Here is a 72,089-nt window from a genome sequence, read left to right as displayed (position 1 = left end):
TATTGCGTACATTGCCAGTTCGTGCCAGGTGTCTAGCTTCGATACCCAATAGTTGAAGGGTGCAGATGGATTGTTAGACACAGCTACGCCATCTGACATGTAGTCCTTGACCATCTTCTCCAGGCGATCGGTGTTGGAGGTGGATCTGCACGCTTGCTGTTCTGTGGGCTGCTGCTGCATGGGTGTCAGAAAATGTTCCCACTCCAAGGACACTGCCGATACCATTCCCTTTTGGGCACTAGCTGCGGCTTGTGTTGTTTGCTGCCCTCCTGGTCGTCCTGGGTTTGCGGAAGTCAGTCTGTCGGCGTACAACTGGCTAGAGGAGGGGGAGGATGTCAATCTCCTCTCTAAAGTCTCCACAAGGGCCTGCTGGTATTCTTCCATTTTGACCTGTCTGACTCTTTCTTCAAGCAGTTTTGGAACATTGTGTTTGTACCGTGGATCCAGAAGGGTATAAACCCAGTAATTGGTGTTGTCCAGAATGCGCACAATGCGTGGGTCGCGTTCAATGCAGTCTAGCATGAATTGAGCCATGTGTGCCAGAGTCCTACCAGAATCCTCATCATCCTCTTGTGAGCGTTGTGATAGTTGTTGTGATGCATCATAGTCGTCACCTTCTTCCTGGTCTGCTTCTGCTGACCATTCGCGCTGAATTGTGGAAGTCCAACGTGCACCGCTCTGGCCCTCGTCAGTGGTGGCAGGAAATTCCTGCTCCAACTCCAGCTGTTCCTCCTCCTCTTCTTCGTCATAGCTGCTGGGGCCAGCGTTTCCTGAGGCGGATGGCCTGATGTTGGTACCATCACGCTGATCGTTTTCTCCTTCAGATTCCCCCAGTTGCATCATGACAGCTGTTTCCTTGATTTTCAACATTGACCTCTTCAGTAAACACAGCAGTGGTATGGTAATGCTGGCTGAAGAGTTGTCACTGCTCACAAGCAACGTGGATTGCTCAAAATTTTGGAGGACTTGGCAGAGGTCCAACATGTTGGCCCAATCGGATCCACAGAAGCTTGGCAGCTGGCCGGATGCGCCTCGGTACAGCGCCGTCATGTACTGGACCACTGCACTCTTCTGCTCGGAAAAGCGGGCTAGCATGTGCAGCGTAGAATTCCAGCGCGTAGGGACATCACACAGCAAGCGATGGTGGGGGAGATTGAAGCGCTCCTGCATCTTGGCGAGTGCCCCCGAAGCAGTACTTGAATTTCTACAATGTTTGGCCACTCGTCGCACCTTCAACAGAAGATCGGCCACGCCTGGGTATGTCTTTAGGAACCGCTGAACTACTAGGTTCATCACGTGCGCCAGGCAAGGGATGTGTGTCAGCTTAGCCAACCTTAAAGCGCGAATGAGATTACTCCCATTATCACACACAACCATGCCCGGTTTCAGGTCCAGCGGTGCCAGCCACAAATCCGTCTGTTCCTTTATTCCCTTCCAAATTTCCTCCCCTGTGTGCTGCTTATCCCCAAGGCAGATCAGCTTCAGCAACGCTTGCTGACGCATGCCAACAGCTGTGCTGCACTGCTTCCACGATCCTACTGCTGCTGGGTTAGCGTTTCCGGATGAGGTACAGCTTTGAGATGCGTTGGAGGAGAAGGAGTCAGAGAGGTAGGTGCTGCTGTTGTTATCCAGTGGGAGGGACGGCGGTGCAGCTGTTTGCGGCGTGGGCAACACCCGCGCCGTAGCAGGTGAGGAATCGCTGCCAGGCTCCACAAGGTTCACCCAGTGCGCGGTAAGGGAGATGTATCGACCCTGGCCGAACGCACTCGTCCAGGTGTCAGTGGTGAGGTGAACCTTGCAGGCAACGGCATTCTTCAAGCTTCGGGTTATTTTGCTGACCACGTGCTCATGCAACTCAGGCACTGCAGAGCGCGCAAAGTGGTAGCGGCTGGGAACCACGTAACGCGGGATGGCCACTGACATCATGCCCTTGAAGCTGTTTGTCTCCACCACTCGATATGGCAGCATTTCGCAGGCCAGAAGCTTGGCTATGCTGGCTGTTACTGCCACGGCCCGGGGGTCATTTGCTGGCAATTTCCTCTTGCGCTCAAACATCTCCGAGACAGACAACTGAACCGTAGGGCTGCACACTGAAGGGCTGTTGGTTGTTGTGTTTGATGAAGACTGGGAGACCTCAAGAGCACTAGTCCGGAAAGTGACAGTGTCAGCGTCGTCTGATGTTTGTGAATGTTGTGAACCACGCAATGGCTGGGCTACTGCTGCTGCTGAGGCGGGTCTGGTGGTGAGTCTGGTGAACCCAAGGGAGGCAGTGTTGCTGGTACCCTGTCCTGTCGAGTTTGCCCACAGAGTGGGATGTTTGGATAGCATGTGGCGGCTCATGCTGGTGGTGGAGAGGTTGTTAATACTTTTCCCCCTGCTCAGGCGGGTTTTGCACACCTTGCAAATCGCCATGGTAACATCCTCAGTGCAGTCTTCAAAGAAAGCCCAGACTTTGGAGCACCTGCCTTGCTGGCGATTTCTGTTTGCGCCTCTTTTGCCTCTCACTTGAACTTCCACGCTTGTGGTGCCTGAAATTGCGCGCCGCCTACCTTGTGGCACAAGGCGAACTCGTGCAGCAGTGGGTTCTTCAACAGACTCATCTGTGCTGCTGCTACGACGGCGATGTTCTCGTTCACAAACAAAATCTGGGTCTCTGTCCACGTTGTCCATACCCTCCTCTTCCATCTCCTCAAACTCGTCATATGTCATTGTGGGGGGCCGCCGCCGTGGAGTAGAGCTCCCCAGAACAACGTCAGTATAAACAGGAAGCAGATAGGGTTCCAGCACTCGACTAAGATTGCTGCAGAAGGCCAGGCTAGGCTGTATTGTATATTACTCTGTAAGGGTGTAAGTCCCTCTTAGCTGCGTGCTCCGGCAGAAATAAACAGTACATGCATAGGTGTAGAGAGAGGGGGCTTGAGCCAGCACTGCAGTTAGGGTACTTTATTGTAGAAAAAGACACTTACAGTTGAATGACAGCCAGATGCTCAGAGCAGGTTAAGTGGGCGCCAGGTCTGGGTCCCCCTGCGGACGTCCGTTTCGCGCACACAGCGCTTGTTCACCGCACATTCACCCAAATTACATCAAGGGATTGCCATACAATAAAAAATTAATTTATTCATTAAAAAATGCAAATGTTTCCATTAGAAATTATTAAAAAAGATCCAAGGGGAGGAGACTACATCCGTAAAATGTCAAGAAATGAATCAAAGTGGATCTTCCAATTGGACACTTTGATTCCTAAAGGTTTAAACAATGAAATGGAAACATTTGCATTTTTTAATGAATAAATTAATTTTTTATTGTATGGCAATCCCTTGATGTAATTTGGGTGAATGTGAGAGAGAATGTGGGTATGGAAAGGGTTAATAGCCAGGGGGAATGGAGAAATTTGCATATGAAATTATGACAGGAAACTCCCCTGCAGAGGTGGTTACTTGAATCAGATGGTCTATATAACATGAGAGGTCCCAAATGGCAACTGTTCCTCCTGAAGAAGGCTAACGTTATTTAGCTGAAACGCGTAGAGGTGAAGATATTGACTCTGTCTTCTATGTGTCAAGATATCTAAGAGCTGTGAGCTGTAGAAGCGCTTAGCGGCTGCACTTCGAAAAAGAGCTCCTATATCTTTAAGGTGACGTCACCGACTACAAAGACACTACAAGCGAAGATCCCGGAAGAGCGAGCGTCACCACTGGGATTGCCAGAAGGAAGTGACGTAGGCCGCCGGGTATCCCCGCAATCTAGACGGAGAGTTGTGGAGTTCTTAGCTACGCAGGACCTGATCATCTAACTTAAGGTACCTTGAGTGGATCAATGATATGAGCAATTTTATATATAACTAAGAAGCGCATTATAGACCACATCACAACCTTGGGAGGATTAATCCTGGAGTTTTTCTATAACGGTGGAGAGTATATGAAATTTTTCTACCTGCCATTGTGGACACACTGGGTCTTTTTTTGAAGGACTCGCAAGTTTTATTCGTTGTAACGCTGCAACCTGAGCTTCCTTTTTTTGCAAAAGTGAACTGCATCCTGGAAACTAAACAAATTTTTCTTGGTGCTGGAAGGCTATATGCGGCAGGTCACGCATAGTGTATGATTGTGTGAATGTGATGGTGGGGTGATTGTGGATTGCTTTTATAAGTATAGGATCCTTTTTAAATTATATTGATTTGTTGACTCATACAATTATCTGATTAAAAAGTAGTTGATATTTTAGAAGCGCATGTTCCTTTTTTTACATTTATTCAATTGAAAGGTTTGTGGAATCCCCTTTTGGAATAGTGCAGCTGAGAAAGCCCACTAGCGCCGCTTCCCACTGAGTTTTTAAAAAAAATAAAAGTTTTATACATACCTGGGGCTTCTCTGCGTATCTCACCGGAAGTGGGCTCTCTACGTATCTCTCCGTCAGCCACAGACTGGCCACTACGGGCCAAAGTTATGGGACCTGGTACCAGCAATACAGAAGACTGAGAATGACAGCGTGGGAGTGATCCATGCGCGTGGGGCTGGAGGAAGCCCCAGGTATGTATACAACTTTCTAAATAAAGTATGAAGGTATCATGTGTTTATGCAAAAAGATATAAACATTTTATTAAGCGATCATCATATAAAAACCAGAAAAATTTAAATCAAAGAGCAAGTGGCAGGAGCCACTATACATACATAACTGGCCAGTTCGCAACAGATATTCACATAGCCCACACACAATATTCATGCAACCTCGCTAGAGATATAGTCACTGCTAATGAAGCTGGTGGTACCACCTTTGCCCCTAATAGGTCAGTTTATCTAGCGCTTGTCAATGGAAACAGTCCACACTGCCATGTATAAAACTTTTATTTTTTTTAGTCTCTCGACTTTTATTTTTTTTAGTCTCTGGTACACTTTAAAGGTTTACTTTAAGAATCCTGTGTACACATACAAGTAAGATATATTTCTCCCAGAGTAAAATGCACTATAAATTACTTTTTCCTATGTCGCTGCCACTTACGGTAAGTAGAAAAAAAGGTACACTTCAGATGGAAAGCTATCAAATAGTACAGGTATCAAATCCGTTAACAGTTGAAATGTACCATTGTGACACGCGGGTGCTATGTAAAGCAAGCCTGATAGCAGTAGTGCTGACACAAATTGCTGTTTGTTATTTATATGATTGTAGTATTGAACTAAATGGTGCAGTGCCTTCAAGTGGGAAAAAAAGACTGTATTCCCTTTTAGAGTGGCAGAGATCTTCATATAGTTTTTGTCCCATTATAATGATGCCATCTTAGATCCTGGCCGCCTGCAAAATGTCCTCACTGAGCAAGAAGCTCTGTAAAGGACTCTTTGGGTCTACACAAAAGATCTGTCAGGAACTTACCTGAGGTGTCCCGTGCTGCTCCAGGTCCCTCTGGGAGTCAGTCGGGATCACCGGTGTCCAGGTCTTTTCAACATGTGGCCTCTTCCTGTGTGGCACATGCAGCCAGTGGCATCCCTGGCATCTCTGCGGCCATGCTCGTTTTCCAATTGTGCAGTAACGAATGCGTACAGCCAGGCCTCCATTCTATGCACTTAGGAGAAGATTCTAGCTGGCTGATTTAGCCAATCTGGGCTCCGCTAGCCAGCATTATTGGAAAGATTCTAACTGGCTGCTACAGCCAATCTGGGCTCAGCTAGCCAGCATGGGAATATTCTAGCTGCCTGCTGCAGCCAATCTGGGCAGCTAGTCAGCATTATGGGGAAAGTTCTGGTTAATGCTGCAGCCAATCAAGGCTCAGCTGTCCATCCAAGCCAAAGCCACACCTCTCTCCTCAAAGTATTTAAGCCTTGCTCCTGCAATGTTCTCTTGAACATGATTGCATTAAGCTGCCTTAGTGAAGCGCTGGGTGCTATTTTTCTGATTGGATCTGCCATTTACGACTCTTGCCTGTGTTTTTGACTCAGATTTGATCGCCACCTGGACCGACTTTTGCCTGTTTACTGGATAATGTCTTGCCTAGTCCTTTGGTACTGCAAACCTCTGATTCTCCATGTATGTGACCTTTGGATTGTTACTGGACCTGTTTTTGCGTAGCGTTCTGGTACTTTGAAACTTTCTGACACCTGTTGCCGACCCGAACAGGGGTACAGCTCCCATACCTTTCGCATATAAAACCTTGGTGTAACCGGAGTCGGGCAGGTGTTCTCTCCTCACCTCCCGTTCAAGCTGGGACGTGCCACATGAGGTGAAGACTGTGGTGAGAGATTGGGGCATCGGAGCTAAACCATAGGTGGATACTCTACGAGGCCTCACGAGATCATTAAAGACGAACTGGAATTTAGATCTTATTTGATCATGTGAGACATTTTCAGGAAATTGAATTATTGAAGTCTTATATTTAGATCTTTGCCCCTGTTTCCTTTCAGTAATTGCCTTGTAGTGCCTACTCTACCCATTCTGAAGCCAGCCCATGGATTGGAGTTGTGGCTTCATGTAGCTATTTTCCTCAGTGGAAAACCATGCTCATGCCCCTGTCAGTAATTGTGTTTCTTATTTTAACATTGATAAACATGTCTAACATATTGACCCAGCTCAGGTAACCTTCATTTTCAGTTTTGTAACTTAAAGGGACCCCGAACAGTAGAAAAAATGAGATTGGTACTTACCTGGGGCTTCCTCCAGCCCACCATAGGCTGCGAGGTCCCCCTGGCATCTTCATGACTCCTCTCCGGCTTGCGACCTCATTACCGGCGACACCCGGGCTAGTGTTGGCCCAACACTTCCTAAACGGTGACGCTCGGCCTCATTATCCCGGCCGCTACGCATCATCACCGCGGCCGCCGTGACAGTCCTGTGCATGCGCAGTTTTCTAACTCTGAAAATGTATTTTGTACAGACATGTCACTGTCCTAGAGGCTGGCAACCCTTCTGTTGGTATAGACCTGGGAGGAGGGATAATGCACTACTAACAAGTTTTGGCAGACAGGTTGGGTAGAAGAACAGTGCACTCGGTTCTAGACTTTTTGCTGTCTGAAGCAAACATTTTGAGTAACACCCCCCCCAGTAAAATAATCTCACAGCCGGTTCTTTGCGGTGCAGAATTTGCGATGATCGCTGCCATCCTTTAGTCTTACCATCTCCTTTAGTGAAAACAGTGGGTGATGCTCAATTGTTCACTATAAAACGTAAGTTCTAGGAGTGTGCAACACATGTGACATGTCCCTTCAAAGCAGGCTGTATCCAAAAAGCTTAGAGTGGACCCAGGCCGAAGAAATGGCAGACTCTTTTTGGATCCTTGGTGAAGAAGCCACTGCATTTCCGCTGTAGCTGTATGAAGAGGATGCAGCCCTATATCCCTCACACGCTAGCCGCAAAGGCACACGTCCTGATTTTGCTCTGACTACAGTGACGCCTCATGTGACACGTGCAGCACGTATTAACAGGTCACATGAGGCCCCACTGGAGCCATGGATATGGGACACCGGACAGGTGGCTGGAATGCTGAGGGTGGGTGAGTGACTTGGCACCGCATCTATGCTATACTGTACCGAGCAGAGACATTTGGGGAGGGGAGCTGTCAACCTTTAATTGTTGCCACCCTGGTTCATGTTGCTTTATAGAAAAACTGCCCCTGGTTGGTCAGATGTCACTTAAGATCCAGCATCATTAGGTAACAGTAGGAGTCTCCTGAACACACACTGCATTTGTCAAACAAGGCAGTTCTTAAAGGCACTCTTGGTGACTCCAATCCAGCGAGTGTACATAACTTAAACTTTACACAGACAAGAATTAGAACTCATTTTTGATTAAAAAGCTGTACTTTTGATATTGCTGCGTGTATACGTGTTTGTTTACTTGTGCATATATGTTTGTGACTGGATTTTTCTCATACATATGTTTGTTCACTTTTGCCTTTCATATGCGATATTGTGTTATTATTGTTTTTAATACATGTCCGCCTTTAGTGCGAATTTGGCGATCTCTTTTTAGCCTCTCCCTCTCTCCCCTCCCTCTCTCATCCTTTGGAGGTGGGTTCTCTGTGACCCACCGGAGTGAGGTGGGTGGGACTAGGAGTATATATGTTCCATTTGTCATATTGGAACTTGTGCTATGATTAAGGGCCATTTTCGGCCTGAAACATTTCAGTCGTCCGACTGTGCTGGTTTTACCTGATGTAATAAAGATTTGAATTTTACACTTCACAGAGGACATCGTGCAGACTTTTCCCTTTTTCCTGTTAACTAGATCTGCAGTGCTATCCTGTCAGTGACCACAATTTTCAAACACAATGATGTAGCTCTGTGAATTTTCCTTGAATATCACTGTTATTTGGGTCTGGTCGAACTAAACCAGATGAGAGCTGTTCATGAGAAGTTTGACTTTGACCCAGATCTGAAAAGTGACTCTAGATTCCACAGGGAAATAAAAAAGCGTATGAATGACGCAGATACACATGAGGAACCTATAGAAAGCTTGCAAATGTTCATATTAGTATATGATGAAGACTGTTTAGCAATAATAAATAATTTTGAAATGAAGATTAAGATCTAGACATGAATTCTCTTGTTGTACAGCCGGGACTGAGAAATGCCCTTTTCCACAGTCACTGTCTAGCGGTAGTACAGCGACAGTACAGTCATGTTCTTCAATCTTAATCACAAAGTTAAATATGCATCTTAAACATTTATAAAAAAACATTAGTAAATGCTTGTTTTGTATAAAGAAGAAGCTTGTTGTGCAAATATCTCCTTTGATCCCTGCAGAAACAAACACTGCTGCTTTGGAAAACGAATTGCTTTATACCACGGTGTTTTCAATAGTACAAACCATATGTTTACTCTCTTACATTGTTTTCTATTAAAAATTTCCACATTTCATAAATCTCCTTAAATGCCTATTACCAAACAGGACATACAGTAAATAGCAATTTAATTTGCCTCTTCTTTATTTACATAATGGCATTTTGTTGACAAAAGTAAAAGATGATTACATGGTAACAAAATAAAATATGGATACCCTTTCCTTGCATCCTTATATCTTGTTCAACAGAAGTACGGATTCATGTATTATTTTCTAAACGAGACATTTGGGCTACACTCAGGCTGGAAATGCCACCTCACTGAGGACAATTTTTTCATGTGGGCCTCTAACTGTTCTAATGACTTAACCACTTCACCACTAAGGGTTCTTTCACATTGGGGTGGTGTGGTATTTTTACCACACCTCACCACAGCCCAACCACAGCACCTGTTTTTGGCAGTTTGTTTTATACCGACACAGTGCAGCCCAGTATGACAGAAGTGACTTTTCGCCGCATCTTCGACGCAAGGACAGATCTACGTTACTTCATGGTTCTGCGGCGCCCTGCAATGATGTGCAGGGGAATGAAAGTCATGTAAGTCTATGGCAACGCAGGGTTCTGAAAAAATGTATGTGTTAGCGTTGCGGCGCACATGCATGGAAGCATATTTTTACAATACGCTTACGTGCACTTCCATATTTCCAAAACAGGAAGTGGGTGCAAGCGAGTTTCACTTCCTGTTTAGCTATCAGCCAGAAGGGATTACTGCATATTTAACATGTTAATCCCTGAAGGTCTGTTTTTGGTGGTGCAGTGTGGCTGCACTGCACCACTGCCGCCAATCCACAGTCTGAAACCGGCCTAAGGGTTTTTTCTCTTAAATTCCAGAGCAATTTTCACATTTCAGCCTGCTTCTATTCATTCGGCAATAACATTATCACAACTTATCTCACCAAAATGATTTATATATTATTCTTTTTACCACAAATCAGGCTTTATTAGAATTATACTTTTTGTGAAGAATTATTTTATTTTATATGCATTTTAAAGGGAATAAAAGAAAAAAAATAGTTATTTCTCTGTTTTAAACCATTATAGTTTTAAAATACAGTGCTACTGTAGATAAAAGCTACACATTGTATTTGCCCCTTTATCCCGGTTATTACAACATTTACAGTAAATTGTGTTCATAGTTCAATCTATGGTGACAATATTTTATTTGGAAATAAAGGTGTATTTTTCCATTTTGTGTTTTTGGTTTTCTTATTGTACCCTATCAATAATGATACGTTTTTGCAACAACAACAACAACAATACACCCTCATGGCATACATATTTAAACAGCTTATTCCCACGCCTATGGTAACAATTTATGTATTGTCTTTTAAATTTACTCATTTTGGCTTTTTTTTTTTTCAAAAGTGTTATATGGGGGTGGAGGAGAGGGCAGGAGGAGTTAAAGTGGAACTGAAGTTTAAAATAAACAAAGTTTCACTTACCTGGGGCTTCTGCCAGCTCCCTGCAGCCGACCTTTGCCCGCAAAGTTACGATCCTACATTCCCCTGCTATGACTCACTTTCACTTCTGGCTGTCGCTGTGCACTGCGCCTGTGCAGCCCTGGCTGCGCGCATCCTCATTCACGCTCCCGTTGCCGAGAGCGTACTGTGCAGATGCAGTAGACATTTTCTCGTAATTTTTTTTTAAATGTAATTTTTTCTTGTTGACTAGATGTCCCCTCATAGTCTCCTGTCTTATTTAGAATGCTGAATTCTGGCGTTCTGAATAAGCAGGAAGTGACAGTTTGCTTTGTTTACTATGTAACGTCCATCATTAATGTGGACAACTATGTGCAACTACTGCAAAATGTTGCAAAAAGGTGTTTTTTAAAATAAATATGTGGTGGCATAGTGGAGAGCACTTTTGCCTTGCAGCTCTAGGGTTTGATTCACTAACTGGCGCTAAGTGTTAGCGCTGCAGTGCTAAGCGGGTTTTCCCACGCTAAGCGGCTGTGCGCGTGAAATTGTACGCGCAAACCATTGACTTTGCGTGCAAAGTTTAGCGTTGCACGCATAACTGAAACTGTTGCACCCGGTGCACCTGAAATGGCGCATCGGGTGCGCCTAAAATGTTGCATTGTTGTGACGTTTCGGGCGCAACCGATTTGCCTTTTCGGGCGCACCCCGTAGAGCTAAACTTTGCATGCGAACAGTAATAGCTTTGAACGTGCAAACTACTTAGCACTGTAGTTTACACATCCAAAGCCTTAAGACGTGCTAACTGAGTTAGCACCGGTTAGTGAATCGAGGCCCTAGTGTTCCCAGTTTGTATGTTCTCCCTTTGTTGCGTGCGATACTTCCAGCGTCTTCCCACATTCCAAAAACATACAGATACTTGAACAGGAACATAAGACAATGGCCCATATGCAATTCCCCTTTTATCCTGTGTTTTCTTCCAGGAGATAATTTTTCATCTTCTATTTTAAAGCGGAATATAACCCTGCATTTCAACTTTGCTCTAAAACATTATTTACAGCATATTATATGCAAAAAGCATTTTTTTTTTTCACTAGACCAGCATTGGAAGGGTTAAACACAGAGGTTTTAAGTTCTGTGCAGACGTTCAGATAGTTATATTCTATTTAGTTATATGTATATATTTAGAAATGTTACACACTCTTTGGCTGTCCTCCAACTCCTTCTCAGTGAGAGAGATGAGTCACAATAAACACTTAGATACATTTATGTAAACAAAAAGTATCTAACTCAAGTTCGGATGCGTCTGCAGAAATCTCTAGGGACTTTAAAGCCCTGTGTAACCCTTCCAATGCTGGTCTAGTAAAAAAAAAATGCTGGTTGCATATAATATACTGTAAATAATGTTTTAGAGCAAAGTTGAAATGCAGGGTTATATTCCGCTTTAAGTAACTTGTCAGCACTGGCAAGGTGCCAAAAAGTGTGTGAAAAGTACTGTCAACATTATTTTGAGTATTGTCTTGCTTGCCAGTGATTTAAAATGCATTTTATTGACAAGTTTAAAAATATTACCAAGGAGAATACTCAGGAGAAAAAAGTGAATTGCATATGGGCCAATGACTGACTATGGTAGGGGTTAAATTGTGAAAATGTGAGGATAGTTAGTGACATGACTATATACACTACGTAAAAGCACCATGGAAGATATTAGTGCTATATACTGTTGATATACAATGATAATAATAATAAAAAATAATAATTGCAATTAAAGAGACTCTGTAACAAAAATGTCATCCTTTTTTCTACTATCTTACAAGTTCCTAAACCTATTCTAATGTGCTCTGGCTTACTGCAGCACTTTCTACTATCACCGTCTCTGTAATAAATCAACTTATCTTTCCCCTGTCGGATTTGTCACCCTGTGTCTGGAAGGTTGCCAACTCTTCAGTGTTGTTAACCTGTTATGCATGCCCCCTCCCTCCAGGCCCCCTCTATGCACACTCCCGTGTGTGTTATTTCCATTAGGCAGAGTCTCTGCTCTCTTGTAAGTGAGAGAAGAGAGCTGCCTTTTACAAGATGATAAATCGTCCTCTGAGCTGGCTGGGCTGTCACATACTGAGGAATTACAGACACCGGCAGAGCTGTCTGCAGGAAGAAACAATCAGCCTGTCACTCTTCAGTGGACAGAGCTGCAGGGGGGAAGAAGGTAAACACACAAATGATCTCTTGAGATTCAAAAGGAAGGCTGTATACAGCCTGCTTGTGTATGGATGTATTTTCTACGTGTGGACATACTGTACATCAACCTACTTCCGGTTTTGGTGGCCATTTTGTTTGTTTATAAACAAACTTTTTAAAACTGTTTTTGACCACTTTTAATGCAGTGGGAAGGCGGCTAAATTGTGACAGAGGGGAATAGGAGATGTCCCCTAACGCACTGGTATGTTTACTTTTGTGCGATTTTAACAATACAGATTCTCTTTAAGTGCCTAATGTTTTCAAATGAACAAAACAGTTCAAGCATATACATGTCTAAAATAACATCTGTACTTTTTTGACATGGGAAGCTTGTCTAGCATTTAATTTTCTAAAAATATAGCCATTATTGGTCAAACACAGTCTTCTGCTGTAAAGCACAATCTATTATATTTTTTTAAATTGGTACATTTGAATAAAAAAATATTTTCAATTTTCTTATTTATGATTCTTTTTTCAAATATAAATAAATTATAACATTTAATACAAATTATTCTATGTTTGTGAAAAGATAAAGGGAATACTTGTATTTGGCTGCTTGTGCTCTGCACAGAATATTGTATGAGCTGCCTTCCTGTCCTGAGTATCCTTTCATGTTCTGCCCTTGAGAAGGCTTCAGCATTACTTTTGATATGGGTCAGTTTCTTCTTTTGTACCCTCTAGCAAAAAAATTGTCAACCAAATTGTCAGCTGCTCCTTCATATCTGTCAACAGCAGATTTTATCCTCCCGAGTCTCAGAAATTGCCCTCTCGGGATACTCTTTATTGCGAAAAGGTTTGTTAAGGCTTCAAGCTAGCAATACATTATTACGTTCACCTGGCCTGGTTTGTAGGGATGTGGATGGGGAAAAAATGTTTCATTTGGACATTAAAATCAAAACAACAAACCACTACATTCAGTGTTTATATGGTGAGGTTGTTAAACTAATTGCAGCATCCATCAACATGAATATGTTTTAAGAGGCCATTTCAGAATAAACTCACAATTCTTTTTCACTTAAATAAAATGGGACAGGCATTAAAAAGTTTTCTGGTACAGGTCAAGGCACAAAGGCTTAAAGAGAACCTGTACTGAGTAAAAATATTTAAAATAAACACATGAGGTAACTTCAAATTAACATTACATAGTTACCTTGCCATCAGTTCCTCTCAGAAGCTCACCATTTTCTTCTGACAATAATCCCTTCCAGTTCTGACAATATTTTGTCAGTTTTGAAATATATCAGTTGCTGTCAGTAAAATATCAGTTGCTGTCAGTTATAGCTGAGAGGAAAACTGATGTACCAGGTAATGTCCATGTTTCCCTATGGCTCAAGTGGGCGATGTTACAGTTTAACTGTGTGCTGATCAGAAAGCGGTTATGGGTAATGGCCATTTTCAAAATGGAGGACGGAAAATTCCCTTGATCACAGTGAACAAACAGGACGCGGGACAGGAGAAAGACACTGAGGAGTAGACTACATGGGAGGTAAGTATGACTTGTGTATGATTATTTTGACTTTTCATTTTCAGTTCAGGTTTTCTTTAAAGAGGAACTCTGCTGAATATAACTTAAAGAGGAACTTCAGCCTAAACAAACATACTGTCATTAAGCTACCTTAGTTATTGTTATAATGTTAATTAAAATATATAGGTAATATAATCTCTTACCCACCTTGTTTTAAAAGAACAGACAAATGTTTGTAAGTTCATGGGGGCAGCCATCTTTTTGGTTGAAAGTGTAGGCATGGATTTATGGATTTTTGGTTGAAAGGAGGTGACAGGGAGCATGAGACACAGTGATCACCCCTCCCAGCTGCGCGCGATAGGCAATGAGAACAACAACAACAGAAAACCCATCATGCTTTGCACAGCATCAGTGGAAAATGCCTAGGCAGATTTATTTGATGGGGCGGAGCTTAGCTTCTGTGCAGCTAAAAATGAGGCCTGGGTAAGAAAAAAACTGTTAAAGAAACACCAAGCCCTTTCAGTGCTGCTGAGTAGATTTTTAGTATGGAGGTTCACTATAAGGAATAAAATTGCTTATTTTTCACAATATTTATTTTAAGAAATGGTTTAGTCAATGTTTGCCAAGTGTAAAATCTAACCTCACTCTGACTAACATTCTTTGATTTGTCAGAGATGATAGCAGAGAATATTGTGGAGTGCTTACTGTGACGTCACCCTCCAATTCCTGTTCCCTTGGCCACAGCTTACGATTCAGCCTCAGACCCTGAGGGAAACCTGAAGGCATTCAGCACTGCAGGCAGAATAACCCTTTGGATTGGTTAGTGAATCCACACACAATACAATCTCCTATAGAGATGAGGGAGCTGCCACCAATTTGCATTAGTGTGCAAATAGGCAAATCTAACTCCAGCTAGTCCTATAAAGAAAAGTGTTATTTCAACAACCTCTCTAGAGATAGCGAAATATAACTATATCAATAAAAACAGTTATGGTAACTTTCTCTTCAGAAAAGCGGGACTCTTTGTGGAGATATTCGGAACAAGCACATAGACAAACAATTTTTAATCATTTATTTTATATTAATGCATACAGCTGAATACAGAAAAATAAAAATTTTGAGGAGTCTATGGGAGTTTAATGGGGACAAGTTTATATCAAATAAATGGATGGTCATCTGTAATTTTTCAGCATGTTAAAAACAGCTTTATTACAACATTTCAAATACATAGACAACACAACACACATATATATATAAAGAAGGGAATGCGAAGTTCCATGTCGATAGCTATTTTTCACATATTGCATAGATCATGATGTATTAGTAAACTACAATAGAATGCCAACAAATTGGGTTGGATACCATCACCATCTGAATGATTCAAGGTATATACACTTCATACAATCCTCAGACATAATACCATATCATGTTATAGAAAAACACTGTATCAAGGCCGAGCACTTGGATCAACACTTTTCATGAAGAAAAACACTTCACTTCTTCAGGAGTTGTTCGGCTCTTGACAAACAAATTAATTATTATTTCCTGAAATCATATAAGAAAACATGGTATCAATTCCAAATACAATAACTCCAGAGCGAATATGGAAGTGGCATGCCACAGAAGGGTAGGGGAATGGAGGGGAGGGCGAGAGGAAAAAGGGAGGGAGGCAAGGATTCAAGCAACAACCAGCTGTTTACCATCTTCCCAGGCCAGGGTATTGGATTGCTTTGTGTCTCGTGAGGTGAGTGCATGCAGGCACTTTCAGTGTGTCCACCTCATTTATATTCACGCTGGCAGTGAAGCCAGTATTTTTGGTTGCCGGGTTAACATTGTTGTGGCAACATAGCATCATTGGGACACGTGGCCTATGTTCTCTTAAGCGTGTATGACGCAGTTGTTGCCGTAGATATGATGCCAGAATGGGTCAGTGTTTTAGGTACTTCTAATTTAGTGATGTAGCCTGGAGAGGAGGGAGCGGGTTGGCTCCTGCGGCATTCACTGCATGTGACACCTGGCACTAGTAAGCAATAGCTGCAACGGTGGCTTGATTATAGGGCTTCTGTATCTATATGGGCGGTGTCCATTGGTTACCATATGGGGATGTGCACTATGGCTCGGATAGTTGCTAACTTACATGTTAAAGAGGAACTGCAGTGAAAATAATGTAATAAAAAAGTTCTTAATTTTTACAATAATTATGTGTAAATGATTTAGTCAGTGTTTGCTCATTGTAAAATCTTTCCTCTCCCTGATTTACATTTAGACAGTTATCGCATGGTGAAATTGTTACTGCTGGCAGGTGATGTCACTGAAGGAGATGTAGCTTTCTTTTTGACAGTTGGAAACAGTTATTTCCTACAATGTAACAAGGCTCCCACAGCGTGCTATTAGGACCTCAGAGCTGTGAGGTGCTGACATCACACTGTGGAAGTGGTTTCACCACAATATTAGCCATACAGAGCCCCCTGATGATCAGTTTGTGAAAAGGAAAAGATTTCTCATGGGAAAGGGGGTATCAGCTACTGATTGGAATGAAGTTCAATTCTTGGTTACGGTTTCTCTTTAAGGGGTTAGTTCCACATCAGCTCCGTCCGCTGCTGTTGAGTTGTGATTGGCTGAGCGCTTTGATACCTGATTGGCTGCTTTTTCATTAACTGCTACATGACAGCATCACGCCGATGGACGTGACTGGGACAGCAGCCCCAGGACTGCCAAACGCTGATCGGCGTAAAGTCCTGGGGCTGGCTTTTGCAGGCGATTGCCCCCATGCAGCGCGATCATCTCCTGCTTGGTAGGCGGAGCAGAGCCTTCAGTCTCCCAGCGGCGATCCCTGCTTGGTGACTGATAGACGTCAAAACCGTTGCCTATTTACCATGTACAGCGCTGCGATCTAAGGCAGCGATGTACAGAGGACAGCCGTGTCACTCGGCTGTCCCCTCCAGGGGGACAAAAGCGATCTACTGTGATAGGCTGAAGCCTATCACTGCCGATCACACTGATTGGCTGGCGGGGGGAGGGAGGGGGAAGAGGGAAAAAAAATAGTGCAAAACATTAGAAAAGTAATGTAATAAATATTTAAATAAAAATACACAAAAATCTGGGGGGCGATCAGACCCCACCAACAGAGAGCTCTGTTGGTGGGTAGAAGGGGGGGAAATCTCTTGTGTGCTAAGTTGTGCGGCCCTGCAGCGAGCCCTTAAAGCTGCAGTGGCCATTTTTGTGAAAAATGGCCTGGTCTTTAGGGGGGGTTAAAGTCTGTGATCCTGAAGTGGTTAAGTATTTATTCAGGCATTTTAGTCTGGCTAATATTGATGTTATGCTGCATGGCTTGAAAAAGGGCACATAGTCTGAAACAGATGAGTTGTCACTGTATACAGACAACATCATGGTTGTAATGGTTTAGTAAAGAGCTATTTATACTGAAGATAGTGCTGACTTGCTTTTGGAATACGATTTGAAGACACTCAAGTGTGCAGGCATAGCCGGCCTTTGACCTGAGCGACCAGAGAGGTTGCTCAGGGCGCCGGCTTCCAGGGGCATAGATCGCCCTCCTGACTTCTTCTAATTAGTCTGGCCTTGGCTGCATTTGTACCTGGCTCTGGGTCTGTCTGTAGCTGCTGCAAGTGGTAGCTCCGCCCCCCGTGCCGCTGGGGGTGATGGGGAGGAGAACACAAGGAACCTGCTGCTGCCTCTTGCTGACAAGACTGTGTGTGTACATGCTGCCCTCTAGAGGCTCTAGTGAGAGTAGTGACAGCTAGGCTGCAGAAAGTGCTGCAACCACACATCAGGAGTTTGGGTGGGGAGTCACTGAGGAGGACAAACAGAGCATTGGCTGCCTGGTCTAAAGGCTAAAGAGCAGTGAGAGACTGCCCATGACAGATTCTGACATGATTTGGGGGGGGGGGGGTATTGTGTGTCACTCCTTATTGTGATGTTATGTAAGGGGGGAGTTTGGTTAGGGGAGGTGATCCTCCTGTGAGAAAAGGTGAATTGCATATGGGCCTGTGTGTGTGTGTGTGTGTGCGTGTGTGCATGCACGCCCCCATGAAGAGGATGAAAGGGGGGGGCTCCAAAATTAGATTTCGCTAAAGGCGCTGTGAAACCGAAGGCCGGCCTTGTGTGCAGGAGTGCCTAGGTAGGTCATAGCACATCACTACCTTTCCTCAGTGGGTGCTTGCTACACACTGTTTTGGATCCCTTAAAAATGACACACCAGCAGAAAGGGGACAGACAAGTACCCAGTACTATACCTTTCTATTTCTATTTGGGAAACTTGTAAATTGTTGTGATCTGTAAAATTTCTCTGATCTTTAATACCAGATCTTCTCACTAGTAGAGTTCAATACTTTACCTCATTTTATTTGTATGTAAACTATGTATAAAATACTAATCCTGGCAGTTACTTAATACTACTAAGTCTCACTTACAGAAAAGTAATGGGGGTGAAACTGGAAGTGACATGTAACATGATGATGAGTTCAAATGCTACTTAGAACTAGGCTGTGTTCATTTTCCTTATTGTAAGGGTTAAGAATTCAGGGCTCTAAGTACCCGTTTCTAAGCATTTGAACTGTAACAGCAGATACAATTGTCGTGTTGCTGAAAGATACTGTGCAGACACGGATGAAATAAAAAGTTCAATAATTCAAGATCTGTCTGTGTAGGAGCTGATAAAGCTGAGATTTCTATAAGATTAATAGTCTAAATAAGTGGAATTATAAGCTTAGAAATTTAGTGCAGACACTGCACAGAACTGGAGAGCTTATTGGGTATCATGGTTGAATTTAAGTCTTACTGTAAGACACTTATCTTTTATTGGTGCAGATTGTGCCGACAGCCAGGCTGAGACCTCTCCTTCCGGGTCTCGGCGCTTGTTCCCCACTGATGACGTGCAGGTTGGGACACAGGCCACGCTTTCTGATAGGCGGAGGGCGCATTCTCAGTACGCCCTCCGCAAAAGTAAACAGTAGTCAACAGTAGTCGATCTTACAGCTGACACTTAGGCGTGCTTGAACTACTGTTTGATTGGATGGGCTTGATTCACTAAACCGGGATAACTCATATCACAGCCTTTTTCGCCCGCATTTTCACGTTTGCGTACAATCGCAAATGATTGTGCAAAATCACAAATTTTTCCACGAAAACAATTGTGTTTTCGCATGAAAATCTGCGATTGCAGATTTTCACAAAACACAAAAATGTGCACGAAAACGCAGTGATATGAGTTAACACGGTTTAGTGAATCAAGCCCAATGTGCGGAGTGTGGCCGGCCACTGATTAGATGGAAGTTTTATTTAAACGCTGTGAGTCCCAGTCATCGCCCGTGATAAGCATAGCTGTGGCTAGTTGCTGGGTTCGCACTCTTACTACTATTGCTGTTATCTGGAATTGACCCTTGGCTTGTTATTGACCATTCTTGTCTGCTGCCTGAACCGACCTCTGCTTGTTACCTGGATACTCTTGCTTGCGGCTGGACCGACCCTTGCTTGTTACCTGGATACTCTTGCTTGCGGCTGGACCGACCCGTGCTTGTTACCTGGATACTCTTGCTTGCTGCCTGGACCGACCCTTGCTTGTTACCTGGATACTCTTGCATGCTGCCTGGACCAACCTTTGCCTTGTTACCGGGACACTCTTGCTTGCTGCTTGGACTGACCTTGCCTACCACTACCACCTGGATTCTCTGTCACATTGCTGACTGTCACCATTGTGGGCCTCATCCTCATCAGCAAGGTATTGCTACTATTTGATACTAGTGAACTGTTGAACTCTGTTGATACTAGCCTCAGTGGGGCTCTGGGGGGTTATTGTCCACTCTACTTCAGTCTGTATGCCTTGCACGTTAAGACCTGGGAGTAACCGTAGTCCGGAGACAAATAAGGTGTCCTGTTCACGCGGGGGCTTGTCTATAGGTGAAGACAGTGGGCCGCCGGCCGGACTCAAAGACACGGCATTAAATTGGGGCATAGGGACTGATTGTGGACATAACCTGTCAAGCCTTACACTCACTTATACAGATGTTTAACTAAGCAGAAGGAAGCCTCTGGATGCTCTAGAGGCTTCCTGAGTCCTCCTCACTGCCACTGGCCATTACCCTCTTGTTATTCAAGGACGTGCTCCACTTCATGAAAGAGCCTGGCCATACTGCAGATGAACGGCTTCGGCTTGCTGTGCAATGTTGACTAAACTCACACAGCTTCATTCGTACATGACATTTCTGAGATTTTCTTTCCCTGTGCAGGAACGGTGGACACCTGGATGGATCGGGAAGCCTCTAGAATATCCTGAGACTTCGTCCTACTGAGGACTGAGGATTTTTTGTCTTTTTTCAGTACAGTTTTACTTTCAACGCCTTAGTCTTTTTGCTGACAGGTTAAATGAAAAAAAAGGGCTCAAATGCAAACTGTTCTGTGCATAGTGCTGCTATCCAGGGGCGTAGCAATAGGGGGTGCAGAGGTAGCGACCGCATCGAGGCCCTTGGGCCAGAGGGGCCCCAAAGGGCCCTCCTTCAACTACAGTATTAGCTCTCTATTGGTCCTGCGCTCATAATTATCACTTTTATAGATACTTTGAATGGCAGTAATCATTAACAAACTGTTCCTATCCCCTTTTTTGCACCTCTGACACTGTAGTTGCCATTGACAGGTTTTGATGCGCCGTATTAATTGTTATGTATAGAGTGCTTGGGGGGCCCCACTGTAAAACTTGCATCGGGGCCCACAGCACCTTAGCTACGCCACTGCTGCTATCACCAGAAAGATAGCAGCTCCCATTCATTTGGGCACAAAAATCAAGCATCAAGCAGCAGATATTGCAGAAATAGTTAAAGCAGTGTGTGATGAGCATGTGATTTACTTCAAGATGTAAATACAGTCACATTTATTTGAAGCATTCCTTATGTAAAGGTTTGCTTTAAAAAACATTGTGTGAATTGGCCTGCAGAAGAAAAGGGCAGAGGGTAAGTAGCAGATTGATATCAGGAAAGCAGATACACAGAAATGAAACATGACAGGGAATCAACCAGGGACAGCTCAACTCCCCAGAACTATAAATAAAGGTTTTTTTCCATGTGAGGCACTTTTCCTGCAGAAACCTCACCAGTATAAATTCAGTGAAGATTACGTTTGTTAATAAATCCAATGCTCACCAATTAGCAAAGTCCTATTTTCCAAATTGCATATTTTGGCAAGTTTAACCACTGGCTATAATGTTTTGCAAAAAAAGTAATGTGTTCATTTTAAACAGTCATGATGATCTGCTGTGTATAAACACATAACCAAAGCCTTAGCAGATAATGTGATCAACCACTGTGAGGTCCAGCAGTGGAAGGAATCCAAAACACAGATGGATAGAACTCAACAACAGACAGCTGTGTTTCCAGCATTTTTGTTTCTAATATTTATATTACATATGGGTAAAATAAAATCCATGTTTATACAGTATACTGCAGTCACTTGTATAAGGTTGCTATAAAAGTCATTTGTATGCTGTGGTGTAGATATTACTCTAGTACAGCACAGGAGTTAGTGATTGGGTTGCCTACATGATGGATTTTTAGAGCGCCAGAGGGTCCAATAATAGTTCTGTTGTGATGCTTTGTCATTTACAGTAATGTCTGTAGCACTTTACATCAAGCATCCCTGTTGTATGGAGTGGGGACGATTGAAAGAAGGAAATCTGTACATTATGTGCTGTTCACTAAAAATCTCCAGTGCAGAGATGACTGTGAGAGTTAAATCAATTACACAGGGCAATAGTCTATCAGTGAATGGCCAAGCACAGGTTTACCTTTAACAACAGTTAAACTAGTGTTCCTTCACAGGCACATCTCTGCCAGGAAAGATAGGAATTACATGACTTTCAGGTCACTGTACTGATGAGTGACTTTAGGTCACAGAGGGGTAGAATGATGTGGGAAACAGTATTTATTCAAATGAGGTAGAATTATACATGTATATGTTTTAAACTAAATTTAATACATTTTTATACCTTACAGTAATATTGTATTTTCCTGTTTTAAAGTGTACCTGAGACGAAGGAAGAAACAGTTTTGTACATACTTCCTCCATCCCTCTTCAGCCTGATCGCTCCCTCGTTGCGTTTCTCCGCCGCCTGCAATCCAGCCTGGTAAATTGGCAAGTCGGGGGCCAGTAGGTGCAGGCACAGTGCAGCCAAGTGCGCTACCCTTTCTCGCTCCCTCAGTTGTGAGCAGTAGTACTCTCCCAGCTGCGGGAGCAAGATGGGAGAGCGTGCTTGGCCGGCCCACACATGCGTAGTAAGTCCCCGACTCGCGCAGTTACCGGGCTGGGTTGCGGAGGCTACAGGCAGTGGACGAGTGTGGCGAGTGATTAATCAGCGCAAAGGGGGCTGGAGGAAGCCCCAGGCATGTATAAAACTTTTTTATTACTCCGTCTCAGTTTTCTTTTAAATATTTGTTATTTCAGTGAGTCTAGAATTTACAACCCCTTTTAACTGTCACACTTCCCCAGGAGCTGTCATAGAGGCTTTGAGCTCACATTTATTATTGTAATAAAATTACTTTTCAGTCACATCCATGTTGTTTCACTGTTTGTTTATCTTTCTCACATAGTGTCTTTAAACTACTGTAAACACTATCTTTCCTCAGCCACCGAGAAATAAAGGGGGCTGGCCAAAGCTGTAAATTCGATTTCTTAAAACCCCTCAGTGGTCAAGTGGTTAAAGGACTTACGAGGCCAACATATAAAAAAAAAAGTTTAAAAAGTTAAGTACCTGCATCTCTTTAAAAGACACGGAGGACGCCATCTGCACCCTCCGTGTCGTTCCGCCGGGTCCCCGCAACTCAATAGCCCCCCTGGCCGGTCACGACCGCAGGACCCGGGTCGGGCTCTCCTGCCTCTGCCAATATGGCCGGACTGGCCGGAGGGGCTATTGAGTGGCGGGGACCCAGCGGAACGACACAGAGGGCGCAGATGGTGTCCTCCGTGTCTGTTAAAGAGACGCAGGTAATTAACTTTTTTAACTTTTTTTTATATGTTGGCCTCGTAAGTCCTTTAAAGTTGAAAATACATTTTTACATGTAAACAATATAATTTTTGTGTCAGTCATTAGCTGTGCTCTTGTATGAAATGAAGCCAATAAACTGACTTCAACTTCACTTGAAGGACAGGGACTCTTTCCCACCTTTGGTGCCTAGGTAAAGGTCTTCTAGTATTATCCTGATATGTGGTTAGCCCCTTAAGAAAGGGTTAACAAATTACCACCCAGCAAAGGATGGTGGCCACTAATGATACAATATTTTTTGTCCAATCTAACCAAATCTATGTAGTAGAAGAGTAAATTGAGTGAAAATATTCAATGCACACTTGAGGTAGTCCCTTATGTTACATAAAGATAGGAACATTAGAATAAAAATTGGGCCAGTGGTGGGCACCTAAGCTGAAAGATCCCAATATACAATCTTTCAACTAAGGAAACCTATTTATTAAAAACTCATACAGAAATGTATACAATATTTTGCATTATAACATTTGACAACTTAACCTCTTTAAACCGAAGTGAGAAGAATATGGAGGCTGCCATATTTATTTAACCAGTTTGGCCTATCAGGACGAGCTTCCTCGTCCAGATAGGCACTGCTACTGCCGCCGGCTTGTGCGCGCGATCGGGCGCGCCCCCGCGCGCGCTCCCGCTGCCCGCCGCTAGCCCCCTGATCAGTGAATGGGAATATAATTCCCATTCACCGATGTAACTTCCCCGCAGAAATACCGACGCTTTCTCTCCAGAGAGCGCGGTATTTCTGCCCCCAGGAAACATCTCCCCAGCATTTTAGTTCCTGGATGCGAGATCGTTCGCATCCAGGACTTTTTTCACTGTGGCCATCTTGTGGCCAAATAGTAAACTGACTCCTGTACCTTTAAAAAAAATTCCCTGTAATCGCTGAAGCGGGCAAGCTGGTAAATATACAGAGGCTTGCCAGGGCTGTATTTAGGGTTCAGGCTCCCCTAGGCACCTCAGTCCTATGCCGCCCCCCCACACCCGAAACTCGCCGCGGCAGAGATTGGGCGTGGCCACAAAATGCAGTGGGCGTGGCCACAAAATGCAGTGGGCGTGACCACTGAACATTTCCTCATAAGGGTCCAACCCAAAGTCAGTGGGCCCTTGGTTCCTCCCTGGATACAAGTAAAGTGACCGTAAACAAGCAAGTAGGAAATGTTCCCACCATAAAAACACATTAGCCAGTGTTCTCTACCACAAAATAGTGGTAGGTATTAGATTGTGAGCTCCTCTGAGAAAAGTCAGTAACATGACTATGTTCTCTGCAAAGTGCTGCAAAAGATACCAGTGCTATATCAATATATAATAATATGATAGGAAATTAGACAGTGTCTGTGGTAAGATTAGATTGTGAGCTCCTCTGAGGACAGTCAGTGACATGACTATGTACTCTGTAATGTGCTGCAGAAGATGTCAGTGCTATATACAGTGGAGGAAATAATTATTTGACCCCTCACTGATTTTGTAAGTTTGTCCAATGACAAAGAAATGAAAAGTCTCAGAACAGTATCATTCCAATGGTAGGTTTATTTTACCAGTGGCAGATAGCACATCAAAAGGAAAATCGAAAAAAATAACCTTAAATAAAAGATAGCAACTGATTTGCATTTCATTGAGTGAAATACGTTTTTGAACCCTCTAACAATAAAAGACTTAATACTTAGTAGAAAAAACCCTTGTTTGCAAGCACAGAGGTCAAACGTTTCTTGTAATTGATGACCAAGTTTGCACACATTTTAGGAGGAATGTTGGTCCACTCCTCTTTGCAGATCATCTCTAAATCCATAATGTTTCGAGGCTGTCTCTGTGCAACTCTGAGCTTGAGCTCCCTCCATAGGTTTTCTATTGGATTAAGGTCCGGAGACTGACTAGGCCACTCCATGACCTTAATGTGCTTCTTCTTGAGCCACTCCTTTGTTGCCTTTGCTGTTTTGGGTCATTGTCGTGCTGGAACACCCATCCACGACCCATTTTCAGTTTCCTGGCAGAGGGAAGGATGTTGTCGTTCAGGATTTCACGATACATGGCTCCGTCCATTTTCCCGTTAATGCGATTAAGTTGTCCTGTGCCCTTAGCAGAAAAACACCCCCAAAGCAAAATGTTTCCACCCCCATGCTTGATGGTGGGGACGGTGTTTTGGGGGTCATAGGCAGAATTTTTCTTCCTCCAAACACAGCGAGTTGAGTTAATGCCAAAGAGCTCTATTTTGGTCTCATCAGACCACAGCACCTTCTCCCAGTCACTCACAGAATCATTCAGGTGTTCATTGGCAAACTTCAGACGGGCCTGCACATGTGCCTTCTTGAGCAGGGGGACCTTGCGAGCCCTGCAGGATTTTAATCCATTGCGGTGTAATGTGTTTCCAATGGTTTTCTTGGTGACTGTGGTCCCTGCTAATTTGAGGTCATTCACTAAGTCCTCCCGTGTAGTTCTAGGATGCTTTTTCACATTTCTCAGAACCATTGACACCCCATGAGGTGAGATCTTGCGTGGAGCCCCAGAGCGAGGTCGATTGATGGTCATTTTGTGCTCCTTCCATTTTCGAACAATCGCACCAACAGTTGTCACCTTCTCTCCCAGCTTCTTGCTAATGGTTTTGTAGCCCATTCCAGCCTTGTGCAGGTCTACAATTTTGTCTCTGACATCCTTGGGCAGCTCTTTGGTCTTTCCCATGTTGGAGAGTTTGGAGTCTGCTTGATTGATTAATTCTGTAGACAGGTGTCTTTTATACAGGTGACTAGTTAAGACAGGTGTCCTTAATGAGGGTGACTAATTGAGTAGAAGTGTCTAACCACTCTGTGGGAGCCAGAACTCTTAATAGTTGGTAGGGGTTCAAAAACTTATTTCACTCAATGAAATGCAAATCAGTTGCTATCTTTTATTTAAGGTTATTTTTTCGATTTTCCTTTTGATGTGCTATCTGCCACTGTTAAAATAAACCTACCATTGAAATGATACTGTTCTGAGACTTTTCATTTCTTTGTCATTGGACAAACTTACAAAATCAGTGAGGGGTCAAATAATTATTTCCTCCACTGTAGATACATAATAAGAATATGGCAGGTCATTAGACTATGACTATGGTAGGATTAGAGTGTGAGCTCCTCTGAGGACAGTCAGTGACATGACTATGTACTCTGTAATGTGCTGCAGGAGATGTCAGGGCTATATAAATACATAATAATAATAATATGGTAGGACATTAGACTATGATTATGGTACGATTAGATTGTGAGCTCCTCTGAGGACAGTCAGTCACATGACTATGTACTCTGTAAAGTGCTGCAGGAGATGTCAGTGCTATACAAATACATAATAATAATATGGTAGGACATTAGGCTATGACTATGGTAGGATTAGATTGCGAGCTCCTCTGAGGACAGTCAGTGACATGACTATGTACTCTGTAATGTGCTGCAGAAGATGTCAGTGCTATATAAATACATAATAATAATAATAATAATACGGTAGGACACTAGACTATGACTATGGTAGGATTAGATTGTGAGCTCCTCTGAGGACAGCCAATGACGTGACTATGTACTCTGTAAAGAGCTGCAGAAGATGTCAGTGCTATATAAATACATAATAATATGGTAGGACATTACACTATGACTATGGTAGTAGGGATTAGATTGTGAGCTTCTCTGAAGACCGAGACATGATAACAGCACTATGAAATAAATGGAGTATAATCTTCCAGAACCGGAGCTGAAGCTTGGGTTCAGAAATAGATAGATAAGACAGGGAAGCCTCAGGATCGTATTGAAGTTTTGAGGCTTCCCTCAGCGTCGTCTGCTCTCCCACTACCCAGTGCAGACTCCCTCCACATCGGGGCTGCGCTATTCTTGTGACGAGCACGGCTATGCGTGTGCAGCTCCAGCTTACTGCACATGCATGGCGGCTGCGCTGATTCCAGAAGAGCGCAGCTGCGCTTGGCAAGGGGGAACCGCAGAACACAGAGGGAAGCCTCAATAGGATCCTGAGGCTTCCCTCTCTTTAGCTACGCATATTTCTGTACCTGAGCTTTGGCTCAGGTACAAATCAGGACAATAACTACATTATTTAATGAATACAAGAAAGTGAGAACTAGAAGTGAAATACTGGGAGAGAAGGCAGGGAAATATAAGGGACTATAGGAGATGGCAGAGAAGGGAGGGGGAATACATAAGAAGGAGAGAGGGAGGGGATTGAACATATGGAGCCAAAGTTTAGCAGGACAATCACAAGGAAGTCAGACACAGGAATGTTTCAGCCAGCTATCACTACAGTGTGTGTACCTTCTATGGTGCTTCTCTGCTCCTGTCATTATACAGCTGCCATCACTGTCACCAGGATGCAGAGGATGCAGATAGCTGACCAGATGGACACAGCAGGACAGGCTGACTGACTGACAGGATGGACCTCCTGCTTCTCTGTGCAGCTCTGTCCTCAAGCAGCCATGTGATGGGATTTTCACTGATGCATGTCTGGCACTTTCAGATTCCCCGGGAATGAGAGGGGGCGGGCACACAATCAGCCATAGAACAGGCAGCTCTCTGGTGCACTTAGTGTGTGCTACATCCTTCCCCCTGGGCTTCTGACATCCTCTCCCTTCCTGGCTGTCCTCCTCTTACGTTGCAGGGGGCGGGGCTTCTCCCTGCAGCCAGGCTGGCTGTCTCACTCGCAGACTCAGCCTGGCTTAATGAGGTCGGGACTAAACCACTGTTTAGTATGGCTGGGGTGGGCGGGTGCCAGCTGCAGCTACTGTGGCCCGGACCAGACTCATCCCACAACACCCACCCCCCCTTTTCCTGACAAGGAAAAAAAAAAAACAGAGGTCCACTCCAGAGGAGGAAAAAAATAAAATAAAAATATATATATATAGAACATTAAATTACACCCAATATGTGGCCGCCCCCCCTGAAGACCCGCCCATGGCACCGGCCCATGGGTGACTCTTAAGAGATACGGCCCTGAGGCTTGCCTCCTGCAGGGTCTGTGGGAAATTACACCACCATTGTAAAGACTGCATGTAAACAGCTACATAAGGTATTTCACGGGCTGAGAAGTTTTTGACAGTCCCTAACCTTCAGGAGGGCTGCCTGCAGCTTGTGTGAGAGGCTGGCAGGGACAGGAGACACATTACAGGCAAGTAGCCTCTGTGTGATGTGGGACTGCAATACAGATAGCTCTCTGCTCTATGGGCTCGTGCACACCAGAGCGGTTCTAAAGCGTTTTTTAAAACGCTTGCAGGGGGAAAACTGCTTGGCTAATGAAAGTGAATGGGCTGGTGCACACCAGAGAGGTTCGTTTTTTCCACAAACGCAAACTCGGGGGCTGCAGCATTTTTTAGATTTCTGAGGCATTTCTGCCTCAATGTTAAAGTATAGGAAAGTGGAAAACCGCTCTGAAAAACGCTAGATCAGAGCGGTTTTCCAGGCATTTTTGTTGCAGAAGCTGTTCAGTTACAGCTTTACTGTAATAATATATGAAACCTGCTACACAAAAATGCTCCAAAAAACGCTAGGCATGTTTAGAAAATGACTAGGAATCGCTCTGAAAATCTGCTCTAGCGTTAGCAGATCTGCTAGAGGTTTTTGGTATGCACTGGCCCTATCGCAGTCTCTCCACTCCTCCTCTCTCCCTCATTCACCCTTGTTTTCCCCTTCCCCTAGTGCTGGCTGGATGTGTCCGTGCTGCCATGAATTACAACTTTGTGATAAAAAGTGTGTCTTCTGATATGAACGTTAAATGTGGAGATATGTTTGCTTTCTATGCTGTGTTGTAAAGTTAGGTGTTAAAAGGCCCAGCACAACTGCAAGGGTTAGTTTGTCTATTCATTGCTGAAGATACTATTTAGATGGCAGTGTGAATGAGCCCTAAAGCAATACCAATACCATTATTATTATTATTATTATTTTTTTATTTTTTTATTTATATAGCGCCAACATATTCCGCAGCGCTTTACAAAGCACAATAAGACGACAAGGGGAACATAGATACAACTAACAAATATACCATGTGCGGTGAGTCATCATGACAGACAGCACCACACATAATGCCTGCAATGCAGGTAGCATGAAAGTCTATAGACTTTCATGTTACCATTCACACTACAGTTTACGTTCCCATTGTAACTTAGCCGGGAAAATCATCGCACACGACGTATGCATTGTCATGCATTTTTTTTAATAGAATGGAAGCTGCCGACCTATGTGATTTAGCCCATTGCAATGCATGTATGAAATTGCGTTCATGCATGCGTTGCCTAGTGTGAATGAGCCCTTTGTATCACTTTGAACGTTTTGTAAAAACTGGGTACTAGCTGTTCCTTTTACAGAGGAACTGTTTTTTTGGCGCCAAATTCTTTCGTCCCTTTTCAAGCCTTGGAACTGATATACTGATCTATATACTGTCAATATATGTACCTTTCTACTGGAATTGGTTTGTGAGACTTGAAATTTGTTTCTATCCTCTGAATTGATATGTAGCTTATTTACAGATGTTATTATTATTATTTAGTATTTATATATCGCCGACATCTCCCGCAGATGCATATATCCCTGCATCATATGGCTATCGTTTGCGCTATGTGACACTATGTGGCATAATCCACTGAATTGTCCAAACTAAGTCCATCTCCCGTTCCTCTTTCGGGGAGTTGTTCCAGCGCTGTCCTCTGTTCAAATTTGCTGCTTCCAGAAGCCCTCAGAAACAGTCATGTCCTTGAGTACTTCCAAAGATAGGCAGCTCCGTAATACGGCAGCACACGTTTGTGCATGGGCAGTATGGAGCCACCTGTCTTCGGAAGCACTCGGGGACATAAGTGCTTCTGGAAGTTTCAGCAATCCCCCCCTTAAAAATCCTGCGTTTGTCTCTGGGTCAGGAGCCAATGAAAACGGCTCCTGGCTGATATATGAATCTCGGCTGTCTTTACACAGCAGAGTTCTATGCCAGTGGAGACTGTGTCCAGTGCATGGGAAATGCAGGCCTTAAAACTACGCCACATCAGGCTTAGGCAGCCACGAGTGTAGTGTAGATTTAACATGCGGCAGTCCTAAATCAGTTAATTAGTAATGGACCAATAGTTTATTAGAGAACACTGTGATTATTAGTGTAAACTATAACTATTTTGTGGTTAATATTCTATAGTTGTGGTTATAATTATTTTACACATACACAGTGTATTTCGTTGTTGTGCATATTGTTGTATACCAGCTTTTCCCAAACCTCTCCTCATATTGTTATAATTTGTTTACTTTATTTATAGAATACCAACATATTGTGCAGCGCTGTATAACAGATAGGGGAGACATTACAGCACTAAACAATGTCACCCATAGACATTACAGCGTTCAATCATATTACACAAAATAGTAATGTAACCATGTAGGGATAAGTATAGCAGATGAATCATGAGTACATATGGTGGTGGAGCGGAGTCCACAGAGAGGAGAGCCCTGCCAAATAGGCTTACAATCTAAGGGGCGGGGAAGAGGATGGTGGGTAAGTAATGGTGAATAGATGTTTTTTTAAGGCCATTTTGAATGAGCTGAAGGTGGGACAAGTTTGATGGGGAAGGGAGGGAGTTCCAAAGAACAGACACTGCTCTGGATAAGTTTTGGAGCCTTGTGAGTGAGCAAGTGATGCGAGGGGTGAACATTTGTAAAGTATTGGAGGAGCGGAGAGAGGGTAGGGGAGTATCTTTGGATGATATCTGAGATGTATGAAAATGAAGTATGATGGATTTGTATGCCGGGCAGAGACGTTTAACTGCCGGGCAGAGAAGTTTAACAAGGAACTTGTGAAGAAAAGCGGGGGGAGGAGTGAATGAGCATTCATAACAGATTATAAGGTTGTAAACAAGTTTGATAGATGGTCCGCAGAACTTTCAAATGGTGTCGTTTCACCAGCGATGTTGCACACCACAGATTCCTCCGGAATATATTAGATATCCTGAGGTCGCAGAGATTTGCCAAAGAGGAGTCTATTAGGATAGTGACATGAAAGAGATGTACGGCACATCTAAGTGTAAACCGTCTTTATTACATAACAAGTAAAACAATTTAAAAACAAGGATAAAAGAAACTCACATACGGGGCCCGTGCACTGGGAACCCCGAAAAAGTAGCGCGCATAAAATGGTCAATAGAAGACCTCAAATAAAATGGTGCCGCCTGTCGCCTTCCCGACCGGTTTCACAATCTTGCATCATCAGGGGAGAAAGGCGACCAGGCGGCCAGCACCAACTTTATAACATTTTTGAATTAAAAAGTGGGAGTGGTTAGACTCCACCTTATTCAGACTACACTAGTCAAAGGCAGAAAGCATCAAACACAAAGTAAAAAATTGTGAGAAATTGCATTGTGTCAGAGGGAAAGTAGCAAAAGATCTCTCAGATAGTGTGAATAAGAAGAGGTGAATGCAATATTACCTGCATATCCAATTCGTAGTAGGCTAGTTAAGGCTAAATTAAAAGCCAGATTGATTACTCTGCTCTAGGGCATGTCTTTCCTATGAAAAACTTTTCTCTAGCTGAAAAGCAGGCACTTCCTGTACCAGAAGTAGTCACTGGAACTCAGGAAGTAGCCTTGCACTCCACCAGGGTCAAATTCACCCTGGTGGAGTGCAAGGCTACTTCCTGAGTTCCAGTGACTACTTCTGGTACAGGAAGTGCCTGCTTTTCAGCTAGAGAAAAGTTTTTCATAGGAAAGACATGCCCTAGGGCAGAGTAATCAATCTAGCTTTTAATTTAGCCCTAACTAGCCTACTACGAATTGGATATGCAGGTAATATTGCATTCACCTCTTCTTATTCACCCTATCTGAGAGATCTTTTGCTACTTTCCCTCTGACACAATGCAATTTCTCACAATTTTTTCTTTTGTGTTTGATGCTTTCTGCCTTTGACTAGTGTAGTCTGAATAAGGTGGAGTCTAACCACTCCCACTTTTTAATTCAAAAATGTTATAAAGTTGGTGCTGGCCGCCTGGTCGCCTTTCACCCCTGATGATGCAAGATTGCGAAACCGGTCGGGAAGGCGACAGGCGGCACCATTTTATTTGAGGTCTTCTATTGACCATTTTATGCGCGCTACTTTTTCGGGGTTCCCTGTGCACGGGCCCCGTATGTGAGTTTCTTTTATCCTTGTTTTTAAATTGTTTTACTTGTTATGTAATAAAGACGGTTTACACTTAGATGTGCCGTACATCTCTTTCATGTCACTATCCTACTGGACTCCTCTTTGGCGAGTCTCTGCGACCTCAGGATATCTAATATATTCCGGAGGAATCTGTGGTGTGCAACATCGCTGGTGAAACGACACCATTTGAAAGTTCTGCGGACCATCTATCAAACTCGTTTACAACCTTATAATGTGGGTTGTTGGAATCTGGTAAGCCTTGCTTCTTTACCTTTTTGTTCGAAGATCCTGTATACCAGAAAATGACGAAAGCTGTATTACTATAGACCTGCGCTGACTTTATATATTCATTGCTTGTGTGGACTTTTGGACATTGTCCTTCTCGGCTGCGGTCGCCTTCTGCCTTGGCGCTGACACTTGTTGTTTATTTTACACTACACTACCTACCAACCCCTGCTGCACCCACCAGTTTCACTGCACTCTACTACACTACACTACATTACACTACACTACACTATCCCCTGCTGCCCCACCAGCTAAGTTTCACTGCAATGCACTGCACTGCGCTACACTACAATAAGCCCTGCAGCCCCACCAGTTAAGCTACACTGCACTACACTACACTACACTGCACTGCACTACACTACACCAACCCCTGCAGCTCCACCAGCTAAGCTACACTACACTGCACTGCACAGCACTACACTACACCAACCCCTGCAGCTCCACCAGCTAAGCTGCACTACACTACACACTACACTACACTAACCACTGCCCTACATTACACTACACTTTACTAATCCCTTCTTCCCTCCAAGCTAAGCTACTCTACACTAACATTTCAGTGCTTCAGCTTTCAACTGGTCCTGTGCCATGCTCCTCTACCTCTACAGCTCTTGTCCTGCTTCTACACACACTCCTCTTCTCCTCCTGCAGCTGCTGAAATACCACACACTGTGGCCTCCAATACTAATAATCAGAAAATATGGCACCAGGAAGTACGAGGACCAGAGCTGTATGACGGGTGGAGAAGAGAAGCACATGTACTGCTGCAGGACTGTAGGAGGGGCAGAGGAGCATGGCAGCAGGATGCAGTAAGTGCTTCCCAGCACACTATGTACTACTTTTTATTGTATATTCTGAATATAAGACATACACACTTTTGTCCCCAGTTTAGGGGAAGAAACATTATGTCTTATAGTCCAAAATATATGGTAGTGTCTCACGGATGTGGATCACACAAAGCAAAGGCACTAATGATCCCACTTGTATGTATCCGATGTTACTTGCACAACATACACTGTTGGGTTGGGAATCACTGTTTTATACTATAGCCATATGGTTCTTTTACACAAAGGTTTGCTAGTTCTTATGTACAATAAAGGATTTCCTAACTCCCTGAATTCTTCAGAATGTTGATAAGTCATGTCTGAATAGCTATTTTCTCTTCCTAATGTGGATGTGAGTTTAACTACCCTTATCTGCTCTCTGAAGTGTATTGTGTCTGACCTTCAATACTTGAATATCAGAGCTTTTGCAGGTAGAATACATTAATGTCATCTGGGGAAATGTACAATTCTAGGAGTCAAAGTTTAATGGGACTGTCTCAGGAGAGAAACTAATATTTATTTTCTAATGCTGTCTATATACAGTAATATGTTATAGTATCAATAAAATATGGATCAGAAATAATAGGCAATATGAATATACCATAGCCTCCTCACACTCCATCAATCATTAGTTGTAATATGACAAACTTTGGAAAATTTCCCAACATGCTGTGGCATAAGGTGACATCTAGATATTAATGTTCACAATTGTTCTTATCTCCTGGTATCATCTAGTAATGAAAAGGTCTGATAAAAAGTTAATAACTTTATCTCAGTACTACATTTTCAGTCTTTAGGATCACCATTCTATGTATTGAAGCCAGGGAATTGCATGGCGGTCCCATGGACAGGAAATGAACGTTTTCCCTTTGACAGGAATCAAAAGCAGTAAAAAAAATAAACAATACAAAAAAAACCTTCTAAAACCTTTACAGACTATGTAAAATATTAAAATCACATTATAAACAATTATGATTCAGATACATGTTGCGCACTAGTTCTGGAGGGACTTTATCTATAATCTTTTCCTATAGGTTCTGCTCTCTTCTACTCTTTCTCCAGTGGCCTAGGAAATGGAAGCTGTGTGTGTCTTTCTCAAATACCCCACCAACTTTACTCATGCAATAGCTCAATGCAACCACTCCCTCCATGAAATCATTGCTCTCCCTACCGCTGCACTGGATAGATCAGTCATGTACCCAGAAGGACTCTATATTGAATGGGGTGGAGCTGTCCCCAGAAGGAATCTGCTGGGGTGAAAGTGTCCCCAGGAGGCAGGCCTGGATTTACATCAGAGGAGCCTATAGGCACCCTAGACTTCACCCTCCATGAACCTGCAAGCCGCTGTTGAACCACACCATAAGTGTGCTGGTTGGCCCAGCTGTCACTTCTCCCTTACTAGCTTTGCCCGTCATAACTACAGGTGACCCCTAGCATTAAAGAGACACTGAAGCGAAAAAAAAATAATGATATTATGATTTGTATGTGTAGTACAGCTAAGAAATAAAACATTAAGATCAGATACATCAGTCTAATTGTTTCCAGTACAGGAAGAGTTAAGAAACTCCAGTTGTTATCTCTATGCAAACAAGCCATTAACTCTCCGACTAAGTCTTAGTCGTGGAGAGGGCTGTTATCTGACTTTGATTATCTCAACTGTAAGTGAACTGTTTACTTTTTCTCTGCTAGAGGAGAGGTCATTACTTCACAGACTGCTCTGAAAGACTCATTTTGAATGCTGAGTGTTGTGTAATCTGCACATAATATAGAATGATGCAATGTTAGAAAAAACACTATATACCTGAAAATAAAAGTATGAGAATATTTTCTTTGCTGCTAATCTTCTAGTAATTATTCATAGTACACAACCAATTCACTATATCATATTTTTTTTTCCGCTTCAGTGTCTCTTTAAGTAACCAGAAGTATCCTCAGTATAAAAGTAGCTAGTGGTGCCCCGACTAAAGGGAGATCTCATCAGTGGAATGACGAGAGCTGGGTGAGTAACCTCTCATTTACACTCCACTCAATACTGTTTTGGGAAGGAGGGAGGCCCTGGGGGAGGGGAGGGGGCCGCTTTTACATCATCTGGCACATGTATACAGAGCCTTAAAGAGGAACTTCAGCCTAAACAAACATACTGTCATTAAGTTACATTAGTTATGTTAATTAAAATAGATAGGTAATATAATCTCTTACCCACCCTGTTTTAAAAGAACAGGCAAATGTTTGATTTCATGAGGGCAGCCATCTTTTTGGTTGAAAGGAGGTGACAGGTAGCATCAGACACAGTTTCAACTGTCCTGTGTGCTGATCACCCCTCCCAGTTGCTAGGCAATGTGAATAACAACATAGGAAATCCCATAATGCTTTTCACAGCATCAGGGAAAAAAAGCCCCGGCAGTTTTCTTTGATGGGTGGAGCTTAGCTAAAAATGCAGCTAAAAATGATGATTTGGTAAGAAAAACAAAGTTCTGATGCTGTGAAACTGTTAAAGAAACACCAAGCCTTTTCAGTTCTGCTGAGTAGATTTTTAGTCCGTAGGTTCACTTTAAGGTAAGTCCAGCCCTGCCAGGAGGTATCTGCACTGGATAGGGTAGAAATGCCTCCAGGAGGTAAGGTATATTCACTGGATGGGGTGTTTGTGCCCAGAAGGTATCTGAATTGGAATGGGGTGGAGGTGTCCTAGCACTTCACCTATCCGTGCACATGATAGAACATGCTCAGTAGCAGCCTGGAGTTGTCATACGAAGGGAGACCACAAGGTCCTGTGTGGAATGAATGACAGCTGTGTATCATGGACAGTAAGGATGATTTACTGCCCCTGCCCCCCAAAGTAAGTACATGTAATCCCACTTTAACTCCTCTGCACACTGTTGCCATTGATTAGAAAAAAGCTTATTCAATAAGAACGCAATAATGCAATTTGGTGATATTTAACCTTTTCTGAAATATTGCATGTGCAAGATATTTTTAATATTATGCAGGAGAACAGAGGCGCCAAAAGGATAAAAGGAAGTTTTATCCATTTGGCGCCTCTGTCAAGTGCCTGGCTCTTCTGCTGACCTCATATGCTGTTGCTCCGTTGTTGTTGCCTGATGAAGCGGGATCAGGCCTGCGAAACGCGTTGCATATTTGGAGTTCATAAATAAAATATATTGACTGTGTTTACTACAGTCGTTGTGTGTCTACTTGGAGGAGGTAGGTCCACCACTGCCTCCTCTATTTACCAAGAATTTGGTTTTTAAGCTCATTTAGCTTCCTTTTATCCTTTTGGCGCCTCTGTTCTCCTGCATAATATTGAGTCCACCCTGGGTGGAGGGTTGAACCCCCTTTTTCTCATCTACAGAGAGCGACTTCTTATTCCTGAGTGGGGTCAGGAAAATCTCCCCACCTGCCTTTACAGTGGTTGCCTAATGGTAACCCTGGTTTGTGAGTATTAATATTTACTCTACCTAGTAACCATTTACCAGTACATATTACACTATTGGGGCTCTTGGTGTTCCTTGTTTTTAAGATATTTTTAATGCTCACTTTTGAACTAGTAGCACATCTATGAACTCTTTCAATAAATGCAGAAGTTTTAACGGGCGCACACTTAATTAGCCTGATCCATGTACATTGTGTAATACTTGTGCATGTAATAATAGCTACTTAGCATGTGTGTAGTGCATCTGCATAATGCATGGAAATAAAAGGGTAATGGGGTAATTTTCAAGCGAAACTGCCAATATTATTTGTGTGATTAAAACACACTGAGAGGCTGGAGCGCATAGAGAGAGGCACTCATGTGAAAAATTGCTTGTTTTTTTGGTTTCCCATGGCCGGGGAGAGATAAAGGTGTATATTTTACTGCACAATAAAACACAAGGTTATGACGCTAGCCAAACCTCAGTGCACATAAAAATTGGAGATAGTATTAGACATAAGGTCTGCCTTTATAACTTTGACCCCATATGTTTTCTTTTTCTTAAATGTCATTGAATTCAGAATTAAAGGTCACTTACAGATTATAAATTTTTTTTATAGTGTGCAACTAAGAGCAAAGGTAGTAGGATTTAATATTTTAACATTTTATAAGAAATGCTTACATAATTGACTTAATATTTCCATACTGGCACTGACCATTCTAGAATAATAATTAATTTAACGCATAAGTTGACTTGTAACAAAAATATGTTGATTCGACCCCAAATTATGTTATTTGCAGAAAATAGATCACAGTAAGTAATACAGATCACATATACTATATACTGTGTAGACATATAGGCAAAACAATGTGATCCTATACACTGATGACCATGTGCAAAATCATGTTGCTACCTGTCCCCCAGAAGAGCTAACAATCTAGTCACCACCATAGTTAAATAGTTTTAAATAGTTAAACAGTTTAATAAATATTTAAAGGGAACCAGAGATGAACGTTTCACACAAAATAAACATATCAGTCGATAGCTTGTAAAGAATAAATGCTCTACCTGATAATTTCGCCGCTCTGGTGTGCCTTTTTTAGTGTTTTTTATCCATTATTGCTCCAGGAAGAATCAAATATGGCCGCCGGCTCAAATCCCTTCTGCTTCCGGGTTATGAGTTGTTCTGGATGTGCTGTCTAGGCTATAAGAGACTATGCTGCTATCTAGGCTATATGAGAAAGGATACTGCAGCCTTTCATCTGTGTGCTTTCATTTTGGTATGATGTGCAGCTGCCTGTAGGAAGTGTCTCTCATAGGAATGAAACTGCAGTCATCATCATTATCTATGCTGAGAGCACACAGATCATATTGAAGCCACACTTATCTGTTTCAGAGCTTCTCTCTCAGCAGGAGCAGCCCCTCCCATGTCATCACAGCTCTCAGTATGCAAAGCAGGAAATTTGAGCCAGGAGGTGGCAGGCTTGGGCTTGAAAAGACTCCACATTAGAGTGACTCAGGGCCCTTTTCGACCAGCGCGTTTGCGCTGGCTGAATCGCAAAAACGCAAACCGCTAGCGATTTTACAATCGCTACGGTTTGCTTTTTAACATGGGAATCGCGGTAGGTCATTTCCACTACCGCGATTCGTTTTTGCGGGGAACGCGAACGCGCGGCGGAGCGATAATTGCCGCGATTTTGCTATGCAGTGCATAGCATAGCAAAATCGCGGCCGCGAACGTCGGGGAATCGCCGGTAATTGCGATTCAGCAATCGCTAGCGTTCAGCGTGAACGCTAGCGATTGCTAGTGGAAAAGGGCCCTCAGCTATAATGATTCCAGGTCAAACCTAGACTGAACCAGTCAGCTATTCTTATCACAGCTGATAATAGACTAATTAAGCAGATAAGAATGAAACTAAAAGCAGGGTAGGTGTTCACTGTCATGTTCCCACTGATAAATGTAAAAAAATACATGAGGGTGCTTCGTCTCTGGTTCTCTTTAAATACTGGTAGTTAAATAGTTTTGTGTCCCTATAGTAGGCTAAAGTTACATACACACGCTTGTTTAAACTCGGCTGTGGCACCCAATAAAGCCCTCCTTTGCTGAGAATCTACGTGTGTTCATGAATATGTCAGTTGCATGCACACCTAAACTTACACATACTCATACGTATGCATCAACGCATACATATATACAGGGGCGCCTCTAGCCTTCTTGTCACTCCAGGCAAGAAATCCTGTGGCGCCCCCCCCCCCCCCCATAAAAAATAAAACAAAAATCATATACATTATAGAACACTTCACACATGATATAAGCCATCAGAGAGGGATAACTATGAAATGGGGCCCTAGGCAAGATAACACTTTGCCCTCCACTGATGGTCACCTGGCTTATTTAGTTAGATTTGGTGGGGACTAGCAACCACCAGGCCCCTAAACTCTCTCTAGACCCTAGGCAGCTGCCTAAGTTTGCCTTGTGGATGATCAGCATTGTATGCCATACAGCACATGCTGCCAGTATGCACCTCAAATAAATACAGCATCCACACTACAAGTTCCAATGGCAGTCACATTGCAAGATTGGATTATCAAGCAAGACATTCTTACTTTCAAAATAATTTTTGCACAAACATTATGAGATATGCAGATATGTTACCACCTGTTAGGGTAGGACTAGAGTGGGTATATTATGACATTGAAGGGCTGATATGGTAAGGTGGTTTAAGGTCCAGTGCACACCGAGCGGTTTTAGCAGCGATCCGCCAACCGCATTTGTCTGTGAAAACGCTTGGCTAATGTATTTCAATGGAATGGAGCACACCAGCGGTTTGAGGTTTTTAGCAAACCGCAAACGTGCCTCCTGCTGCACATTTTCGGTTTGCAGAAGCGATTCTGCCTCAATATAAAGTATAGGAAAAATGCAAACCGCTCTTAAAAACGCTAGATCGGAGCGGTTTTCCAGGCGTTTTTGCTACAGAAGCTGTTCAGTAACAGCTTTTACTGTAACAATATTTGTAATCTGCTTCACAAAAACGCTCGGCATGTTTAGAAAATGTCTCTAAACATGCCTAGAATCGCTCTGAAATCTGCTCCAAAACCGCTAGCGTTTTGAGGATCTGCTAGCGGTTTTGGTGTGCACTGGGGCTAATAGTTTGATTCATAATCCATTCTGGAGATAAGCACAGTGTGTTTGTAGTGTAAGTGATACAAGAGAAGAGAAGTAGAATGGAGGGAGGAAGGGTAGTAGAGGGTCAGAATTGATGACATGGATGAGCAGATATCTATGAGTAGAATAGAGGCTCAGTGGGTACCACTACTGCATTTTAGTGCTGAGTCCTAGGCTTGAACATTGGCCAGGGCAAAATCTGCATGGAGTTTCTGTCTTCAGACACTTCAGACATTTCCTGCATCCTAAAAAACATACTAATAAGTCAACTGGTTTACCCCAAAACAATCCTATATTGAAAATATTAGACTATAACTGTGGTAGGGATTAGACTGTGAGCTCCTCTGAGGACAGTCAGTGACATGACTATGTACTCTGTAAAGTGCTTCAGGAGATGTCAGTGCTATATAAATAAACAATAATAATATGGTAGGACATTATACTATGACTATGGTAGGGTTAGATTGTGAGCTCCTCTGAGGACAGTCAGTGACATGACTATGTACTCTGCAAAGTGCTTCAGGAGATGTCAGTGCTATATAAATAAATAATAATAATATGGTAGGACATTAGACTATGACTATGGTAGGGTTAGATTGTGAGCTCCTCTGAGGACAGTCAGTGACATCACTATGTACTCTCTACAGTGCTGCAGAAGGTGTCAGTGCTATATAAATACATAATAATAATATGGTAGGACTAGGACATTAGACTATGACTATGGTAGGATTAGATTGTGAGCTCCTCTGGGGACAGTCAATGACATGACTATGTACTCTGTAAAGTGTTGCAGAAGATGTCAGTGCTATATAAATACATAGTAATAATATGGCAGGACATTAGACTATGACTATGGTAGGATTAGATTGTGAGCTCCTCTGAGGACAGTCAGTGACATGACTATGTAGTCTGTAAAGTACTGCAGACGATGTCAGTGCTATATAAAGTACTGCAGAAGATGTCAGTGCTATATAAATACATGATAATAATATGGTCGGACATTACAGTTTGACTATGGTAGGGATGAAATTGTAAGCTCCAGTGAGCAGTCAGTGACATGACTATGTACTCTGTAACATGCTGAAGATGTCAGTGCTACATAAATACACAATAATAGTTCCAAATGCTACTGGCTCCCCTGAAGAGTGCTCAGACTAGTGTACATAGTTGTGCACATTGTTCCCCAAGTAGCAGTTGTTTGGTCAGAGAGACAGTGGGAGAGGGAGCATGAGCAGAGGGTGAGGGCAAGCAAAGTTAAGCTCCACACTCACCACAGTGACTGCAACAACACAGGAAGATGGATCCAGCGAGGTGTCCCCTCATGACAAGCGTCCAGCGATTCATCTTCCTGCCAGCGGGTATGTGAGATGTCACGTGACATTACAGGACGGGCGCGAACGAGAAGTCAAGCGACCTCAGTACTTTACTTGATCCTCAGTGACGGTCACTTTTCACCACACAACGCTAAGCGATGTCACGACATCGTGTAAATGACTACTTGTCGCTCAAAAAAAATAAATTGATGAACATCGGGAAAATCGTTGGAAAAATCGTGAGGTGGTACATAGCATTAGAGAGAGGGCAAACAGACAGCATTAATGGAAATACATTATTATGCCATCTTCAATTATAAGTAGTGATGGATGTAATTACACACATTGCTTACATGTACATTATCATTGTTTGAGCTTTAGATGCTGCCCTCCTATTCACTCACGCACAATTAAAGACAAAACCTGCAACCCCCACTGTGTCTATTACACACTTCAAACACTGTCCTGTTGAATTCAGGGAGAAGTGCAGGCTGTGTAGGGGAGAGGATCAGATGATCCTACCGCTCCATAGCTAGTCATGGCGATCCTCCTGACATCTAGACATGCAGACATTCTAGCAGAGCACACAGCTGTCTGCACTGCAGAGTTTACTGTTTGTTTGTTTGTTTGTTTGTCTCACTCCCTCTGCAGACTCAGTAACATTTGGGGGTAGGGCGCTGTCGCTGTCTCCTCTGTGGAGGGGCAGAGAGCAGCTATAAGCCAGACACCTTCTTCTTAGGGAGTATCTATAATTCTGAACTCTGAATGATTCTTTAGTGACTTAGCAAGCATACCATGCAACATACTCATCATACTCTAGGGGTGTCGCAATCCTTATTAATAAAAATATCCCTTTCACTTTACATGACATAAAAATAGACCCGGGGGGTAGATATATAATTATGCGAGCTAATATTAACCAGGAAAATTTGATTCTGGCAAATATCTATTTACCTCCCCCGGCAGATATCGCCATACTGGATAACATTATTTCTACAATTGCACAAATGCCCTCTCAGAAACGTATAATGTGCGGTGATTTCAACCTTGTGCATAACCCCAATCTGGATCACCTTAAAAGAAACAACAGAGATACGTTGGAATTCAGTAAATGGTTGGAGGCCTACTCCTTGGTAGCTATATGGAGATGGAAGCATCCCACGACTAGAGCTTACTCCTGCCACTCTGCTTCCCATGGGTCTCTTTCGAGAATAGATCTAGCCTTAGCCTCTAATGAAACCCTCCCATTAGTTAGAGCCACTCAATTTCTTGCTAGGGGAATCTCCAACCATGCACCTCTGGAACTGATCCTGTCACTAGGGCCAAAGCCAAAAGACAAAATCTGGAGGCTGTCTAAACAATGGATTGTTGATCCTACCATTGACGACATTATCAAACGCCAAATTAAGACATACTGGGCGATAAATTCTGACTCCTCTTCCCCACAAATAGTATGGGACGCTAGCAAAGCTGTCATTAGGGGACAATACATGGGGGCTATAAAATTTGCCAGAGATCAATCTAAAGCCTGTGTACAGTGGAGGGAGAAAATTGCAACAGATCTCGAAATGGAATACACTGCTACCCAAAATACAGACACACACAATAAATGGCAATTAGCTCTCACACAACTCGAGCTGTATAGGATAGACTCCACCAAAAAAAGTATTCTAGAACAAAGACAAAAAATATTCGAGCAGGGGGATAGGACTGGGAAACTACTAGCCTGGCTATCAAAAGACATTCAACTTAATACCACTATACCTCGCCTGCTTAATGATTCACATAATCCTATTACTGACCCTGAAGAAATAAATGAAGTGTTCCTTAGCTTTTATTCTGACTTATACAGAAGTAGACTAGGCAAAAGCGATGCTGATCTCACCCAGTATTTGGCAAATATTAACCTGCCAGTATTACCTATAGAAGATAAAGAACTGCGTGACGCCCCAATTACGGTTAATGAAATCATAGATGCAATTGCAGATATGCAAACAGGAAAGACCCCAGGCTTGGACGGGTTCCTCGCAGAATTCTACAAGCAATACTCTACACTACTAGCCCCAAAACTGAAAAAGGTCTTCCAACTATCATTCGACAATGGCTTTCTCCCCCCTACCATGCTGGAGGCCCAAATAATTGTGATCCTTAAACCAGGGAAAGATCCCACAAAATGTTCATCATACCGGCCCATCTCCCTTTTAAATACAGATGCAAAAATCCTCGCAAAAATACTGGCCAACAGATTAAACTCATATATTTGCAAGATAATACACCACGATCAGTCAGGATTTATGCCTGGCAAAGGCACGGATATTAACTTGCGCAGGCTATTAACCAACATCGCTGCCCCACACACCAATAGAGGACATCGGATCGTAGTCTCGCTAGATGCCGAAAAGGCATTCGATTCGGTCGAATGGAAATATCTGTGGGCAACCATGAGTAAACTTGGGTTCGGAAATAATTTCATCACATGGGTTCAAATGCTCTATGACTCCCCCAGGGCCAAGATTCGCACAGGTAACGTAATTTCACAGTTCTTCAACCTTGGACGTGGTACTAGACAAGGATGCCCACTATTACCCAGGCTATTTGCAATAGCAATGGAACCAGTAGCTGCTCGCATTCGCCAAGCCCCTACAGTGAAAGGCCTAACACTAGGGAACTTGCAGGAGAAGATATCTCTCTACGCGGACGATGTTCTGTTATATCTCAATGATTCTCTTTCCTCACTTGATGCGGCTCTTCACCTTTTTGAGGAGTTTGGCATGATGTCGGGGATTAGAATCAATTGGAACAAATCACTAATATTCCCTCTAGACGACATTTCTCTTCTGCCAGCCCCAGCAAACTCTTCTCTAGCGGTGGTGGACCAATTCAAATATTTAGGTATACAGATAACTAAAGATCTTACAAAATTTCAAACACTCAATGTAGATCCGATCATTCGCCAACTAGAGAATAAATGCACTGTTTGGAATAGACTCCCAATTAACCTGATTGGTAGAATAAATTTAATTAAGATGATCTTCCTGCCCAAGTTTACCTATGTGTTCAGACAGTCTCCGGTGTGGCTCACATCTTCACTATTCAAACGTATCGATAAAATAGTCTTATCTTTTATTTGGGCGGGCAGGCAGCCACGAATTGCCTTAGACCTCTTGCAGCTCCTAAAAAGTAGAGGAGGCCTTGCTCTCCCCCACTTTCAAAAATATTTTTGGGCATCAGTGCTCGTCACTGTTCGCTGGTGGTTTTCACAGGACGAATCGAATCCCGCCGTAAACGTTGAGGCAGCGGTGCTGGGCTCATATGAGCAACTTACCAACCTACCTTATAGAGGCCCTAAAGCCAACCCCCAAACCACACCAGTCATGCTAACAACCTGGAAGGCCTGGACAACAGCTAGAACCCGACTTCTTAAAGCCAACACTATGTCTCCTTACACGCCACTGTGGGGAAACCCAAACCTAAGGCAATTTACCACCATCCCTGATCCAGCCATATGGGCAAGATACGGTATTAAGAACATATCTCACATGCAACACGAAGGCTCCCTAAACACATTCCAAGATCTAAAGGCGCAGTATAATCTCCCAAATAAACACTTATTTAGATACTTGCAGTTGCGACATGCCCATAGATCACAATTTGGCTCGCGACCCCCAGACTTAGACACTGACAGCTTGGAACGATTACTCATGACCAAAGACCTTCCTAAAACACTATCGGCCATCTACACTGAACTTCTCAGCTCTAACCACCCAAGGTTAACTACTTGACGACCGCCCCCAGCCGAGGGGCGGCGGCAAAGTCCGGGCCCAAACGACCGCAATACGCCCATCGGCTGGGGCGGCTGCGGGCGTGGCTATGCGGCGATCACGTCATTCGTGACGCGATCAGCCACCGGGGTCTGGCCCCGCCCCCCGTTCGCTGTAACCCGCCGGCCGTTGGGAAGCGCCGGCGGGTTACTAGCACCCGGATCGCCGCATGTATTTTGTATAATAGGCTTTGTAATGTATACAAAGCCTATTATACTGGCTGCCTCCTGCCCTGGTGGTCCCAGTGTCCGAGGGACCACCAGGGCAGGCTGCAGCCACCCTAGTCTGCACCCAAGCACACTGATTTCCCCCCCCCTGCCCCCTGATCGCCCACAGCACCCCTCAGACCCCCCCTGCCCACCCCCCAGACCACTGTTTGCACCCAGTCACCCCCCTAATCACCCATCAATCACTCCCTGTCACTATCTGTCAACGCTATTTTTTTTTAGTCCCTAATCTGCCCCCTGCCCCCTCCTGATCACCCCCCCACCCCACAGATTCTCCCCCCCCCCCCGTGTACTGTATGCATCTATCCCCCCTGATCACCTGTCAATCACCTGTCAATCACCTGTCATTCACACGTCAATCACCCGTCAATCACCCGTCAATCACCCCCTGTCACTGCCACCCATCAATCAGCCCCTAACCTGCCCCTTGCGGGCAATCTGATCACCCACCCACACCAATAGATCGCCCGCAGATCCGACATCAGATCACCTCCCAAGTGCAGTGTTTACATCTCTTCTCTCCTCTAAACACCCACTAATTACCCATCAATCACCGATCAATCACCCCCTATCACCACCTGTCACTGTTACCCATTAGATTAGACCCTAATCTGCCCCTTGCGGGCACCCAATCACCCGCCCACACGCTCAGATTGCCCTCAGACCCCCCCCCTTATCAATTCGCCAGTGCAATATTTACATCTGTTATTCCCTGTAATAACCCACTGATCACCTGTCAATCACCCATCAATCACCCCCTGTCACTGCCACCCATCAATCACCCCCTGTCACTGCCACCCATCAATCAGCCCCTAACCTGCCCCTTGCGGGCAATCTGATCACCCCCCCACACCAATAGATCACCCGCAGATCCGACATCAGATCACCTCCCAAGTGCAGTGTTTACATCTCTTCTCTCCTCTAAACACCCACTAATTACCCATCAATCACCCATCAATCACCCCCTATCACCACCTGTCACTGTTACCCATTGGAATAGACTCTAATCTGCCCCTTGCAGGCACCCAATCACCCGCCCACACGCTCAGATTGCCCTCAGACCCCCCCCCCCCCCTTATCAATTCGCCAGTGCAATATTTACATCTGTTATTCCCTGTAATAACCCACTGATCACCTGTCAATCACCCATCAATCACCCCCTGTCACTGCCACCCATCAATCACCCCCTGTCACTGCCACTCATCAATCAGCCCCTAACCTGCCCCTTGCAGGCAATCTGATCACCCACCCACACCAATAGATCGCCCGCAGATCCGACATCAGATCACCTCCCAAGTGCAGTGTTTACATCTCTTCTCTCCTCTAAACACCCACTAATTACCCATCAATCACCCATCAATCACCCCCTATCACCACCTGTCACTGTTACCCATCAGATTAGACCCTAATCTGCCCCTAATCACCCACCCACACCTCAGAACGCCCTCAGACCCCAGCCCTGATCACCTCGCCAGTGCATTGCTTGCATCTATTTCCCCCCTCTAATCACACCTTGAGACACCCATCAATCACCTCCTGTCACCCCCTAGCACACCTACCCATCAGATCAGGCCCTAATTTGCCCCGTGTGGGCTCCTGATCACTCGGCCAAACCCTCAGATCCCCCTCAGACCCCCTTCCGATCACCTCCCCAGTGCATTGATTGCATCTATTTTCCCCTCTAACCGCCCCCTGAGACACCCATCAATCACCTCCTGTCACCCCCCTAGCACTCCTATCCATCAGATCAGGTCCAATACATCCTGTCATCTAAGAGGCCACCCTGCTTATGACCGGTTCCACAAAATTTGCCCCCTCATAGACCACCTGTCATCAAAATTTGCAGATGCTTATACCCCTGAACAGTAATTTTGAGAAATTTGGTTTCCAGACTACTCACAGTTTTGGGCCCGTAAAATGCCAGGGCAGTATAGGAACCCCACAAGTGACCCCATTTTAGAAAGAAGACACCCCAAAGTATACTGTTAGGCGTATGATGAGTTCATAGAAGATTTTATTTTTTGTCACAAGTTAGCGGAAATTGATATGTATTGTTTTTTTTTTCACAAAGTGTCATTTTCCGCTAACTTGTGACAAAAAAAAAATCTTCTATGAACTCACCATACTCCTAACAGAATACCTTGGGGTGTCTTCTTTCTAAAATGGGGTCACTTGTGGGGTTCCTATACTGCCCTGGCATTTTAGGGGCCCTAAACCGTGAGGAGTAGTCTAGAATCCAAATGCCTCAAAATGACCTGTGAATAGGACGTTAGGCCCCTTAGCGCACCTAGGTTGCAAAAAAGTGTCACACATGTGGTATTGCCGTACTCAGAAGAAGTAGTATAATGTGTTTTGGGGTGTATTTTTATACATACCCATGCTGGGTGGGAGAAATCTCTCTGTAAATGGACACTTGTGTGTAAAAAAAAATCAAATAATTGTCATTTACAGAGATATTTCTCCCACCCAGCATCTGTATGTGTAAAAATACACCCCAAAACACATTATACAACTTCTCCTGAGTACGGCGGTACCACATGTGTGGCACTTTTTTGCACCCTAAGTGCGCTAAGGGGCCCAAAGTCCAATGAGTACCATTAGGATTTCACAGGTCATTTTGCGACATTTGGTTTCAAGACTACTCCTCACGGTTTAGGGCCACTAAAATGCCAGGGAAGTATAGGTACCCCACAAATGACCCTATTTTAGAAAGAAGACACCCCACGGTATTCCGTTAGGAGTATGGTGAGTTCATAGAAGTTTTTATTTTTTGTCACAAGTTAGCGGAAAATGACACTTTGTGAAAAAAAACAATTAAAATCAATTTCCGCTAACTTGTGACAAAAAAAAAAAATCTTCTATGAACTCACCATACTCCTAACGGAATACCTTGGGGTGTCTTCTTTCTAAAATGGGGTAATTTGTGGGGTTCCTATACTGTCCTGGCATTTTAGGGGCCCTAAACCGTGAGGAGTAGTCTTGAAATGAAATTTCTCAAATTGACCTGTACAATTCTAAAGGTACTCATTGGACTTTGGGCCCCTTAGCGCAGTTAGGGTGCAAAAAAGTGCCACACATGTGGTATCGCTGTACTCAGGAGAAGTAGTATAATGTGTTTTGGGGTGTATTTTTCCACATACCCATGCTGAGTGGGAGAAATATCTCTATAAATAGACAATTGTGTGTAAAAAAAAATAAAAAAAATGTCATTTACGGAGATATTTCTCCCACCCAGCATGGGTATGTGGAAAAATATACCCCAAAACACATTATACTACTTCTCCTGAGTACGGCAATACCACATGTGTGGCACTTTTTTGCAGCCTAACTGCGCTAAGGGGCCAAAAGTCCAATGAGCATCTTTAGGCTTTACAGGGGTGCTTACAATTAGGCACCCCCCAAAATGCCAGGACAGTGAACACACCCCACAAATGACCCCATTTTGGAAAGTAGACACTTCAAGGTATTCAGAGAGGAGCATAGTGAGTCCGTGGCAGATTTCATTTTTTTTTTTGTCGCAAGTTAGAAGAAATGGAAACGTTTTTTTTTTTTGTCACAAAGTGTCATTTTCCGCTAACTTGTGACAAAAAATAAAATCTTCTATGAACTCACCATGCCTCTCACTGAATACTTTGGGATGTCTTCTTTCCAAAATGTGGTCATTTGGGGGGTATTTGAACTATCCTGGAATTTTAGCCCCTCATGAAACCTGACAGGTGCGCAGAAAAGTCAGAGATGCTGGAAAATGGGAAAATTCACTTTTGGCACCATAGTTTGTAAACGCTATAACTTTTACCCAATCCAATAAATATACACTGAATGTTTTTTTTTTTATCAAAGACATGTAGCAGAATAACTTTTGCGCTCAAATGTATAGGAAATTTTACTTTATTTGAAAAATGTCAGCACAGAAAGGTAAAAAAGTCATTTTTTTGACAAAATTCATGTTTTTTTGATGAATATAATAAAAAGTAAAACTTGTAGCAGCAATCAAATCGCACCAAAAGAAAGTTGTATTAGTGACAAGAAAAGGAGGTAAAATTCATTTAGGTGGTAGGTTGTATGACCGAGCAATAAACCGTGAAAGCTGCAGTGGTCTGAATGGAGAAAAAGGCTCTGGTCCTTAAGGGGCGAAAAGACTGTGGTCCTTAAGTGGTTAAACAAATGTCTTCAGAAATGGACCAACGATATACCTACCTTGACTAAAGAGGACTGGGACTTAACCCTAGCAGAATTTCCCACTACTGTAATTGCAGCTAATGACCAGCTCATCCAGACTAAATTCTTGCATAGAGTCTATCTCACCCCCGAATGCCTGCATAGAATGGGCAATAATAACCCAAATATTTGCTGGAGATGTTCAGTGGAAATAGGCAGCTTTATACACATCTTCTGGTTATGCTCCAAAATTGCCCCCTTTTGGGAAAATGTCCTTACAATTATTAACACACTACTGCAAACCTCCTTTCCATTGGATATTGGGATGTTCTTATTGGGGAAACTTGGAAAAAACACCCTTTCAACGCATAGACAACGCCTGGTGAGAATACTCTGCTTCTATGCTAGGAAAGAAATCTTAAAATTCTGGAAAAAGAATTCAGTCCCCACCATAGGTACGTGGGCAAAAACTATTAACAGTGCTCTGCCTATGTATAGGACTACATATCTAAACAGAAAGAGTCCTAAGACATTCAATAAAGTTTGGGGTATATGGGAAAGCAGGATACTTGATCCTACAAATGAGAACTTCATTCCAATCTTGGAGTGAGTCGGGCGGGCTCCGGTTCTGGGGCGGACAGTGCTTCTCTTTCTCCTCCTTCCTTTCACTTTTCATTCTTCCTTACCTTCCTTTGGGGCCCCTGTGCCCACCTTTTTACTCGTTTTCTCTCTGCAGAGCAGCTATACCAACAGCACCTAATAAATGTGATATATGAAGCGATATTAAAACAAAATGGCTCTGAACTATATTACTGTTAATTATTACAATATTTTCTGTACAATATCTCGACATAAGTCCGCCTAAATGTATGTATTTTATGTTGTATATTGTATCCTTGCCTTTTTAACCTTGTAAAACTCAATGAAATCTTTACTGTAAAAAAAAAAAGTCAAACACTGCAGACTGAACCTGACTTATCTGTACATTTCTCTCTCTCCAGCATGTTTCCAGGCCCAGCAATACCTTGATTCTTCCATTCCGCACCTCACAGTGCTTACAGGCTCCTCATTCCTTTGCAGCTGCAACAGCCATGACTTTAGCAGTGAGCAGAAGAAAGCAGCTTCTTGAGAGGTCTTTCCTCTTCTGCGATTGTAGTTTAAAAGCCGAGAGAGAATATAATTCAAAATAAGTCTGCTCCCTCCTGCATCCCGTTGAGTACCTGCGCAGTATGCAGACAGCAGCAAATGAAAAACTGTGTCTAGTTGGCCTGTGTCTAGAAATGGCAGTACATGCACACATAGAAAACCCTTCTGTGACACATGCAATGCAGCACATAACCGTCAACTGAGTTTACCAGATATTGCTACTTATCTCAGTTACTTACAAAGGTTTTAGGAATCTTACATTACATAGAAAACCACACAATCTCTGCAGTATCACCAGTTGTCTGAATTTTACTATTGCTCATACCAATTACTTAAATCCTAAAATATGCTGTATTCAATGTCCCAGCTCTGCCTATTAATGTTTATGGTTGAATCTTTTTTTTAATTACTTTTCAATTAATTTATGAACAATTTACCAAATGGACAGTTATAAACTTCTTACATTATGACAAATGACTCAATGCATTCTTAGAGAACTGTCAAATGACAATTTGGCTTGTAGCAGCAAATACGTTCTTATTACAGTAAAATGTTATTGCTGTCATTTCCTAGTAATTTTAATTGCACACGTCTGAGCCATTTGCAACACTTAAAACAGAAGAGAACGAGAAAAATAATAGTATATAGACATTCAAAAACTGTTACCAGTTTCCTGTATCCTGTTGATATCTTCCAATCTAACGATTGGGTCACTTTACTTATGGGGAACACTCCCAATACACTAAATAAAAAGTAATAGTGAAAGCACTCAAGAGTACTGTAATCCCAGTAAATGAAGGGTTCATCAAGATACTTATCCTGGGTGTCACGCACCATTGTTGCCTCAAGCTTCAAAGTCACCTCAGGAAAAATACATAAATTGCATCATAGGGCAATACAGTATGATCCTTTTTCATTCAGGAAGAAATTTAATGAAATGGTTACGCATCTAACCAAGCTGCACCTGACAAACACTCACTGCATAGGGCTAATAAGCATTACAAAGGCACAACTGTGCTCATAGCAGTAGAACAGGTGCATTAAGAACTAATGTATCTCACAATACAAATAATTGAATCAAACGTATGAATTGCACATTAATACAACTTATTATTGGGGGACCTTACCCTTCTCTTTTTGAGAGAGACATCAGTTCCACGCTGCAAAGCATGTTAGCAGGGACGCCGCGCGCAGGCTTCTCTCGGGGTCCCCACCTGAACCTACATTTAAAATCACCCAACAATTTGGGAACATGCTAGCAACGTTGACTTGGGAGTAGTGTTGGGCGAACAGTGTTCGCCACTGTTCGGGTTCTGCAGAACATCACCCTGTTCGGGTGATGTTCGCGTTCGGCCGAACACCTGGTGGTGTTCGGCCAAACTGTTCGGGTTCGCCCGAACGGCTCATTGCCTGGCCGAACAGGGCCCCTGTTCGGCACGAACAGGGTCCTGTTCGCCCGAATACTGCCCCCCTATGGGGTCGCAGGCATAAGGGGGAAGCATGCCCCGATCGCGGGGGGGTCGGAAATTCCCCCCACCCCCTCCGCTAGCGCTCCCCCCTCTGCCCGCTTCCCCATTCAAAAGTTAGGAAGTGAAACTGTACCTGTGCGGTAGTGGGTGGCTGGCAGTGGACGGCACTATGGAGTGACTGAGGAGGAGTCCGGAGAGTGACGCGTTGAGGGAGGCCGGGCAGCGGGCGGTTCAGCAGTGCTGAACCGCCCGCTGCCCGGCCTCCCTCAACGCGTCACTCTCCGGACTCCTCCTCCTCCTCAGTCACTCCATAGTGCCGCCCACTGCCAGCCACCCACTACCGCACAGGTACAGTTTCACTTCCTAACTTTTAAATGGGGAAGCGGGCAGAGGGGGGAGCGCTAGCGGAGGGGGTGGGGGGAATTTCCGACCCCCCCGCGATCGGGGCATGCTCCCCCCTTATGCCTGCGACCCCATAGGGCCCCCAAAAGTGGGATGTTCGGGGAGTTCGGGGTTCGGCCCGAACATGCCGAACATTGCGGCCATGTTCGGCGAACTTTCCCGAACCCGAACATCCAGGTGTTCGCCCAACACTACTTGGGAGCAGCAGGGCCATATATAGGGGAAGGGGTGCGGTGTGTGGGCGGCGCCCCAGGTACTCTCACCGCCTGTATGTATGATCCTTTGCTGCAACCTGCAGCTTCACTTCAGACATCTGTGTTGTGTTTGGAATCAGTGATGAGCGAAAATGCCGATATTCTTTTCACATTATTTTTGCAAAAATAAGTACAATTTTCTTTTTTGATAAGCGAAGATACGCTTAAATAATTTAGCATTTTTTCTTTTTTGCTTTACTTTTTGCTTAAAAAGCAAAAATGTAGTTTAGCGGTTTTTCGCTTTAATCTTCTACATCCAATAACTAATGGGAGGCCTGATATGGGGAGAGAAGAAATTACTTCGTATAAACGTTTGCATTTTCGTGCAAAGCCCATTTGAAGATGGCAGTTATTTTCGAAAATTGAAGTTTGGTCAAAAATATGGCACTTGCTTTTTAAATTCACTATTTGGGTGAAAACGCAAAAAATTTGCATATTTTCATGGAAGAAACGTGAAAAAGAAAAGGGCACTTTAGAAGCGAAAATTACTTTGGCGAAAATTTGCAAGCAACACTGTTTGAGACCACATGTATTCACCATCTATATCTGGCACACACATGCAACTCCTATTGCTGCACGACTCCTCCTCACAGTTACTGCTTCCTTCAATTAGCTCCCAGAGGGTACTTAGGCTCATAAGGTAGTATGTTCCTGCTGAGATATAATCCACCACCCACACTTTGTTCTACTGAGTGTCAAAACCATGTTTTAAACATCTACCACCAACATGTGCATGCAATACTATGCTCCTCCCAGACAAGGGTGATGACCCAACTACAAACCAGTTATCAGCTCAGGGTCCAACCTATTCAACCTTTCTTTCCAACTATATTCTTGCAGTGGAATGTAGGTTTTGGGACTTTCTTCCAACCTTCATGTATAATCTCAATGAACCTGTTTATGAATGTTCGCTAGCTATAGAAACATTCTTCCAAGAAGAGGAAGACTCTTATTAATTTAGTCCATGAGATAATCTGTAAAATACTATCTGGGTCTCTGTAGTCAATCCATATGGTTTAGATGGCAATATTTTTTTCAAAGCTGGTGTTGTTTTTTGTCATTGGATTTTCTATGTTCACTACGCTCTTTATTATGTCTGCCCATTTAATAATGGAGGCAGAGCATTGGTTTCCAATACTGGGAAATACAATGTCTGACTGCTGCCAAGAAGTTACTTCGAGTTTTAAACTTTGTACTATAAAATCCAGAGATTAATGTTAATGTAATCTGGAGCAGCCACAATTATAGTATCTAATGAGATGAGACTGTGTTACTAATGCTATCAGATGTAATCTGCAGGACTGATCACTGGTTGCTTACCTGTGCCTTGTCCACTGGGCCTATACATAGTTACATAGTTATTTTGGTTGAAAAAAGACATACGTCCATCAAGTTCAACCAGTATAAAGTACAACACCAGCCTGCTCCCTCACATATCCCTGTTGATCCAGAGGAAGGCGAAAAAACCCTTACAAGGCATGGTCCAATTAGCCCCTAAAGGGAAAAATTCCTTCCCGACTCCAGATGGCAATCAGATAAAATCCCTGGATCAACATCATTAGGCATTACCTAGCAATTGTAGCCATGGATGTCTTTCAACGCAAGGAAAGCATCTAAGCCCCCTTTAAATGCAGGTATAGAGTTTGCCATAACGACTTCCTGTGGCAATGCATTCCACATCTTAATCACTCTAACTGTAAAGAACCCTTTCCTAAATAAATGGCTAAAACGTTTTTCCTCCATGCGCAGATCATGTCCTCTAGTCCTTTGAGAAGGCCTAGGGACAAAAAGCTCATCCGCCAAGGTATTATATTGCCCTGTGATGTATTTATACATGTTAATTAGATCCCCTCTAAGGCGTCTTTTCTCTAGACTAAATAAACCCAGTTTATCTAACCTTTCTCGATAAGTGAGACCTTCCATCCCACGCATCAATTTTGTTGCTCGTCTCTGCACCTGCTCTAAAACTGCAATATCTTTTTTGTAATGTGGTGCCCAGAACTGAATTCCATATTCCAGATGTGGCCTTACTAGAGAGTTAAACAGGGGCAATATTATGCTAGCATCTCGAGTTTTTATTTCCCTTTTAATGCATCCCAAAATTTTGTTAGCTTTAGCTGCAGCTGCTTGGCATTGAGTATGATTATTTAACTTGTTGTCAATGAGTACTCCTAAGTCCTTCTCCAAGTTTGATGTCCCCAACTGTATCCCATTTATTTTGTATGGTGCTAGACCATTAGTACGTCCAAAATGCATGACCTTACATTTGTCAACATTGAATTTCATCTGCCATGTATGTGCCCATATAGCCATCCTATCCAGATCCTGTTGCAATATGACATTATCTTCCTGAGAGTTGATGATTCTGCACAATTTTGTATCAGCTGCAAAAATAGCAACATTGCTCACTACTGCATCTACTAGGTCATTAATAAATAAATTGAAGAGCACTGGACCCAGAACAGACCCCTGTGGGACCCCACTGCTAACAGTCTCCCATTTTGAGTACGATCCATTGACCGCAACTCTTTGTTTTCTGCCCATTAGCCAGTTCCCTATCCATGAACACAGACTCTTCCCCAGTCCTTGCATCCTCAACTTTTGCACCAGACTTTTGTGGGGAACAGTGTCGAAGGCCTTTGCAAAGTCCAAGTATATCACATCTACAGCATTCCCAATATCCATATTAGCATTCACTACCTCATAAAAGCTGAGCATGTTAGTCAAACAGGACCTGTCTTTAGTAAACCCATGTTGATGCTGAGAAATAAGATTATTTTCTACTATGAAGTCATGTATAGTATCTCTTAGTAACCCCTCAAATAGTTTGCATACAACTGATGTTAAACTTACAGGTCTATAATTTCCTGGATCAGATTTTTTGCCCTTCTTAAATAATGGGAAAACGTGGGCTGTACGCCAATCCACTGGGACTCTGCCAGTTGCAAGAGAGTCACAAAAGATAAGATAAAGGGGTTTATCTATAACTGAACTTAATTCCCTTAGGACCCGAGGATGCATGCCATCCGGGCCAGGTGCCTTGTCTATTTTTAATTTATTTAGTCTTGCCTTTACTTCTTCCTGCGTTAAGTATTTAATATTACAGTTAGAAGATTGAGACTCTTCCGCCTCTGTAGTTTGCAACAGTGCTGTTTCTTTTGTGAAGACAGAAGCAAAGAAAGCATTTAATAACTCTGCCTTACCTTGGTCATCCACTATGCTCTTCAATCTCTCCCCCTGCAACAGCACTGGATTAGCTCCTGGCTCTGGGTGGCCTGTGGCGGCTGTGGCTTTACAAGACTCCATGCTTGGCGGTGTCCAGCCTGCTGTGTTATCACGTTAAACTCCCCCCCCCCTATTTTACTGCCTACCTTGTTGTGGTTTTTGTTGGTAAAGGGGGGGGAGGGGGGAGAGCTGGGTAATTCAGCTATAGCTGAATGTACTTATGTTTAATGTCTTAATCCTATACTTAATCGACTCTGTCTGGTTGGCTAACCTAATAAGTTTTGCATTTTTTATTGTTTGATTTGTAAATGCTTTATAAAGCACCATGGCCTTTTGATCAGCATATTCATGTCATGAGTAAGGGCTGTCTCTGACACAGGAGACCAGGGTTCATATCTTGGCTCTTCCTGTTCAGTAAGCCGGCACCTATTCAGTGAGAAGACCTTGGCAAGACTCCATAACACTGCTACTGCCTAGTGAGTGTGCCCTAGTGGCTGCAGCTCTCGCTCTTTCAGTCCGTCAGGTTAAAAAATGAAATACCATTCCCTGGATATTTATATAATGATACGCCAAAATTTACTGATGCTGGGCAATTTCACCAAATGGATAGATATGTGCCAGGGTTATCCCACATCTCCAGCATATGTCAAAGGCTTGGAGTTAAAGTAATGTTAGGGTCATTAGAACCATCTTAATGCTAATTTATAATTATTTTCCTGTGCACATGTATCGAGAGCTTAGATCTAGATGTATGAGTAAGTTATGCTTCTCTTTCCTTATTAATTAGGAGGAAGAGTCGCAATCACCTGTTAACAAATGCTATATAGAGCAGGGATGGTATGGGATGGTGGATTATCAGCAAAACACAACTATATAAAGTCTCATTCATTCCTAGTTTAGCTCTGCATGCTGTTATTCAGGTTGGAATTATCCATTAGTTCCCCTAGAACCCAACAATGTAATAAAGGTTTGATGGAGGGTACCACTGCCCATATCTATAATAAGTCTGGCCTATGGCTATGAATCCCAGCTCATACCCAATGGTACCTGTTGGCCTGGCTGCATCTTCTGGAATGTTGATTATGAAATCTATTATTGTAGAGGTAGCTGCAGCTGTCAGTGGATTTTCTGTATAATGATGTACGCAGTTTTGGACACTGTGGAGTCAAAGGAATTCACAGAGTTCATGGAGCAGTCAGTTTAACATGAGTGATAGTTAATAAACATTGTCAACAAATTTGTACCATTCTATCTCATTCACAACAAGCAGTTCTCTAGAGTTCATTAATCAGCATATAACCTAGCATGTTCAGTTTGCCATCATCCATATCTCTAAACTCTACATCTAGTATCATGTTAAGGGGCTGAATGTAAAGAGGACAGGCTCCCTTTAAGAATGAGTGATGATGAAGGTTTCTGAGGTCTGCAGGGATGGCGAGTGTTCTGTTGTTCTGTCATGAAAGTATTTACAGCTTGGAGACAGAGCATATAGTAATTGCCCACCTCAGCACCAGGCTAATGCTGTCAGTTGTAATAAGGCCACTTAGGAGTTGGTTTTCATGTACTTTTTCATAGCTATTATTTTACCTCTGCTTCCTGTTTGATGTTCCACCAGACAGCTTTCACAACCTTTTTGAAAGTAGACCCCTGGAAATATTGTAAGTTTGCTGGTTGTCTATTTTGAAACAGTTTTTCTCTTTTATTAAGGCTCCTAAAGCTTTTTGTTTTCAATATACCTTGCAAAGCAGAATGTTACAGCTCCGAAGCAATGCATCTGTTTGGTTAAACTGAATAAGAAATAATTATGTGTTGCAAACCTGACATATAGCAGTGCTGCAGTGAGAAACCTGCAATAACTATTAGAAATAGATTTTTGTAAAGACAACATAGGCAGCTGCATAGGTCCACAAAGATTCCGGGGCTGCAGAATACCTCTCAGATAATGATTACCACAGAAATAATGAAGTTTTCTATTCACCTTCAGTTTTATAAATTCTACTGTTATAGTGAACTCAGTGACGCAGGTGGCTGCTGTGTCTTCGATTTCAAAATTTGAAGACATTGGGTAAACTTAGTGCTGACACTGAAACTCAAATATGGTGAACAGTGAGGATTGATTTTGGTTAGTTTGATAAGTTTTATTAGTCAGGAAAGTTGCAAAGAAAGAACTTTGCACTAGGGAGACAAAACTGACCCTACAGTGAGAGGCATACAGAGGCTGCCATGTTTATTTATTTTTCTAAACAATACCAGTAGCTTGGCTGTCTTGCAGATACATGTGGCTTCAGTCGTGTCTGAATGCATGCAGTTAATGTAATCAAACTTTGGTCAGAACACCTGATTTGTATGCTGGTTCAGTGTCAGTGGTTTATAGGACAATTACCAAAGTTAAGATTTTTCCCTAACTGCAGTTTTGTAAAAGTAATACCTTTTAAGGGCTAACTGATAAAGTTATATTATACAAGCTTTGTGGGATCTAGTCCCCTTCTTCAGGCAAATTTCCAGATGTTAGCTGAAGGTATTACTAAAAGGTATTACTTATTAAAATAATAAGTAAACAATTTTTATTATTGAAAGGTATTAATTTAAAAAAAAAATTCTACCTACTTGTTTGGTTAACAAAGTACAGAAGCTTTTTTTTCCTTAACTGCTGTAATACTTGGAGGTGAACGACTGGCAATGGAATGTAGCACTGAAAGTTAAAAACATTTTTACCACTGATGGTGTTGGATGGCAGAACGGTCCACTCCCAGAGGTGGCTCCGTCCTTTGAAGAATTGTGGATGTGGCTGAATCTAAATACTGTTCTCACCTACAGCACCAGCCAAAAGCCGCATGGCCATGACGTTAAGATAGCGTGAGGAGTGAGAGACAACCTGTCTCACTCCTTATATGCAGAACGGACGCAATGCGCAAAATCAAGCGAAGGTACCGCTCAATGGCTGTCTGCCATGGCAAACAGCATTCCTTTTGCTGGTGGAGGTTTTCTGTGCTTTATATATAGCAATGGTCACACAGCCGATGAGAAGAGATCACACCACGGGCAGATATAAAGGGGGCAGTGGGAGGGGCTTTTTTTATTCCTTCTTGCGTTCTCTGTGTGTTAGCAGAGACAGACAGGGGGAGAAGTTTATGCATCACAAAGAGATAGCTTGCAGTTAGATCTGTTTTTTTTTTTCAATTCAGAACCGTGATTTAAAAGGTGTATTATATGCAGAAGTGATATTTGTAGGAATTATTGTGTTCTGAAGTGGTTAGGTAAGTGTGTGTAGTTACACTGCTTACATGTATTGACAGCTATTGAGAAGTAGGATTAAGACAGTGCAGATTTACATAAACTGGAATTATGTGGACAGCAAGGTACCCAGGACCGGATTTGTACTCTTTGCCACCCAAGGCCAATGTCACCAGCCGCCCCCCTTCAGGATAGGTAGCAAGATGACCCCTCCCCCCTTCCCTCCAGTATAGGTAGCGAGATAATCCCTTCCCTCCAGTATAAGTAGCCAGATGACCCCTCCCATCTTTACCTCTAGTGTAGGTAGCCTGATGATCCCTTCCACCCCAGTATAGGTAGTTAGATGACTTCCTTAATCCCTCCCTTTCCTACTCCCCCCCTCCTTTCAGTACCGCTTGCCTCCACACCACAGCAGCCATCAGTGTCACTTACTTCTCTGCTCGTCTCCAGAGCAGAAGCTTCCTCTTCCCCTCCGTCTCCAATGCTGCCCAAGTCCGTAGCCGCACGCTACAACGCCAACGTACTCAGAGAGCAAGGTGGGCGCTGCACAGGTGGCTAGCAGCAGAGTACCGCGGTCAGGCACTTTCCTGATCTCCGTGCATTGCAGCATTTGCAAGCTTGCAAATGCTGCACCAGTGAGTCTGCTGCTTTGGTGCCCTTGCTCCTGTCATGACCTAAGCCATGGCCTAGGTGGCCTAGGCCTAAATCCGGCCCTGAAGGTACCTGCAGTTGTCCAGAGTCCAGTGTGGTTGCAGCTAGCTGTACTGCACCTAGAACTGAGAGAAGTATTGTCACATAGTACTCCTTCAGCTGGTGTAGCCTAGGTAGAACTGTGTGTAGAACTAGGTAGGTACTGTACTACTACTGCAGGTTCATATTGTCTCTTAACTAGATGTATTGTACAACCAACATAGAGAACTGTCATTCCTAGGAGTTAATGCATGCTGCTTTAGTATGTATTTACTTACTGTACAAGTCCAACCAAGCAGTTGTGCTGTACTGTGTCCACTGACCACCTCAATAAAAATGAAAAATTTCATTTTGATTCAGGGTGATTGACTGTTATGCTGTCTTTATGCCGTTCCAACCTTTTGGCCATTTCCCCTCCCTTGTTGCCACTGATCTCCTACACATACCCTAGCAAATTTGGTGGTTCTAACATGTATAGGCACTTTTATTATTATTATTATTCTCTAGTATTTATATAGCGCCAACATCTTTCACAGCACTTAACAGAGTTTATAATTTTCTCACAACCTGTCCCTCAGAGGGGCTCACAATCTAATCCCTACCACAGTCATATCTCCATCCTAGTCCAGGCCCAATTTAGGGGAAGCCAGTTAACTTATCTATGTTTTCGGGATCTGGGCGGAAGCCAGAGTGCCCTGAGGAAACCCACACAGGCTCCAGAAGAACATGCAAACTCCACGTAGGTAGTGCCCTGGCTGGAATTCAAACCAGAGACAAAGCACTGCAAGATGAGAGTGCTATCCAATAAGCTATGTGCTGTTTTGCTATTAACCTTTAAAGTCATGCCATTGACTTTAACCACTTTACCCCCACGCGTACGCATTTATCCGTCCCCTTTTCCATCCTTTCACCCCCAGGGACGGAGAAATGCGTACTTTCCGCGCTCCCGCCGCTGCCCGTGCTCCCGCTCGCTCTAGCGCGCACTCCCGCTAGTAAACACGCCGCCGGCCGCTCGCCCGGAGATCCATGAACAGGAAAATCCATTCCCATTCGTTGATCTAAGCCCCGCAATGATCCGCTGCGTATCCGCTAAGCAGCCTTCTCCTTACTGAAAAGAATTGATTCAGAAGGAATTGATTCTTGCCATACACTGCACATCAATTTCCAGCAGGGTATCCATTGAAAATCAATCGAACTGTATAGTTGCACTGTTTGTTGCAGTGCTAAGCTATAGGTCATCGATCTTCCAATGCTCTTTCCTCTTCAATTTTCCAGCCCGTCTGATTGATACTTTCCATTGATTTTTAGTCAAAATCGATATAAATTGATTGATCTGACATTTTGAGAAATTGATTCCAAGCAGATAAATTGAATCTGCAAAGAATCGAAATGAGAAAATCAATTAGCTTATGGCCACCTTTAGTTCACCATCACCAAGTAAAACAAAATGTTTGCCCCAATATCTTGGCACTAATGTAGCTGCAATGGATTGGATACAGACTGTGCTGACCTATTGGCCGAAGGTTTCATCCAAAAACAAGCCTCGAAAAAATGACCTTTTTTGCCTGTATCTCTCTGCAGCAATCTCTGAATTCTAAAGTAGAATATAATTCAAAATGTACTGCTAAGACAGTGGTTACACTACAGCAATGCTGCAAGCTTTCATCATGTTTAATAGCAGTCTGAAAATAAGGCATTTTTGTGGATTTCTTTAGTGCTCAATTGTAATAAGAGAAGTAAAACTCATAGTTTCGTGTTTTTATTCTAGCGCAAAATAAGTATGAACAAAGCGTTGTGATTGAATACAGAACATGAGGCAGCATTTTTGTTTTGTCTCAATTCAGCAAAGATAAATAATTTGGATGCTTGAAATCTCAATTTAAAGTGATCTGAATATGAGTGAGCTGAGGCTGAGGTAGGAAAGGAACTGTAATTTACAGACATACTTGAGATTTAACTTCAGCAATAAAATATAATGAATGCTCTTCAAAGCTCAGCAGGTAGCGAAAAACAAGATACTGTGAGACACTGAGAGCTGATGTTCAAGTTCCCATTGTGCAGGAAATGCTGTATAAAGCATATAAGTCAGCTATGTACTGAGTAAGAAGTCAGGCCACCCAAAATGATCCGTTGTTTGGGTATATGGTAAAGTGTATGTCAGTAATCCTGCACTTACCATGTCAGTCTCTGTTGCCCCCGCTGGCAGCGCATCTGGGACTTCCGCTGCGGCTGGCCGCATTGACAGGGATGGTGTCGGCAGTGTTCATGCGGAGGTCCGGCTGCATGTTACTCAGACTGTTAATGAGGGTGGACGCATGCACTGGCAGCGGCGCTCCTCTTATGCTCTAAGGAAGCGTGTCAGCTGATCACCTATCAGCTGACACGCATGGCTCCACCTCCGGTTCCTGATTGGCCTAGCGGCTCGGGGGCGTGGTTTTCTGCTTACCCGGGCTTCTTAAGCACTGTTCTGACACTTGCTCACTGTCTGCTCTAGCTAACACTTCGCAGTGAAGGCTTCAGACCTTAGTCAGTTCTGTGTGTGGCTTGAACCGGCAGGACCCCAGGGATTCCATACTAGCTCAGCTATTTATATATTGATTATACCTGTGTTTGACTTCTGCTTGTTTCTCTGACTTCTCTTTGCCTGCCGATTTTGTACCTTTGCCAATCTGATCTGTTGCCGACCATTGCCTGATTATTCACTTAGATTTAGCCTGCCGATTCTGTACCTCTGCCAATCTGACCTGATGCCGACCTCTGCCTGATTACTCACTTAGAGATTGCCTGACGATTTTGTACCTGACCAATCTGATCTGTTGCCAACTCGATTTGTCTGACCATTCTTATATCTGTATTCAGTGTTGTTCTGCCTTCTACTGTTACTGTCTATAAGACTTTACCCTTTCAGGCAAAGTCTGATATTTGTCTGTCTGCTAAAGCCCACACACACTAGCAGATCGTTACAGTGTATTGGTCTATGGTCATTACACATTGCTTCGCTTGCACTAGACTTTGTTAAAGTGCACCTCCTGGAATAAAATCAACACTTTCAGCACAGGCAACAGAAGTTAGAACAGAGTAGCAGGGAAAATGTCTAAAAACTGACGGCTTGTGCCTTACAATCCAGGTTTTGTTAGTTAGCCACTTCCATTTCTGGAAAACTGCCATGGCAATTTTCTGCTTTTGCAAAGAATTAAGCCCCCTCTACACCATTCAATTTCAGGCGCAATCGATTGAAATTGACTCAAATTCAATTAGATCGATTAAATCCGACATGTCCAATCAGGATTCGATCGATCCTGTGATTGATTTTGGCTAGTTGTCTATGCAAATAGATCACACGATTGAACATGTCGTATTTAATCTATCTAATCGAATTTGATTCAATCGAATTTGATCGATTGTGCCTGAAATTGAATGGTGTAGAGAGGGTTTAGATTGTATCATCAGTGGTAGATGACTTATTGTGTGGCCTGATGGGTACTCTGCTTCTACCGGTGCCACTGAACCAGCCTATAGCCCCCTCTACACCATTCAATTTCAGGCACGATCCATCGAATTCGATTGGAACGAATTCGATTAGATCAGTTAAATCCGACATGTCAGATCGGGATTCGATCGATTTGCATTGAAAACTAGCCAAAATTGATCACGCGAACAATCGAATCCCGATCGGACATGTCGGATTTAATCAAATTCGATCCAATCGAATTCAGTAGATCGCGCCTGAAATTGAATGGTGTAGATGGGGCTTAACTCAGAGAGGAAGGTAAAGAGAGACGAAAATACAGCGTCAGCCCCAGCATGTTGCATTCCAGAGCTGCCACAATGCTTCCCTGCTGCTTAATGAAATAGTCATAGTAGGTGTCACTCTGACTCCTTTTTACTTTGGAATTTACTGTGACTATCCACTTTAGTATTTGCCAATGATCTTCTATTCTCTGGTCTTTTAAATCTAGAGTAAACAATCAGTATTCCTCTAGAGGGTGCTGATCCGAATGCCTAGTACACATGATGAGATTTTATGGCATATTTCCTGCCAGATCGATTATTTCCAACTTGTCCGATCTGATTTAATTTACCAATCGATTTTCCATTTACTTCTTTGGAAAATCGATCGGAAAATCGAACAGAAATCAGATCGGACATGTTGGAAATAGACGATCTGGCAGTAAATCTGCCAGAAAATCTCATTGTGTGTACTAGGCATAGTATATCATCTGTAATCCACTAGGAGATTGCACAGTAGTGGTAGAGGAACTGCCCAGGTGCAAAAACTACATAGGTGGACCTGTAAAAACTACATAACCCATAAGTACTTACCATCACTTTAATAGGTAGCACTTTCTTAAAAAATAAACATTCAAGTTCATCAATGAAGCATCACAAATAATGGCAAAAACAATCTTTGAGTTGCAACCCAATAAATTGAGGTAGCAACAATCAGCTGTATCCAGCAATAAAGTTCCATGGGCAATATGGCTTCATGCAGTCTGACAATGTGGCCATTTAAAGATAACCCGAGTTGGGTTCAGAGACTGAAATCAATAATCATGAGAAAAAGCACTCACAACAGGGAAGGCTGATCAGGAGGCCTGTGTGAGAGACAGCAAGCCGGTGTTCCTATTGAATGATATTCAGGATTTTTATTATTCCAACACGCATCCCCTTCAGAACTTGCAGCTCTGATCAAGTGTCCAGGGCCGGGCCGAGGCATAGGCTGGAGAGGCTCCAGCCTCAGGGCGCAGTGTAGGAGGGGGCGCACAATTCATTCAGCTTTCATTCCTAATTGTGTTTGAAGCAGAAAGAAACAAGAAAAGGGGATACATGGCAGTGACTGCAAGCCAGATAACTAGATAGTAAGGTGTTGAGGAGGTTGTGGGCCCTGTGGCGCTTCTTAGTCTAATAGTAATCAGTGTGTGATGGCTGGGGTGGCAGGGATGGAGGGGCACACTTTGGTGTCTCAGCCTTGGGTGCTGGAGGACCTTGTCCCGGCTCTGCAAGTGTCCGATAATTGCCTACATGTGCTTCATGGTAGGACCCTCCTGGATGGGCCCCAGAATCCTTTAGAACCCATACACTTCTCTCCCCTGTGATGCTCTATTGATGGCCCAGCCCACAATGAATCACTGCTTAATATGCAAATCGACCCTTTGTTGTCCCTGAAAGCCAAAACATACCTCCAAAGCCCCTGGAATGCAACGATGTGTCAAGTTGTTAATTTTACAGAGCCAATCTAATCCAACATGCATACAGACTGTTTTAGTGTGGTTGATCCTCATCAGTACATGGCATGGATTAATGTGGCTCTATGTGGCAGGATTTTAAACACCCAGAGTTACAGATTGCCCAGCAAGCGCTTGGTGAACCAAAACTCCTAGGAGTGTGTAAGGGGCCAAAAACCACCAAAAAGCCTTCTTACTAAAACGCTATGCAAAACATAAATTTGCCTTCTTACAACAGAAGGAATTGTAGTTATTGAGGTTGGAGTGAGCATATGATGTCTCCCACAATGCATCACTGCTGAATATGCAAACTAGGCCTGAAATTTCAATTTCCGTGATGACGTCATTTCTGCATTGGGGAAGTTTGAAGTAGTGGCTTCAAACTTCCCCCAAGTCTAGTGTTGGGCGAACAGTGTTCGCCACTGTTCGGGTTCTGCAGAACATCACCCTCTTCGGGTGATGTTCGAGTTCGGCCGAACACCTGATGGTGCTCGGCCAAACCGTTCGGCCGCATGGCCGAACTAAGAGCGCATGGCCGAACGTTCCCCGAACGTTCGGCTAGCGCTGTGATTGGCTGAACGGGTCACGTGGTTCGGACCCGAACGCGCTCTGATTGGCCGAACGGTCACGTGGTTCGGGTAAATAAATACCCGAACCACGTCATATCTCCGCCATTTCTCTGTGGGTTTAGCTTTGGGTAGGCAGGCAGGGTAGTTCGCTCTCCAGCCACGCTAGCCAGGGTCCCCCCCAGTCATTGTGTGTCGCTGCTGGGAACAGTAGTACACCGCTCGCTCAGCCACACTATATATAGCATTGTTTACTGCCACTGTGTACCTCGCTCAGCCACACTATATATAGCATTGTGTTTACTGCCACTCTGTGTACACGGCTCAGCCAGACTATATAGCATTGTGTGTACTGCCACTGTGTACCTCGCTCAGCCACGCTATATATAGCATTGTGTTTACTGCCACTCTGTGTACACGGCTCAGCCAGACTATATAGCATTGTGTGTACTGCCACTGTGTACCTCGCTCAGCCACGCTATATATAGCATTGTGTTTACTGCCACTCTGTGTACACCGCTCAGCCAGACTATATAGCATTGTGTGTACTGCCACTCTGTGTACACGGCTCAGCCAGACTATATAGCATTGTATGTACTGCCACTCTGTGTACACCGCTCAGCCAGACTATATAGCATTGTGTGTACTGCCACTCTGTGTACACGGCTCAGCCAGACTATATAGCATTGTGTGTACTGCCACTGTGTACCTCGCTCAGCCACGCTATATATAGCATTGTGTTTACTGCCACTCTGTGTACACGGCTCATCCAGACTATATAGCATTGTGTGTACTGCCACTGTGTACCTCGCTCAGCCACGCTATATATAGCATTGTGTTTACTGCCACTCTGTGTACACCGCTCAGCCAGACTATATAGCATTGTGTGTACTGCCACTCTGTGTACACGGCTCAGCCAGACTATATAGCATTGCGTACTCTGCCAGTCAGTGTGTATATTGCTGGGATCAGTAATACTCCACTCACCGCCAACCACTATATGAGCTCACCATGAGTTCCTCAGAGACCTCCGCTGTGAGCAGCACTCCCAACAACAGCAACAGCCAACGCCCCACGCAAGCTATAACATCCACCCCAGCAGCCAGTGGTCAGCAGCAGCCCTCCCCAGAGGAGAACGTTGTGTCCATCGGTCCATCGCCAGAGCGATTAATGAGGGCTGCCATTGAGGAGATGATGGGGCCTGATGTGGAGGAGGAGGTCTGGCTCAGGCCAGCATCCCAAGTTAATGTTGAGGACAATGAGGGGTCTGTGTCTGGGGATGTTGGGGTGGCAGAGGTGGTGGGTGGGTCAGACTCAGGAGAAGAGTTGTATGATGAGGATGATGATCGGGACCATCTGTATGTGCCTCAGAGTCCGACCCCGGAAAACATGTTGTATCGTGTGTTTAGGTACTAAAATCTGCGTTCCCACTTCCCAGTACTGCCCGCAGTGCCCGGGTCCACGGATCCATATAATTTTTTGGGCAGCACTATCAAACTGTGGTACTATGAGTGAGTTGCCATGGTCCTTCTGTGCTGCCTGTCACACTCACCGTCTGTCTGCAGATGGATTGTTCAACACAGCTACGCCATCTGACATGTAGTCCTGGACCTTGACCATCTTCTCCAGGCGATTGGTGTTGGAGGACGTGGAACTGCCCGATTGCTGTTCTGTGGGCTGCTGCATGGGTGTCAGAAAATGTTCCCACTCCAAGGACACTGCCAATACCATTCCCCTTTCGGCACTAGCAGCAGCTTGTGTTCTTTGCTGCCCTCCTGGTCCTCCTGGGTTTGCTGAAGTCAGTCTGTCGGCGTACAACTGGCTAGAGAAGGAGGAGGATGTCAATCTCCTCTCTAAAGTCTCCATCCTCAAGGGCCTGCTGGAATTGTTCCATTTTTGACCTGTCTGACACTTTCTTCAATCAGTTTTTTAACATTGTGTTTGTATAAACTGGATATAAACCCAGTAATTGGTGTTGTCCAGATTCCAGAATAATGAATAATAATGAATAGTGAATAATACGCAGGCCGCGTTCAATGCAGTCTAGCATGAATTGGGCCATGTGTGCCAGAGAGTCCTGCCAGACTCCTCTGTCTTCATGTTCTTGTGAGCGTTGTGATTGTTGTGATGCACCATATTCGTCACCAGCATCACTTTCTTCCTCTTCTGCTGTCCATTCCCGCTAAATTGTGGAAGTCCAACGTGCACCGCTCTGTCCCTCGGCAGTGGGGGCATCCAATTCCTGCTCCAACTCCAGCTGTTCCTCGTCCTGTTCTTTGTCATAGCTGGGACCAGCGTTTCCTGAGGCAGGTTGCCTGATGTTGGTATCATCACGCTGATCGTTTTCATCTTCAGAATCCCCCACTTGCATCATGCCAGGGGTTTCCATCTTCAACATTGATTTCTTCAGTAAACACAGCAGTGGTATTGTAATGCTGACTGTAGAGTTGTCACTGCTCAGTCACGCAACGTGGATTGCTCCAAATTTTGGAGGACTTGGCAGAGATCCAACATGGTGGCCCAATCAGATCCACAGAAGCTTGGTAGCTAGCTGCTGGAATGCGCCTCGGCACTGCGCAAAAGCGTGCTAGCATGTGCAGCGTAGAATTCCAGCGCGTAGGGAGGGACATCACCCAGCGAGCGATGGTGCGCTAGATTAAAGCGCTCCTGCATCTCTTGGTGAGTCCTTCAGAAGCGGTACTGGACTTTTAACAATGTTTTTTTTTTCCTTCAACAGAAGATCTGCCACGTTGGAGTGAGGAGGACACCGCCGACCCCGACACCAAGCTGAACCCCGGCGAACTCCAAGCAGAGGATCTTCAGGAACCCTCAAGGCTTTGAGCAAGCTGAGGAGGATCAGCAGTCCCGACGAGACCTCTCCTCATATGCGACTGAGTGCAGTGGAGCTCCCCAGAACAACCTCTCAGTTGTCACTTTGTCACTGGTCACTTTGTCACTTTGTCATTTTGTCACTTGTCACTTTGTCACTTGTCACTTGTCATTTTGTCACTTTGTCACTTGTCACTTTGTCACTTGTCACTTGTCACTTTGTCACTTGTCACTTGTCACTTTGTCATTTTGTCACTTTGTCATTTTGTCACTTTGTCACTGGTCACTTTGTCACTTTTCACTTGGTCACTTGTCACTTGGTCACTTGGTCACTTGTCCAGATGATCTCGGTACACCTCCTGCGATTCAAATTCCTGCACACATTGCTCTGGGATTTGGGTGTGATGAATGATGCATCTAACTGGCCACCGGAGGCAATTAAGGCCTTCAAAACATTGAAAGCAGCTTTCTGTTCCGCCCCCATTTTGCGTCATGTTGAGTTGTTGACGTCATGTTCATCCTCGGCCTCGCCTTGCATTTCAGTGCGAGGTGCATTTTCCACAGAAAAAGGTTGTGAATCCGGGCACAACATTTGTGGCTGTTCCATTGACCTTTCACAGGTAGAAGATTGTGGGGGTGGGAATAGCTCCTCCGAATAGCCCATTGTGTCCTGAAAACTACTCATTGCATTGCTTTGCGCACACATTTTTTTGTCCTCATGCAAGGCCTGAGTTGCACCTGAAAGCGTGGCCTTCTCCTCCTGCGCCTCCTCCTGTTCCATCATGTCTGCTGCTGCTGGGTTAGCGTTGACGCCCGGTCCCTGTTTATTGAACCTCTTATCTTTATTACATTTATGACTGCATGGCGGTAAAAAGCATGCTATCCGCACGCTTCTTGTCCTCATGCAAGGCCTGGGTTGTTGTGTCTCAAAAAGCATGGCCTTCTCCTCCTGCGCCTGCTCCTGTTCCATCACGTGTGCTGCTGCTGGTGCTGGGTTAGCGTTACCGGTCCCTTTTCCTGGAACCTCTTCTTTGTATTACATTTATGACTGCATGGCGACAAAAAGCATGTTACCTGTGCAAAGAAACATGACATTTTCCACATTTAAAAGACAGTTTTTCCTTTGAAACTTTACAATCAATTTTCTCAAAAACTATAAGCTCTTTTTCAAATATTTTTTTCCCTCTTGTACCCACTCCCAAGGTGCACATACCCTGCAAATGTGGGGTATGTAGCATGTAAGGAAGCTTTACAAAGCACGAAAGTTCGGGTCCCCATTGACTTCCATTATGTTCGGAGTTCGGCGCAAACACCCGAACATCGCGGCGATGTTTGGCGAACCCGAACATCTAGGTGTTCTCCCAACACTACCCAAGTCCCAACATGTGCGGCCGGCAGCATCGGCAGTGTTGGACATACCTTCCAACACGAGTCCAAAGCTGTGCGTCCTCTCTTGCCGTCTGCCGGCTCTTGTGCACAGCATACTTCCTGGTTCCTGTATGTCACATGTCATACAGGAAATATGCCGTGTATTAGAGCCTGCAGGAGGCAAAGTGGATAGACGGGCATTGCTGGACTTGTGCTGGAAGGTATGTCCAGCACTGCCGCAGCTTGGGGGCACAGAGAGAGGCACAGAGAGACACAGGGCAGGCACAGAAAGATACAGGATGGGCACAGAGAGAGACCCAGCGTGAGCACAGAGAGACAAAAGTGGCATAAAGACACAAAGGGGGCAAGAGAGAGACGCAGGGGGGGACACAGACAAAGGGGGCACAAAGAGAGACAGGGAAAGAGCGCATAGAGGTTAGGAACAATTCTTGATTTGAAGGAAATCATGAATAAAATCGAAATCGTGATTTCGGACAGAAATCGCTCAATTCAATTTTTTCCTAAAATTTTTCAGGCCTAATGCAAACCATGCCTTTGTTGTCCCTGAAAGTCAAAACACCTTCAGGACTGCTGGAATGTATTGATGTGTAATCTTGTTAATTGTACAGAGCCACAATAATTCAACATGCATACAGACTGTTTCATATTGGTTGGTCCTCATCAGTACATGGCATGGATTAATGTGGCTCTATGCGGTAGGACTTGAAACACCCAGAGTAACAGATTGCCCAGCAAGCTCATGGTGAACCAGAACTTCTAGGAGTGTGTAAGAGGCTAAAAAGGTCCAAAAATTTGCATTCTAATTAGTATATAATAATGATTTTAGAATGACTTAGTTAACCAAGTAAAACAAAAAGTTGGCTCCGGTATCTTGGCACCTACATGACTGTAATGCACTGGACACAGACTGTGCTGACTATTGCCCAAAGTTTTATCCAAAAACAAGCCTGGAAAAAATGACCCTTCTCTGTATCTCCAGCAATCTCTGAATTCTAAAAAGGGATATAATTCAAAATGTATTGTGAAGACAGTGGTTACATGGCTTTCATCCAGTTTAATAGCAGTCTGAAAATAAGGCATATTTAGTCGATTTTATGTGCTCAATTGTATGAAGAAAAATAAAACTCATAATTTCAGATTACAGCATCTTTTTATTTCAGTTCAAAATAAATATGAACAAAGCATTGTGATTGAATACAGAACATGAGGCAGCATTTTTGTTTTGTCTCATTTCAACAAAGATAAATAATTTGGATGCTTGAAATCTCAATGTAAAGTGACCTGAATATGGGTGGGCTGAGGTAGGAAAGGAACGGTAATTTACAGACATACTTGAGATTTAACTCCAGTCCAGCAACAAAATAAAACGAATGTTCTTCAAAGCTCTGCAGGTAGCAAAAAACAAGATACTGTGAGACACTGAGTGCTGATATTCAAGTTCCCATTGTGCAGGAAATGCTGTATAAAGCATACAAGCCAGCTTTATATATGTACCAAGTAAAGAGTCAGGCCAACCAAAACAATCAGAGGTTTGGGTATATGATGGCAGGGTGGTCATTGGTCAACATACATTGCTTCACTTGCTCTAGAATGTGCATATGTTTGCTGATGAATACAGATCTTCTGTCCACTTGACCGAATCTTTGGATTCTATATCAGCTTATAAAGTCTGCTATTCATTTGATGCAGGGCTGGTTCTAGTTACAATGGAGACCCCAGGCAAAACCAACCTAGGGGCTCCCCAGACAGACATCCCCCAGGGCCCCTAAGTCAGCTGCTGAGCCACCCCCAGGTCTCCCCCCAACTTAATTGTGGTCCTCCAGATCCCTGCAGAGTTTTCGTCAGGGAAGCGGTTCACCTATCCCAGCTGGCGCACTTCTCCATAAGTCCCTGGCTCTGTGCATCTCTGTCTTCTTTTTTGCAATGGAGCCTCTTCTCTGTGACCCAGCACATGTTGTAATGTAATATGCTGCCAGGTTACTGAGAAGATGGGGCCAATGGGGATGAAGACTAGAGGTGTACCGAACGGTTCGCCGGCGAACGGTTCCAGGCGAACATTGGGGGTTCGCGTTCGCCTGCGCCAGGCGAACTTTTCCGGAAGTTCGATTCGCCCCATAATGCACTATGAGGGTCAACTTTGACCCTCTGCATCACAGTCAGCAGGCACATTGTAGCCATTCAGGCTACAGTAAGCCCTGGAGCCCCACCCCCCCTTATATAAGGCAGCCTCCGGCGGCCATTACAGTCACTCGTGTGCCTGCTAGAGAGAGGAAAGGGACAGCTGCTGCAGACTTTTTCTCTTAGGGACAGATTAGTTAGGTTCTAGGCTGCTTTGCTTGTTCCTGACTGATT

Source organism: Hyperolius riggenbachi, chromosome 7 (assembly GCF_040937935.1).
Source record: "Hyperolius riggenbachi isolate aHypRig1 chromosome 7, aHypRig1.pri, whole genome shotgun sequence".
Lineage (NCBI taxonomy): Eukaryota > Metazoa > Chordata > Amphibia > Anura > Hyperoliidae > Hyperolius > Hyperolius riggenbachi.
Note: the sequence above shows the minus strand (reverse complement) of the source record.